The 68,818-nt window shown below is 53.7% G+C and overlaps 2 protein-coding genes across 3 annotated transcripts; both read left to right on the forward strand.

The window, feature by feature from the left end:
- Positions 1-3,646: 3,646 nt before the first annotated feature.
- Positions 3,647-43,453, forward strand: SYT17 (synaptotagmin 17). Of its 2 annotated transcripts, none has more exons than XM_064520327.1 (8): positions 3,647-3,732; positions 6,228-6,245; positions 7,256-7,404; positions 12,365-12,513; positions 12,843-13,462; positions 24,269-24,389; positions 25,034-25,189; positions 42,475-43,453. In XM_064520327.1, exons 1-8 carry the CDS (start codon positions 3,718-3,720, stop codon positions 42,669-42,671), a joined length of 1,425 nt encoding a protein of 474 aa, XP_064376397.1. In that variant the 5' UTR covers positions 3,647-3,717; the 3' UTR covers positions 42,672-43,453. The 2 variants fall into 2 exon arrangements, with proteins under 2 accessions (XP_064376397.1, XP_064376398.1); XM_064520328.1 differs by lacking the exon at positions 42,475-43,453 and adding an exon at positions 25,988-27,293.
- Positions 43,454-47,562: 4,109 nt separating this feature from the next.
- On the forward strand, positions 47,563-53,777 carry CLEC19A (C-type lectin domain containing 19A). Its single transcript, XM_026096410.2, has 5 exons — positions 47,563-47,725; positions 50,956-51,121; positions 51,203-51,296; positions 52,244-52,376; positions 53,269-53,777. The coding sequence occupies exons 1-5, from the start codon at positions 47,635-47,637 to the stop codon at positions 53,346-53,348; spliced, it is 564 nt and encodes a 187-aa protein (XP_025952195.2). The 5' UTR covers positions 47,563-47,634; the 3' UTR covers positions 53,349-53,777.
- The last annotated feature ends 15,041 nt before the right edge of the window (positions 53,778-68,818 follow it).

Here is a 68,818-nt window from a genome sequence, read left to right on the forward strand (position 1 = left end):
CGCCGGTCCGGTGCGAGGGGCAGAGCGCGGGGTGCTTGGCCGGGCGGCCGTCTCGCTCCTGTCCGTGTCCGGGAAGGAGGTGCTGCCTCGGAGGGAAATCCCGGTTCAGCGCGGACTGGGCTCCATCTCCTGGACCTGCAGCCGCCTCCTCCGCTGAGACGGCGTCCTGGGGAAAACTAGGTCCTGCGGGGAAAACCCCCGGGAACGGGGAGTAAGGAGAGAAGAATTTCAGCGGTGGGATCGGGCAGAGGGGACTGAGGTCCCCAGGAACTGGAAACATCCAGTAACTCCCTGTATTTTGTATGTACAGCGCCGCAGTGCTTTAGCATACAAATTACCCCTTTAACCCCCCCAAGCTCAGGTCTGCCATGCGATGCAGTACTTTGCGCATCTGCTTAATGAGATGGGAAAACCAGATGTAGCAGTGTCTGCTGATGTGAGACGATGATAGCAAAAGGAGTCTTCTATATTAAAAACAGTCCTGCCCTTTTGAACCTGCTGAATGCTGAAGGAGGCCTGAGCATCGGTTTTGCAGATGATGGTTTGGTGTCTGCAGCTGAATGATCCTAAACTCCTCTCTGCAGCGGCTCCTCCGCAGCTCAGAGGCTGCTTTTGTTGCTGTTGATCTTGCTTCTTCCAAAGGCTTTAAGCAGTAATTTTTTTTTTTTTCCATTTACTTAACAACCTGAAAGCTTTTCCCTTAACGGTCATATTTAAGTGCTTGTGGATAACCTTTGCTACATTTTACAGCTGCAGGGTCCTGGAGCTCAGCTGAAAAGCCAGGCTGGTTTAGTTGAAGGAAGTGTGTTTAACCACATCTGGGTCTGTGTTAACTAATGTCCTGTTGGAAAGGACAAAACTGCAGATGCCGATTCCTCCCCCACCTTTTTATTTTTTGAATGTTCATATGAATAGAAAAGGAATATTTAAAATTGTGACCTCTTAAATTATCATGAATTAAACAGTAAATGCCTTCGCACACCGTTATTTTAACAACTTACGGGGGATGAGACTGTGCTTCTAAAATAAGCCATGAGAGTTTGCAATGTAACCAAGTCTCTCAACATTTATTTTATGGTTTTATCTGCGAGGGCTCGAAGACACGATGTTAGGGAGCGTGCGGCCGCCCCGCTCTGCGAAACGAGCTACCCCGCGGACGGTGCAGCGGCGCTGGGGATGCGCCCCGGGTGCTGCCCCTCGCCCGCTCGGCTGCCCTGCCGCCCCGGCCGGCTGCGAGGTGGGTGCTCCCTCGGCTTCAGCGGCCGCGGCTGCTAGTTTCCCTGTCCTCGGATTAAAAAAATACTGTGCAAGGAGAAAGTGTCTATAAAAATAGCTTGCTTCCTCCGGAGTTTGCTTCAGTGGGGACCGCCAGTGCCAGCGGGCTGCGGCAGCTGGGGCCGAAGGGGGATTTTGCGGGCAGATGGCACCAAACCGAAGAGAAGCAAGAGCTTAGGAAAATTGGGGGGAAGGAGGAGGAGCAGGGGAAGAAACGGGGAGCCCAGTCGGCTGCGGGAAGTGCCGCAGCCTGGGAAACGGTCTCTGCAGACTGTGGATGCTCAGGGACCTGAAGGGGCTGGAGGAGGGACCCGGAGGCTGTTGAGAGCGAAGCCTGGGTGACCATGGAGAGGGGTCGCACCACCGCGCCCTCGGCCTTGCCACGTGCCCACGGGCACCGTCCTGCCCGCCACCCCCAGCGTCCGACTGCAGCCACGGGCTTCCTGGGCCAGGACCACCACCAAGGCACAGGGAGGCCCGAAACGCCCCGGGGGACAGCGTGTTATTTTTAGGCCGCGTGGTGGCCGGCCATGCCACAGCATGAACAGCAGAGCGAGACATCTCATCCCATCTCGCCCAGCCACGTCGCTCCTCACCTTCCCCCCAGCAGCAAAAGCACTGCTGACTGCTTGGGAGGGATTCGAACGAAACCCTTCGAAGTCACCATCCGATTTCTTCCCTTCCCTGATCACCTGCAGAGCTGCTGGACCGCCCGGTGCCACTGCGGGTCACCCGTGCTGCCGGCGGCACCGGCGCCTGTGCCCCCACCCCACGGGGCTGGTGGGACTCCCGGCGGGCGTCAACGTAAGCGGGAGGAGAAACCTACCCCGAGAAGGGCGTCCCACCAACGCCATGCCACCGCCAGTGTTTCCTGTGCTGCCTGGTCTCCTGGGCCAGCCCAGCCGCCCGCAGCGCAGCGTGTGCACCCGGGGGACAGCCAGAGGCCACGCCGTCCTCGCGTCCTCGCCGCGGCAGGAGCCGGCTCCGCCGCCGCGCTGGCCCTATGCAGCCTGCAAATTAGATTTTCCTGTAGCCACCTGCCTGCTGCGCAGCATCCATCACATTCGCGGTGCGGGAGCTGCGTTTGCCTGCCCCATGTATTGGCTGGGAGAATTTAATCTAAAAGCCTTCGGCAATAGCGTAAGAGGCTCCCAAATACGTGTTTATGCCTGAGCGTGCAATGGAAACACATCAGTCCCACCACGGCTTTGCGCTGCCGTCTGCCGCCACAGCGTAGGAATGCAAAAAATCAATAAAATCGTAAAATCAGATAAAATCCTAAAAATCAATAGCAGCACTGAGCCTCCCCCCTAGAAACTTGATTCTTTTGCTCTTCTTTTTGGCCTCCTGCCGCTTGCCCGCGCGGTGTGAAGGGCTGTCCATCCAGCTGCTGCTCTCCGCCCTATGCGTTTTAAGGAGTAGGTCCAAACGCAGATGTGTCCTCACCACACGCCGCGGTTATGCGGAAAGCAGCTCACTGTGGAATTAAAAATAAAAGGAAGACCGAAAAATTGATCAACAACTCGCACCACAGCATAATCATGTGCTCCAAATGGCCTGAAACTACTAAGTCCTACTTTTTGCTTTCTTGCTTATCTCCACTGCGGTAGTCATTTTTCTAAAGCGGCAGCTGTCCTCCCTGGGGAAAAAGGGAATGCGTTTCTAAGCTAAAATAAACCCCTTCCCACGGAAGTCAGTGGGAACTCAGATGGGTCACCAAATGAGCTCAGCAGCGGAAGAGCTCTCCAGAACCGGCCCGTGCCGGGGCCTCGCTCGCTGCCGCACGGGGCGGCAGGGACCCGCGTCCCCAGGTTGGCCAACACCCGAAACGGCGAACAACCTGCCGCCAGAGCGGCGACAAGCTGCAGCGCGCCGGGGTTGCTGCGCGCCGGGGAGGCGCCTCGCAGCCCGCGGAGCAGCAAACGAAGGGCAGGAATGGAAATGCTTCGGCTGGGCCGAACGCGAAACCGCCGCTTGCGACGGCGCCTCGGCGCCGGGCCCCGGGCGGGGGGAGATGCCCCGTGGGGCGGGGCCGGGGCTCGCAGGGCTCCGCAAGCCGCACGTCGGCGTTTCCGTGCCCACCCCCCCCCCCCCCGGGCCGGGCAGCAGGGCGCTGCCGCCCGCCCGGGCCGCTCGCCTCCCCCCGGGAGCAGCCCGGCTCCAGCGCGGCGGGCGGCGCGGCCCCCGCGAGCCGTCGGGGCGCCGCCCCCGGCCGCAGCCGCGGCCCCGGCGCCGCCCGCCCGCCCTGAAGTTCGGGCCGGGCCCTCTGGAGGTCACTGTTGGCCGCGCGGCGCCGCCTGTTGCGCCCGCCGCCGCGGAGGCCCCCGCGCCGGGCGGCGGCAGCCGCTGCCCCGCCCGCGGCCGCACCGCGCAGGCCCCGCGGCCGCGCTGCGCGCTGCGGCGGCCCCGCGGGTTGGCGGCGCGGCGCGGCGGCCGCCGAAGATGGCGTACCTGCAGGTGGGTGCGGAGCGGCGCGGGCGGCCTCGCGGGCGCGCAACTTCGCGGCAACTTCGGGGAAGGGGCTGGCGCGGGGGCGCGGGGCTGCAGCCCCATTTTAGGCGCTGCCGGTGCCGCCGGAGCCCCGCAGCCGGCGCCTCCCCCGCGCCGCCGGGCCCCCCCTCCGGTGCCCCCCCCCCCCGGCGGCGGAGCCCCGCGGCCCCGGCTAGCGGCAACGGCCCGGGGCAGAGCCCCCCGCTCCCGCCCCGTCGGGGCCGCCCCGCCGCTCTGTGGGGGGGGGGGGGGGGGGGCAGGTCCGTGCTCGCCCCCCCGCTGCCGGGCTGTGCGCGGGGCAGCCGCGGGGGGCGGGGGGCGCTGCCCCGACGGGGCGGGCGGGGCGGCGGGAGCCGCCATGCGCAGCCGGTACCGGTACCCGCCCCGGCCGCGGCGGGAGCCCCGGCGGGGATGGCGTACGTCCAGGTAGGCGCCGGGCGCGGGGCCGCCGGTAGCGCTGCCGTCGGGGGGCGGCGGGGCCCTGCCCGGGGTGCGGGGGGTCTCCGCGGGGGGGGCGACGGGGACACGACGGTGCCACGCTGGGGGGGGACACCCGTGGTGCCCACCGCCCGCCTGGATGTGGCCCTGCTGACGCTGAGCGTTAACGAGCTGAGCCAGCCCAGCGGCTGCCACGACCCCTCGGCTGGGGCACGTCGTGGCACTTGGGGTGAAGGCTTGCGTGCGGCCCCGAGGCCCCCGGCCGGGTGACGCGTGACCCTGTGGCCCGGCGCTTCTCCGCGGTGCACCCCCGCCCGGCGCGCCTGGGGCTTCAGAGCATCCCCGTAACCAGGCTCCTGCGGGCTGTCACATCCCTGCATCCCTCCGCCGTCTGCCCGGCCGCCCCTCTGCCCGCACGGCACGTGTGTTCGCATGGCCGTCCTTCGCGGGTCGATGCGTCGTAGGGCGCCGCGTGCTCATTCGCCTCCTCCACGCTGTCGCGCTCGGGTTGCATCGTTTCGGCACCCACCAGTGCTGGCTGAGGCACCCGGCGGTGCCACCCGCGCTCCCGGGCCGTGGGCCGTCCGTCCGAGCGGCCCCGCGTCGCCCGCTCACGGCCTGGCCGGTTGCCAGCAGCCTGCCGGAGTCCCTGCGGGCCCCGCGGGAGCGCCGCCCTCCTCCCCTCTCCCGGCACGTGCCGGGGCGGCTGGCCGTGGCGCGGGTCCAGCGGCTTCATTGTGCAGCAGCTCAGATATTCTGGTTGCAGCTTTGCTAAACCGCCGCCGCTTTGGCTGCGGCTTTGCATTAATAAGGCGCGATGAAGCCCTGTGAAGCCGTTCGGGAGTTCCTCGAACAGCCGGTGCGCGGGTTCGTCGTCGCTGCCGTGTCACATTGCACTGCAGCATTTTCCGTCTCCTCGTCCTGGCTTCAGACGCGCGACGGCCCCTTCGCCAGGCCCCGGCTTCTCCGAGGTCAAAGAGGCAGGGCTGGGGCTGAAATCCCGGCCGGGGGAATATTCCCAGAAACGAATTCTGCGTCCTGGCTGCTCTGTAACAGGTCACCGTTGTCCGTATTACAAGCATGAAGTTAGGTGCTCTGGTTTTTACATGTGGAGGGTTGGGAGGGTTTTTTTAGGTTTCCCCTTTACGGAAGGGCAGCTAGGACAGTGAGCTCGTTCTCCTGCTACTGCCCGGGAGTTTTCTAGGAAAGACGTTTCAGCAGGCATCCAGAAAGCTGCTGGATCTTCAGCTAGGCAAGAAGTAGTGCGAGTTTAATATTCCAGGATGGCTTTGTGATTAAAACGCTCTCTTATGATAATTTCTTCTTTTGCTACTGATTTTCTCTGTGGCTTTGGGGGAGGGGCTGCAGTGCAAATTTAGAGCACCTGACTCAAGTTTTGAGTCCATAACTTCTGAGCGTGGGTTTTATCTTCTTTAATCCATCCAAGTCTGTGGACGAGGCCGAAGATGCCCAGCTACCTCAGGTGATGTGTACGAAGCGGAGACTGCTCGAAACTTGTGCCTCTTCCTGCAAATGTTGCTTTTAATAATTTGGTGTTGAAACGATGTTTTTAAGGGCTGAATCCGGCTGGAAGCTGTCTCCGCTGTGAAGTGTAGCTGGGATGGACGTGGCTCGCTGGCAGCAGCAAACAGCCCCGGCAGTCGGGGACGGGTTATTTAAGAAGCAGCGAAGTGGTCACCCCTGCTACGGGGCTTAGCAAGGGGCCACGAGCAGGAGGGTCTGTGCCAGGGATGCTCGCACCTGAGGATGGGTTTGGGAACTTCATTTCCCCCCGGGAAGGAGGAGCAGAAGCAGCTTGGTGGGAAAGGGCTGGAGAAAGGAGCAGCTGGCGTCCGTTTCGGAGAGCTCCGCTTCACAAGGCGCTGTCTTGCTAGGAGTTAAAGCTCGTCCCAGGCTGGGGCATGCCGTGGCAGAAAATTTAAAGTTATTTGAGCCCTGCTAACCTGTTTTTGCCTTTTTCATTTTGTTCCCTTTTGCTTCGTCTTGGATGTCTAAAAGGACAGTTGGAGCCAATAAATGAGGTGAGTTAATCTGATGATTCACTCTCCGCTCGGTCTCGCGCTCCCCCCGAGGGGATCGTCGCTGGTTTTCTGACTCGTTGCTCAGGTCCTAGGTACGAGCAGTGCACCACGCTTGGGGGCTGGTGGTGATTTTGTTCATGGAAAGACTGTGTTTCATTGGAGTAAAAAAATGTTTCCAGCCAGTCTAAGCCTCAGAGCAAGTGGCAGCAGAGAAAGATGTGACCCCTGCCTGCAGAGGAGGGCTTTTCCCATGGGATATTATGGAAACGATGCAGCGACGGGTTGTCCCGTGGGCTGGATGGGGACTGCGTGGGTGTAAGAGCAGAGGAGCTCTGCTGCAGGTACCAGGAGTAGTGCCACCATGGAAACCTAAGAAATACTTTTCTGGCTCAAGTAACTTCTTTAAAAAATCATTTAAGGTTCTTCATTTAATTAATCATCACAGCAGAGGGGAGGCGTGTGGATATTATGCCTTTGCTCATCCATTTTAGTGACAAATTTATAGGGCTGCAGTGCTGTACGTGTGTGGATCACACAAACGTTACGTGCTGTTGTACCTACAGGGGTGAAACGTGTCCATGTTGCTGTGCTGAGGTTTTGTCAAATTAAATAGGACCTCGTAGAATTAAATTTGAGCTTGCACCTACCTTCTGTTTCTAATTCCTTCTGCCCTACATCTGCCGATCTGTTGGTTTGCTGATGTGAGTGGAGGAATGAGCACGTTTCCACTCCAGCACCGCGTTACACCACAGCGTTTTGTAAATCGCCCTCTTGCCAACATGCATGATAACACTTGCTCCTAGCAGGAAGACACCTGCGGTGAGTGCTCGTGTTACGGCAGCGGTGGAGCTGGGCTAGCGACCGCGGAGCGCTTGTCCGTTGGTAGAGATGGAATAAATACGGGTCTTAATGGCCTGTCGCGGCAAAACACACACAAATGCAGCTGAATGTTACTCCTCGCCAGCTACCGACGGGTTGTAATCTTGTGCTTTGGTTTCCAATGGCTTCAGGGGCTGCTCGCTAGGATCTCGGATCTCTTGCTGTGCCGATGGACTTGTAGGAATTGCTGTCAGAAGTGTTTCGACTGTAGCTGTTGTCAAACAAGTGAAGATGAAGTTGAAATCCTGGGACCTTTTCCTGCGCAGACTCCCGCCTGGCTGTAAGTTTAGCTGCACGTTTTATAGCTGTAAGGGAAGCGTGCGGCTGCTCGGCTGTGGTGGGAGCGTTGGTAGGAAGCGGTGGGAGGACGCTCCGAAGCGAGGGGAGGCCGTGCACGGAGGAGGCCCCTCCTGCCGCGGGGGAGCAGGCTGCTCGGTGGCGGGGTGCGTAAACACCAGCCCCGTAACTCGGAGGGCAGTGGGGACCCGCGTAAAGCACCGTCCTGGCGGGCGATGCAGGAGCCGCCTCGTCCGCGAGCGTGGTGAGCTGATGGTGGTTTAGGAGTGCTACACCCTGCGCCGAAGACGGTGCTTCTCATGTTAAGCCCCATTTCTTCTTCAAATGGACCGTCCTTTCGGAGTCCTTTCACTTAGCTGCAAGGCTGACAAGGATGTTCTAGAAACTTTTAAGAGTGGAAAAACTTGTCCTGGCATTCAGATGATTATAATTCAGCAAGGTGAAGGGCTTGTGTGTACTGAAGGAGAAAATTCATCAAAAGTTTCATTTAGCAAGACCTGATCTCCTGAATCATCTTCGTTTTTTCTAAGGTTTCCTCTTGAATCGTTAAACAGCAGCAGCAACACACAGGTTTTATCTGGGGCTTTGATTAGTGGTGTTTTTGCAAACATGTTACAAAGAAAGTCAGTGGTATCTTCCCCATTTTACTGCCCCCCATTTGGGAAACCGAAGCACAGGGGCGGCCCGGTGGAGGCATTAGTGAAGGCAGGAAGAGAGCAGAGGTCTCCTGTCCTTCGGGGCTGGTCGGTCGGTCTGGCTGTGCTGTCCGCTCTGAGAGCAGACCGCGTGGTGGAGATGCCTAAACTCCCGGTGTGCTCAGAAACCGTGGCGTGGGAGATGCTCCCTCAGTGCATCACGGGATGCTGAGACCGTGGTACCCAGCCAGTAAAGGCACTCGGTTAATTTTATCTCCTCCTGTGAGCACTTACTCTGTTCTGTGTCAGGTCCGGAAGGTCCATGTATTGGTGCTACATGAAATAAATTGCCTCATGTTTAACTCACGGTCTTGTCCATGTACTCTTTTGTATCATTATAGAATAGTGTGGTAATTAATACCGAAGCAATAAAGAATAGAGATATTGGAGATCTGTTAGAGTGGTTTTTAAATGTGGAGCAGCGTTTTTAAGAGTCTGATCTATGCCCAGAGATGGATTCACCTGCAATTAATGGGAATTGGAAACAAAATCAATGCTAACGAGGAAAGCATTGCGCACAGGAGAGGACAGTGATGAGGTAGCAGTATTGGACATGGAAGGATTGCTGCAGGAACGGTTGCGTACTTGGGAGCAAGCAGCTAGGCCTGTTGTGAAAGGACACCTTAGCGTTTCCCCTGCGAGGGCAGGAGCAGAGGGGACGTTACCCACATTTGGGTACGTGAGGTGACAGGGCCTTTTTTGCATAGCCTTTGACTGCTTGATCCTTTTGTGTGGCTTACAGGGTGTTGTAAGCATTGAAGCGCTCTCGCTCTTCCCCTTGGGGCCTTAAAGCTTAGCCAGGCGGTGGCTTTGCAGATGAGCTGGACTTTGCCACAGGCAGGGACTATGGAGACCCTTGGACTCTCCAGCCTATGCTGTTTTCCCGCAGTCCTGCTCCATCCGAAAGCCTCCTCAGTTAACTTCTGGGAACGACCCTAGGCAGAAAACACTGCGCTCTGAGAAGAGCCCGGTTCTTCAAGCACGTCCCGTTCCTCGCTGCCCTTCGCTCGTGCCTGGGCAGGGCCCCTCGTGGCCCCAGCTGGCTCCTGGGGCAGAGCTGTGCCCCGGCCACCTGCCCATCTTCCCGCCCAGCGTCGGGGGACCTGGCGCAGGTGGGGCCTCGGTGCCCTGTGGTGCGCTGGTGCCTGGAGGCGATGCCCGAGGCAGGAACCAAGGAGACACCGGGGACACGCAGCTGCGCTTGGAGCGGCGGCGTGGATGTCGCCGTCTCCTCTGGCTCCGGTGTAAATCCGTGATCTCGGGGCCCGTCTGCTAACCCGTTTGGTTGTGGGAGCGGAGCTGGCTCGCTCAGAAGGACTGCTGCCTCCGCTGTCGCCAGCGGGGCTCGACCCGGGGCAGCGGCAGGGAAGGCGGCAGCGTTGTGAGTCCCCAGGGTGACTTTGCTGGAAACGTGGTGAGACACGAGTGGAATGAGGAGGGCAAGGAGAGCGGAGGAGGTAGGAAGAGGGAAGGCACTGGGGGGATGTGACTGAGGAGGAAAAGAGAAACAAAGCTGTAGAAGAACAAGAACCTGGAAGATGAGGAGGAAAAAGGCAGGGGACAGAAATGGAGCCTTTTGCTTGCTGGTCCGAGGAGGACCGGGCTGCCTGGGCACATTTAAGGTGGAAATGGTTGCAGGCAGCCTCTGTCGATGCCGAGTGCAGAAGGTGAAGAAGATTACTATTTTGATTATGTTAATCTTACACTTTTAAATTCACTTCAGAGCTTTTGGAGGTAGGAAGCAGAACATTTGGAGCTAGATGCATGAGCAGAGCAGAGCTGGGAACTGGTCTCAAAATAAGTTATTTAGTGGGTATGTTTTTAAAGTGCTCACAGGTCTGTTTATGCTAATTGATTTTTTTTTCTTTTTCCTTTTTTTTTTTTTTTCCTGGCAACAAAGGCTTTTAGATACAGTGGAAATCCCTAAAACAGAAGTTGGATTTGACAAAACGATGTCCCGCATTTAGATACATGCAGTGAATTTGGGAACAAATCAATTTATTGTATTCCCTGCTCACAGCCTGAAAGTGTTTTAAAAATAGATCTAGCTTTTCAACTAAGGTCTTTCAATCTTGCCGTTTCTTCGTGCACCCGGGATACTGACTGATATAATTTGGAGGGCAGTTCTCTCTTTCCTTACTTCTCCACCCTCTCTCCAGTGAAAAACTGATGTTATGGTCTTCATTTGCCTACTAGTGAACAGCTGAATGCCTGTGTTTAATAATCTGTTCTTTATTTTTTGCATGTAAGTTCTGCCTTTGGCAACTGTGAGGCACCCGATGTCCTGGAAATTCAGGAGGGGGCTTTAAGGCTGCAAGTTTAAGCCCTTCCTCTTGGGAGACTAAATTTTTCTCACTCTGAATTTTTTACAGTAGCCTCCAGTGGCAACTTAGAAAAAGATTTCCTTGCTAAAGTGAATCTAATCGTGTTGGCCTGAATGCATGGCAGCTTCTTGCTGTGATTTCGTGGGTCCTGCTTGTGTCCTAGTCTTTGCAGAAATCGGCTGGGAACTAGGATGTGTGTTGGCCCTGCATATTATGAAATATTCTACATTAAAAAAGTCAAAGATAAATGGTGCACATTCTGTGAGATTAAATTGAAATCTGAACTCAACTTCTCTTCCCAAAGGTTTTGATTAAACAGAAACAGAGCTACTTTAAACAGAGCCAAAGTTTATTTGAGGAAAAATTATTGTGGCTCAGTAGCAATTTCCTTACTGAAGGTCAGCTGTATGTTATTAACTCACTATTACGTTTGCCATTGTAGAACATCCTTAATGCCTTTCTTCCTGACTTGCTCTTCCAGACTTACTCTTCACCCCGCCTTCTCCTTGGTTTGTGCATTTGCTTCTCAAACACAAGTACATCCAAATGCTACCTATGATTGCGTAGACCCACATTTAGGCATGAAAAAGATATGTGTTCCCAGGACTGATTTTATGTCAAACTGCCTGATTTGAACTACCTTTAATGGGCTGCAAAGTTACTCAAATACCATATGACCTTTTTTAACATCTGTTTATAACCAAGACAAAAACATATTTTTGTTTTTAATCCGAAAGCGTTGTGTGACTCGAGGTTGATGAGATGTGCATGCACTCTGGATCCTGATGTGAACCGTGGTGATAGCAGGGTAGATTTGGATAAGAAATTAAAGTTTAAGTCCACTTTATAGTCAGGGGCCTCTTCTGTTAGTTTGCTGCTTTTTGCGGAATATTTTTATTGCTCTAGTTCAGTTTTTAATTACTAAAGCAAATGATTCAACATATTTCGCTTATATCCAGCCTACCCATGAGCACAGAAAGAGTGAATCAGGAGCAAAACTCAAACAATGTTCCTGTTTGCTTGCTCATTTTGTGCCGAGGCTTTCCTTGTGATCTGCTGCTATTTTTCTGGCCGGTCTGGCTCATGGTTTAACTAAAAGGCTTATTTTAACTTGATGCAGTAGGTGTCACGTAATACCGTTTGATTTCATTTCCACTAGCAGATTTCTATCTGCCGCTCGCTGTGGACTTTTTTGTGATCACAGTCGTCTGTTCTTTGGTGGATCGTGAGTCTTCTCAGAGATGCTGCAGCTCTCACTCAAACCTGCTCTGTTACTTGGATCCTCCCAAGTTCCCTCCTGCCCTGGCCCCCTCCCCAGCAAAGAGCCCTGGGCAGGAGAATTGCTATCGCTCGAGAGTCTCTTCTGGTTTATAAAAGTGCATAAAAAGCAGCCTGGAGTTCTTTGAAAAGGCATGTCAATGAAGAGCTGTTAATAAATCATATTTGTAGGATCAAGCTTGGAAACCTTAGTGGTACATTTGCAAAGCAGTGTTTTACGGTGTGAGACGGGCCCGGTAGCGTGCGACGGCTGAGCGCAGTGGTTTTCCATGCCGGTTCATTCGTAATGAAGGACGTGCTTCCAGGTGTAGCCATGAATTTAGAGCAGAAAGCTAATTCTGTTTGCTTAAAGATGAATATAATACGTCTGATCGAGATTTGAGTCACGCATGCCTCCGCGGGCCATGTCACGCTCTGATAGTAATACGCCTCTTTTTGAGAGACAGGCAGACGGGTAGAGCATCTCGTTTTTGCAGAGGTCTGAAGTCGGTTGCTCATTCTGCTCCCTGCCCAGCAGATCTGAAGCAGATACCCTGCAGCTCCACGACCTGCACCCAGATTAGACCCAGAATATCAGAATGCATTTTTATTCTGTATGGAGTCTTTTTACTGGATAGAATCACCCACAGGTCTCTCATCGTAACAGGATAAGCAGCCAGAATGAGGATAAGGAGGGAGACTCTGATAACACGATCAGCGAGTTGCCTCCCGCTCTCCAGGCTGCTTCCCCTGACAGACGGCGGTCGTCCTCGGATGCATCACGGTCCACTTACAGCCTCACGAGGCGCATTTCAAGTAAGGCCGCCCTTCCAACATTAATGTAATTCTGGTGGAAAAAATCACTGTATTGCCTGATCTTTCATCCTTTAGATAGGGAGTCAAGTGAAGCTGGAGGCATGCCGGTTAAAACCCGATCCTGTTGTGTAGGAACGCTGGGAAAGGGGCAGCCCTGCTTTTCGTGCTGAAGCGTACGCGTGGTGATTGCACGTGGAAGTGGCCACGGGGGCAAAAGTGTAGCCGAGTTTGCCCTTTGGCATAACTAAGGATGCTATTAGTTCTTGTTTGCAGTGTCATGACTTCAGCCGAGTATCTAACAGTTCTGTTTGTACCTTTCTCTCATCTAGGTTTAGAGTCGAGGAGGCCAAGCTCTCCGCTGATTGACATTAAACCTATTGAGTTTGGAATTATAGGAGCTAAAAAAGAAATAGTGCAGCCAACTATCCTGCGAAAAACCTATACCCCAGATGACTATTTTAGAAAATTTGAACCAAGACTGTACTCTCTTGACTCGAACAGCGATGATATGGACTCCTTGACGGATGAGGAAATCTTATCGAAGTATCAGCTGGGCATGCTGCATTTTAGCACTCAGTACGATCTGTTGCATAATTACCTAATAGTACGAGTCATCGAGGCTAAAGATCTGCCTCCTCCCATCTCTTACGATGGTTCAAGGCAAGACATGGCTCATTCCAACCCCTACGTGAAGATCTGCCTCCTTCCGGATCAGAAAAACTCCAAGCAGACGGGAGTGAAACGCAAAACCCAGAACCCAGTGTTTGAAGAGAGGTACACATTTGAAATCCCGTTTTTAGAAGCCCAAAGAAGAACTCTGCTTTTAACCGTAGTGGATTTTGACAAATTCTCGCGCCATTGTGTTATTGGCAAAGTGTCGATGCCCTTGAGCGATGTAGACCTTGTGAAAGGTGGACACTGGTGGAAAGCCCTTGTTCCTAGTTCTCAGGTAATGGGATTTATCAGATTTTTTGCTACAATTTTGCTTGCTGTGTGTTGTGTGGTTCCTTTGCTCGTTGGCAATTAATACAATGTCTAATTAGTCATTATCATGTAGTTAATACAGCATCTGCTGGGTTGAAATAACATTGAGCCTATAACTGGTCTTATAACTGTATTAGTGTGGGGAGGTGGAGTAGCTGTGTCCTTTCATATCCAAAGGAGGTGGAATGACAAAAGATCCTATGTCGGCTCTGATGAGAACAAAGCAAAACTGCTTTGGAGATCTGCAGCTTTTGGGAGATCCTTCTTGTGAAGTGACCTGTATTCGTGCCCAGGCACTGTGGTGACACTGCCCTGTCCGATCACTCCTGTGGTTATTAAAGTAACTGTGCTCTGGGGCCTTGAGGAGAACCGCTGGCGTCCGTTCAGGAACGGCTTGCTACAGGAAAGTACCCAGGACACCAATGCCCTCTGAGAAGTATTGGATGCTCTGGGTATTTTGTATCTGTGTAGACTTTTGGCATAATCCGTGAGCAAAAACTGGCAAGGTCGTGGTAGATGTTTTTTCATCATGTCCCTGAAGATAATTAAACTTTCCTTATGTATTATATCTGACCTAAATGGCATGTCACATGAATGTGAGTTTGAGCCTGTGTTTTGGACTGGATTCAAGTGTGGCCTGGGATGGGGAGGAGAGGGGCTGGGTGCTTCTGGGTCCACTCTCGGGAACAGGCCCCGGTCCATGCCACCACCTCTCCAGCAAGGACGGAGCTGTTAGGTGGGAAGGTCTGAGCTCTGCAACCAGGACCAGAGCCACAGGACCCAATTAAAAGACAAGCCAAGAGCTTGGCACATGTAGGCTCATCTTAAACGTCCCTGCTAAGGACAGGAGGGCTGCGCAAGGTTGGCACAACACAGCTGCCTCTCCCCGGCTCTCACCAACTGTGGGATTGCAGTTTCCAAGCTTTAGAGCCTTATCTGAATCAAAAGTGTGCCTGAACTGACAGTTCACAGTTGACTTTTAGGCATTCTTGGCAAAAAGGCGGTATAACCAGAAGTATTAGACAAGATAAACAGTAGATCGTTGGCATCACCTCTAACTTGCAGTGTAGGTCCAAGGGCAGAATGTGATTTGGAGTTGAAACGTGATCAGAAACCTGTGGAAGTTAAAATCCAGTGTTTACATACAAAGTTAGTTGGGTGTCTTGTTCTTCGTCGCCTCCTGCTCCGTGTGCAGTGGCTGGAGAGGGCTTTGGGCCCTCTGTGGTGTGCGAGGGAGAAGAGGATCAAGAGCCCTGATGACGGCAAGAGAGCTGATGGGAGTCACTGCACGAGCAGTAGTGGCAGTGTGGGGTGAGCCCGAGCCTTGTTCAGGCAAAACGGAAAGCGTTAGAAGTTGTGCACGAGCCCCGGGCTCCGCAGGCGTCTTCGTGTGAGACCTGCTTGGCTGCTTAAAGTGATCCTGGGAGCTGTGGAAGTGAAGGGGCAACTGCATTACAAAAAGTTTGATAAAAATGAGGTAGAAAAAGGTATTTTGGTGCTCCCCTGACAGCCTTTGCCTCTTTTTCCCCCAAAGGGGTGTTTACAAATGCTTGCAACAAATTTTTTCCTTTTGGTTTTAATGGTTCGTCATGGGCTCTGCATCAGTGTACCTGAGGCTGGAGGAGATGCTCGTCCTCCCAGCATCTGTACCCACGCAGCCTTGTGGTGCTTGTTCTCTGCTGCTGCATGATAAATACTTCTCTGGATTATGTATCTCTATATATTAGTAACATGGATCTATTCCACAACTAATACAGGACTTGCTTAGTCAAAATCATCTCTTGTTTCAAACCAAGAGCCATCCCTCTCTCCCTCCCTGTCTTTCCAGCGTTTCATGGAAAGCTGCTGTGGTTTGTAGCAGTGCTGTCTGCTTCACCAGGATTCAAGACAAATTATTTATGCAGATATTGGCATTTCTTGTATTTCTAAAATGAAGGAGAAAGAGAAAACTCCCTTCCTTTGAACTGGCAGACCTAACATTACAAGCCTTTTCCCATATGACAGCAAGAAGAAAAAGGCAGTATTCAATTCAATTGAATCAAGGCGTGAAGGACTTTTTGGCTGAAGTGCCTCATTTTTGTCTTTTCTTACTTCCTTGTTCTTTCTTGCTAGGCCACAACTACCTGGCAGACTGGGACTGCAAAGGGAATAACCATGCTGGTACTAGAATATCCAGAGGGATGTTTTATATGATATCCCCATGTTTTCTCAGTGATAATATTTTAAAGCTGATTGAATAAGGTTTTTTTTTTCTCTTAGTGGTGATTATAGTTAAATGCATTGATCAAAGGGTTAAAATAAATCCTAGAAGAAGTAAAGCAATAGAGCTTATTACTTTGAAATACTGCATTTTACTGTCTTTCAATAATGGCATTACATGTGTTAGAAATTTGTATGTTTTTTTTTAATAACTAATTGAAATCTTCTGCCTTTGGAATGATAGATTTGACATGAAAAATAAGTTTTTCTTATACCCCTCTCTTGATTAGTTCAGGGACAGCCGTTATTAGTTTCTTGTTAGAGTGAAGCTGAATCTGCTCTAAGTGTATCTTGTGGTGTGAGATCATGATAGACTGGGAGGAAAAAAAAAGTACATGCAATAGGAATTTATTTTGCATGAGGTATCCTCGGGCTCTCGAGAGCCATGCGAGCCCGTGGCAGTGCATTTCTGATCGTTAGCCAGTGCAGGTTTTCAGGGCCGTGTTGGCTTCCCGGGGCTCTGACAATTTGCGGCAGCCAACAGCACCTGCTGCCCCTGGGGACAGATCAGGCTGAGGAAAAGGCTGAAACAGGTACTCGTAAAAGCAGTAATAGGCGAGAGAGAAAAATCGAGGCATGGATGAGATATGTATAGGCAAAAGGCACAAAATGTGTGTTTTTTGCTGGCACTTATAGACAGAAGTGTGTCGAGCTGGAGGGATATGGGAGGATGAACGCAGACGGCAGGAGCTGCAAGGAGGGACGGCTTCTCTCCGCGCCGGTGAGAGAGGGAAGGGGCAAGGCTTGTGCCAGAGCAGCGAAAGCCGTGTTAATGCTGCTGGCTAAGGTGAACATCTGTTCTGCACTTACTGGGTCTGCCTGGAAACCACCATGCGTGAAGGCGGTTGATGAAGGCAGTGGCAGACAGTTGTTGAGTCCTCGTCCCACCCTGGCACTGAGCAGAGGGGCCTGAGCCGCCTCCAGCCCAGGGCTGGTGCGCTGCCTCGTGACGAGGCTGGACCGGCACTGATGAGCCCCGCTGCGAGATGGGGCACGCCGGCAGGCTTTGGTGTGTGGTGGTTGGCAGGGATGGATGGGTTTCTTCCAGACCAAGGGCATGGTCCAGCTCCTGCAGTAGATGACTCCACCGCTGCTCACGGGTATCAGCACACCACGATCATCAGCAGAACATCTGTTGTCACCTGATGGGGTTGCTTGTACTAACAGCCCAAAAACTTGCTGGTTTGATGCATTGGGCTGTGCAGCGTTGCAGTGCCCGTTGTGCCAGGCATCGTGCTGGGGCCTCCCAGTATGAGCAAGCAGTGTACCATCTCCTCAGCCTTGAGGAGTCAGTTCAATCAAAAACTTAATGCTTAGCTTCAGAGAAAAGACCATACCCGTATGTAAATGCTTTTTTGGTTTGGATTGTGCGTTCAGCGCTTAGATTGAGTCCAGAAAGGAGGCCCAGGTGAGCTGCCATACAGTGTCGAACCAGAGCCAGCAAATCAGCAGAAGGACTTATTTCCTTGCAGAAAATGTCAACGCAGGTATTGCCAAATTCTTTATTCCTGGTAGTTCTGGAAGGCTTTTTCCTTCAGGATAATTAACGCGTTTCTAAAGCGCAGTAGCTACTGTTGGAGTCGCTCATCAGTCCAGTCCCCATAGGAACATTCTGCACTCCTTAAATATCCCCTGAAACACGTGTGGCATTGCTTAATTACCATGAATGAAGTTGGCAGTCCTCGCTGTAGCTGTGCTCAGATTCGCACATTTCTCTGTAAAGACTAATTCTGAAACACATGTTCAGGACCCCAAGTTTTATTGACATATGATTCATTTCTTTTTTGGCAGATTTGAGTAGGCAGGAATAAATGTTTTAGACCAGCAGTAATGAGAGCTTGGAGATCATTCTGTAGAAGAAAAAAACTTGCCTGATTATAGTAGGAAAACAGCATAAGAATTCTTTCCTTCTCCCTTCAAATTAAGCCATTTTTATAAGAGAGGAGATAAGTATTGGATCTGCTTTTTTAACTTTGTGCTATGAGTGCAGGAGACTGATAGCCATTTTAGGAGTTGTCATCTTTATAGGTCCAGACTGATAAGTGCTTTGCAAATGGAGTAGCTTTCCTACAGCAGCTCGCTGCAATTCTTGTTCCCATCTTGGGGATAAGCCCGCAATAAGTGTCATTGCACTGTTCTTGTCACGTGTTGACTGGACAGGAAAAGCGATAAAGGAGTTTGCGGTTCAGATAATGACTAATTTCTGAGTGCTGCTTTGCCGTGGTACCTGGGATTCTGGGGTGGTTGTGGCACGCAGCTCTGCAGCGTGGAAGTGTCCAGCTGTGCAGGTACCACATTCATCCTTGGCAGCGTTATTCCTTGGCTTACGCAGAGCAGCCCCGAGAAGAAGCTCTCCTTAGGGAATGTATATTATGCCTAGCATTTGACAGTGCTGTGTATTGTTGAAAAAGTACCAGCAAATGCATCTTATACAGACATAAAGCTTTGGACTGATGAAAAAGTGGTCAGAGAGAAACTTTGCTGAGGGAGACCTGAGACAACGGTTGATCCAACGTTGTATGCGTCAGCGTGGAACAGGGTTTGTGTTCTTGCACAGTCGCAGGAAATTAAATATGGAAGTGACTCTGTCTGGGTTTTTCTGCCCCCCCCCCCTTGTTTTTTTCTTGTTTAACCTGTCCAAAACCTTCGCAGCCGCTCAGCTGGGGGAGTGCTGCGGTCGCTGGCGAGGGGCCTGGCGCAGTCGCTGGCCTTCTGCTCGCTCACTAACGGGACCTTGAACTCGGCGCTTAGACGTTTTTGCTCCTGGTCATTTTCTGATCTTTCTCCTCCTCTGTCTCTTCTGCTTCTAGCAGTCATCTCGGTCGCTGCCTCTGGTCCCTGCTATGTAGCTCAGCCCCGGCCCCCCCGGCTCTTCCCGCGGAGGAGCAGGCCGCGCTGGCGTTGGTGGTGCTGGGCAGGAGCGCGGCCCCCGCCCCCGCCGGAGGAGCGGTTAGCGGGGCTGCGGGCGAGCCCGCTCCATGGGAATCCCCTTCCCTCCCCTGCCGGGGGACCTCTGTGCCGGAGAGGCCAACCCGAGACGCCGCCTCTCCCGCGGGCCGCTGGTGAGAGCGGCGGCGTGCGGCAGACCCGAGCTCCTGCTTCTGTTCTGGCTTCGCGGGTGAATCCTCGCTTTGCAGGGAGTGGAAGGCCGGGGCGGTTTGACCTCTCTGCCCCAGGCTTTGGGGAAGGGGAGGAGGAGTCCCGCTTTGTGCAGGTGAGCTGGCTCTGGGCGGTGCTTCTGCCTGCCGCGCCACGTGCTGTGCAGGCGAGCTCTCTGGAAGGGCCTGCGGCTCCCCTGGAAAATCCTTACGGGCTCTCAGAGGGGAAAAGGCGGGATGCAGTTGCCCGCCGAGGCCGCTGCGTTCTGCGACTCCAGGCCGCAGGCTCCAGCGGGCTCTGGCTCGGAGATGCTGGCCTCGCGCTGCCGTTGCCCGTCCGTGATCCCACCCGTAGGGTCGGGGCAGACGTGGCTCGGCAGCTCCTTCTCGCTGCTGGTATCACTGCAGAGAAGAAGTGTCGGGTCGGGTAAAGAGGCAGTCGGGGAGCTGTTCTAACCGGAGCGTCGCTTCAGGCAGCACCGCGTGCAGACGCGTGCCAAGGACAGAGCGGCCAAGCAGGGGACCTTCCCCTCACCTGAGGCTGAAGCCAGCGTGTTTGCAGAAGCAAGACTTGTGCAGTTGCTAACATAACGCATGCTGTTCAAGCTTCTTCCATCCCGTTCCCAGAAAGCTTGAAAAATGTCGGAGACCTGAAGAGTGGCCATAGCCCTGGGAGCCGGGCAGCGTCCCTGGAGAAGGCAGGCAGGAATAGATGGTTTCCCCCGGCTGTGTAGATGGTCGCTGCCAAAGCTGATTAGACTCGAGGGGATTTTGTGACTCCTTTAACCATATATCCACTCGTTATCCATCATATAGCTAACGTTGCTCTTCGGGGTACGTGCTTTTCTCAGGTTCTGGTCCTTAATAGCTCGGCCTTGCAGAAATGGTGCGTGTTACAGGATATTGCGGAAAGCCTGTTAGAGCAAACTGTTCTCAACCATCGGTTTTCTAATGTGCCTGGAGGTACCATCACAGATAACCTTGAGGAAGAAAATCAATCTGAAACTTCATTAGAAGCGTTGCATAGATGTCTGTGCTGATGTAATGTGCTCTGGTTCCCGTCTGGGTCCAGGGAGGTTTTCAGCTGCAGGATTTTGCTTGTGTTGTAGCGATACAAAATAAACAGTCTGGGGGGCCTGCGAATAAAGAATTGCCCTGGTCTAAACAAGATGTGCAAATGGCATTAATTAAAAACTTCTCTTCCCTGAGATGGCCCTGGTGCGTTTCAGAGAGGAAGAAAGGAGAGCGCTTCCTTTCTGGGCTCCGTTCAACCCGAATGGTCCTTACAGCAGGTTCTGGATCAAGGACGAGCCCAAGGTTGCAAAGCCACATGACGGAGTGGGTAGTACAGCTGCGGAGGGGAGCAGCAAGGAGGGAAATGTTAATCAGCGCTCCGGGAGAGTCTCAGACGTCCTCGGAGCCGGGTGTCACCGAGGCACCTAATCAAACAGGAAATTGCTTTTCCAGGGTCACCTGGGATCTGGGCACATCATCAGCATAATAATGGTGGCTGAAATGATGGCTTTGAACCGTGGTGCCTGAGGGCTCCCAGCAAGCTAGTCAGGGCAAAGCCACCAGCCTCCTAGTCCCTTGATGAAAGGACCTGGGAAAAGCAAGGTTCAGACACCTCCTTTCCCTGCTGCGAACAACACGCCGCCGACGCCTCTCGCGCACCAGCGTGCGTCCCTCTTCTCTCTGCTCAGCTCCTGAACCACTCTGAGGCTTGGGGAGGCTTCGGTGCGTAACAAAACCCCACGCGTGGAGCCCCCGCGGAAAACACGGCTTTTCCTTTCCTGCTTGAGAGAGGCGCCTGTAAGCGAATGGCTGGTGCGGCAGTCGTCGGCAGCACGGTGTGTTTCTGCACGCAGGCAGAAGGCGCAGGGCCGCGCAGTGGAGGCGTCCCGGCAGCCCCGCTCGTTCCCCGTCGGCCGCGCGACTCCGGTTTGGCCCCAGCTCGCGCTCTGAGCAAGGCCGTCGCAGCAGCAGCGATCATCTCTGCCCTCTCCTGCCTGGCAGCCGGGACCCAGGGAAGCCCCAGGCATCAGCCTTCCCGCTCCGAGGAACGTCGTCTGCCCAGGGAGCCCTCAGCTTCTCCAGGTCTTGGCTGGACTCAGCAGGTTCCACCAGCTGGCTGGATCCCCAGGTGATTGCCCCAAATCCCGATGCAGATTTTCGTCACTCCTCCGTCTGAGGTGGCTTGAAGCATGTTGCATTCCTGTTGAGCGTTGGTCTACCTCCTGTCTGTACCAGCGGTTTGGTATTTACAGCACAAATTGTTTGATTGCATCCTCCCAGCTGGTAATAACATTAGTAGTTTCCTCATTTGTGCTACCTGAGTTTCTGAGAATTAAAGCCTGCGTGGAAGCCAACACCGCAGCGGATGCAGGCGAAAAATAACGGTGGTACGTTAAGAGCGTTGCTGGTGTGGAATAGAAATGAGCTGTGGGGGAAGGATTTGTCAGCCAGACTGTTTTGTGTATCCCACCGTGAGGTGGGCAATACTTCGTTACCGTGCTGGTAACAGAGATATTTTGCAACCCATATGGGAATTCAGAGTTCAGCCCCTGGGCTTTGGAGTTGGCCGTATCTGGAGGGAAGGAAGAGGGGGCATGAGCGCCCTGGCACAGCCAGCCGTGCATTCCTCCGGAGCTGTGCGTTTCATGCCATAAAACACCACTGATTTCAAATTGCATCTCTGTGCCAGGTGGTGAGCAGCTGTGGCAGCCCTTGACCCACCGCTGTGGGGCTGGTAACCCCATTACCGGCCACGGCTAAATCCCTCGGGGGTTGTGAAACAGTGCTGTGAATCCAATGCAGCGTCAGTGCGCGGAGGTGAAGCCAGGGTGGCACTGAACCGCTCCGCGTGGGCAGCCGTGGGAAACCAGGCACCAGCTCGCCCCAGGGTGAGGAATGATGGACATCAGACCTTGCGCCTCGCTCTTTCGCCCCGTGTTAGAATAGGGCTGGGCAAAGCTCGCAGGGCATTGCCCTGCTGGAAGAGGCAATGGCTGTGCTCAGCAATACGTATACCTTCTGGCCTTTGCCAGCCCTGCTCTACCTGGACCGGAGAGGAGCGGTTTTGGAGAAAATCAAATCAAAGACAATAAAATTGATCATTTTAATCACCTCGGGTGTAATATTCTCTTAGGTCCCTGCTTTGTGCAGAAATTGCGCATGGCAGTTGGCGTGACCTTACAGGAGGCTTGAGTGTTGTGTGTATGTTGGGTCAGGTCTGCGCTGGAGATGGAAAGGATTTAAAATACAGTATATGGAGTAGAGCCCTGATAGGGGGATTCATGCAGGTGGAGAGATGAGGGATGCTTTCAAGGTAAAACAAGAATATATTATCAACAGAAGAAGACATACGTGCTGTGTGAACCCATGCACCACGTAACGTGACCCAAGAGATGCTGCGAAGGTAGAGGCAGGTCCTTCTTACTGTGCGCCCAGGGGGCTGTTGGAAAGGTGCCGCCAGGCAGTGAGCCTCGCCAGCTTGGATCTGATGGTGCTGATAGGACGTTGCGGCTGCTGGAGTGGGCTCCTGAGGCTGGCTGTGATCTGCGGTACAGGCTTAGGCTTGCTGGCCAGGGGCTGAGACCAAGCATGGCTCTACTGGCAGCCTTTGCCCCGGCTCGTCACGAGGTGACCCCTCTTCCTTTGCCCGCATACACGGAGGGGACAGTGCAGCATAAAATGCAGAGACCTTTGATCTGGAATCAGGCAGCTTATGGGCATATTTTCCATAGAAAGCAAAAAAAAAAAAAAAAAAAGTGTTCAATTAAATTGAGCAGTGTTGTACTGCGTGCGAGGGGCCGAGCCTGCCTGGGTCTGCCAGCTGCGCCCATGCGCAGCCCAGCCTGTGCCACCCGTAGTCACCGGGAACGGGAGAGGAGAAGAGATGCCTCGGGGAGAGCTCGTAATGTAATCTAATCACCTGACGTCAGTGGTAGCACTCGGCTGGCTCGGCTCGTTAGGCAAGGAGTCCAGCTCTGGCCTGCGGTCAGAGGAGAGGTGTTTGGATGCCTTTCTGCCAGGCGGTGGAGGAGGCCAGTGGCCTCGCGGTCGTTCCCCGTGCAGGCAAGAGGTGCCAGTGCTGAGTTTGAACCTGGAAGGTCTGGAGAGCATTTGCTTGTGTGCACAGCTGCTTCCAGACCTCTGTGTCTTCAGGTCACGTGAGCTCATGCCTCAGTGGAAAGCATCCTGTTTGTGCAGTTAGTAGTCACAAACTGGTTTGGTTCCATGGGAACCCCAGTTTTCCCAGAGCCGTTCCCAGCTTTGCCTGGGACAGAGAGTTCATGTGCTGTCCCCTTTGCTGATGGTTTGGTTCTTTAAGCCAACTTGGGTCGTGACTGTTTCTCATAGCTTTTGTCTTTGTTGTCTACCCAGTCATTTACTCTCCACTTTCTGTCACCTAATATTTTGGGCATTTAAGCCTTCTGTTATGATTGCAATGCCATGGCAGCTCCTTTTTCTTCTGAGAACAGGCTGTGAAGGTCAGACCTAGGCTTGGTTTTGAGCTCTCCTGCTGGTGGGGTGAAGAGGCAGGCTTGGACTCTTCCGCAGGCTGGGGCCGGGAAGGCAGAGCGATGCGTGGCACTGCCGGGCTGGGGCGTTTGCATCTGCAGAGACATGTGCCGTGCACGCGTTGCATCTCTGGATAATCGCATCGCATCGCGGAGCTGGGTCATGCTAAGGCGGAGAGATTATTCTGAGCTGTCATATCTGCAGAGCAGTTAGTGATGCCAGTTCTCCAGCCATTTTTTTTTTAATTACTGGTTTTAAGCATCATTAGGTAAATGGAGAGGAAGTGCCGGCTGAGCAGCTATATTTATGTGAAGCTATGGCCATGATACGGCCCGCTGAAGAGCATGGGCGCAGATGAGCCTGGCCTGCAGCAGCGTGACGTGCTGCAGCCTCTGGGAGAGCGTCCCCTGAACCCCCTCGTGTCACCTGGGGCACCTTAAGTGCATCAGGCCTGACTTCCCCGGTGGCCAGGGACTGTTCGTGGTGCAGGGAAGGGAAGAGGATGCCTCCTCAGATAGGAGCCGTGTTTTGTACCCTCATAGGGACGTGGAGTGGTTAAGATCGGAATCACGTGGAACCTTTCAAAATGAAGTAGGTAGAAACTACTCACCTTGTATTCAACATCTTCTTATAGGTCCCGTTTGCAACAGCTGTTTGAAAACTAGTGAACAGTCAGAGATTAAAGACCAGATCTTCATCTGAGGATACTTTTCTTTCTTGTGTCTCCTCAGTAGACGGTGCCACCAGATGGTTCTCGGTTGCAGCTTAGAGTGTGACCGAAAATTATTGTTCGGGCACTTAGACAAATGGGATTTATTTGATTTATCTTCCTGCTCTTCCCTTCCCCTCTGGGCTTTGTCCTGAGCTTCTGCCTTCCCTTTTCTCCATAGAATGAAGTTGAGCTGGGAGAGCTGCTGCTGTCGCTGAACTACCTACCCAGCGCGGGAAGACTGAACGTAGACATCATTAGAGCCAAGCAGCTGCTTCAAACAGACATGAGCCAAGGCTCAGGTAAAGGGCAGGTTATTCCCCTCTAAAACTGGGGGTGTAAATATCTGCTTTGTACTTTGAGTCAAAAACGCAGAACCAGAGTGAGACCAGGAGCTTCTGAATACTGCGTTTTGTGTAGCCAAGGCAGCCCGGCGGAGGGGTGCTGTGCTTTGGAGATGCCGAGTGCTGTGTGAGCATTTATATTGCAGCGGTTTCATTTACGATATTAGCAGCTCTGTGGATGGCGTGGCACTTTCGTGATGTCCGTGTGTTGCTCTGTGCTGCTTTGGAGTGTGCTAGCTGGTAATTACTCCATGCCAATGTCTCACGTATTTTTCCCCCACTCCCTGCCCAGCCGCTGCTGCTGCCAGCCGGTGGCATTTTTCAAAGCAAACAGTGTATTTGGCCTCTCTCAAGGCTGTCATTAATCGTGCTCTGTGTGGCTTCGGCAGGAAGCGTTTTTAATCCAGCTGCCTGACTTTGTCTCGCTCCACTGCAGCTCGCGGGGAGCTGCACCGTGGTAAAAGCCCCAGTCATTCCCAAATGCCATTTTCCAGCGTGATGCAGCCCCACTTCGGTGGTCCCAGCCGTGCCAAGCCTTTACGAAACCGGGGTCTCGGCTCATACGCTGCTAACGCCGAGCCTGTGTTTTGTGGTTTTGGCAGATCCCTTTGTGAAGATCCAGCTTGTTCACGGGCTGAAGCTAACAAAAACCAAGAAAACCTCCTGCATGAGGGGAACCATCGATCCCTTCTACAACGAGTCCTTCAGCTTCAAGGTGCCACAAGAAGAACTGGAAAATGCCAGCTTAGTATTTACAGGTAAATATGTCGTTACTCTCCACTCGGCGCTGCTGCGTTGGTCGTCTGAGGCGAACAGAAGGGCTGCTCTGGGCCTGCGGAGGGGCCCCGGTGGGACGGTGCCTGTCTCCCTAGCTGGCCCGGAAGGGGTGTCTGTTTCTGGACTCCTTAGGGAACCTTCCTTAGCTTTCCCTTCCTCCAGCTTCCTCTTTCCTCTGCGAAAGCTTTCCCCAGCGGTGCTGTCTGCAGGCGGGGGCTGGCTGGGATCACACCTTGGCAGCCTCTTCTTAGATGGTGCCACCAGGGACGCTTTCGGGCAGAGGAGAGGGGTGCATCGATTGGACTTCTCAGCAGCAGCAGCTGACTTAGGCCTGGAGTCCAAAATCAGAGGAAGGATAGATAAGTAATGAATGATCCCAAAAGCCAAACGCTGGGAAAGACAGCTTTTGATAACTGGCATCATTTGCCTTTGGGATGGTACAGATATAGGTGCTTGCTGCTGACATCCCCTGTGTCGTCAGCTGGTGTGTTCACATCTGTATTCGTGCAGGGATGGGGTCGGTGCTGAGCCGTGGGAAGCACTGCCGAGGTGTCCCGCTTAGTCTGTGTCCGGGGCTATGGCCAGATGGGATCCCCGGAGCTAAACTCGCGCAAGGACTTGGTCAGTGCTGGGGGTGTTTGGTTGCAGGTCTGAACTGTGCAGTGTTGAGAAAGGGGAAAAGCAGCCTGAAGAAAAGAGATTGTTGAATGGCCTGAATTGGCTTTGGGTAGGAATTATTATTTTTAACAATTTCTGAATCTGTTATTTTTGTTCTCTAGGTGTGAAAACATGCAGTAGGAATTGGCAGTTCAGGCAGCTGCTTAGAGCAGAGATAGCAGAGCGCGGCGATGGCGCGGCGGGCAGCACGGAGGGGCTGCGCTAGGTTAGCGAGTCCCGGCCCGCAGCACCCCTGAGGGAGCCCAGCCTGGGGCCTGCCCTCGACCCTTGTGCTTTGCCCCTCTGGGCTGATGTGCTGCACAAACTAAACTGTCCCCCTCTTCCCCCCTCAGTGTCCCACTCCTGATATTCACTGTCTTATGAAGAAGAGCAAGAATTTGCATCTGAAAGAAAATATTTTGAAGTAATTCTGTTTCTTGCATGGGAGAAACAGATGTTGCAGCCTATACAAGGAGCCTAATTCCAGCCCGTTAGTTTGTTTCCAAACATGTCACAACAAAAATGATGCTGATCAGCAATTCAAATCTTGCCCTTTGTGCTCAGAGATTTCCTTCGCAAAAAGTCTATAATTAATCAGGGCGTTGCATGCACGTCATCCTGAATATACCTACCTGTGATGAATTTGTTCTTGGCATCTTCTGTCAGGTGATCTTGTGACAGAAGTGAAATACTCATTCGTTTTCCCCTTTTTCCCATGGAAGAACAAAAGGCGAACACAAAATATCAGGTCTGGGGAATCAGGAAGGATGAGTGGAATGCACTGCTCCTCGCTGCAGCTGATGAAGTTGGCAATTAATATGTGGATGTCTGATATTTTTAGAGCAAATGGATTTTTTTTTTAAAAAGTCACTCAAAAATTAGCTGGTTCATAATAATTTGTGATGCAGTTGGATTTCAGTGACATGCCTTGAAGTGGTTGCTTCACTTCTAAGTAATGTGTTTTTTGCTGTGAAAGTCTCAGTAAATAATCCCAGGCCAAAACCATCGGCGGCAGCACCAGCGCGTGCTGGCGTGGACACGTTTGGAGGAGCGAGGGGTCAGGTTCTCACAGTCCTCCTCAGCCCGGCGGCCGAAATGCAGCTTGGGCACCGCACTGCTGTGGACGCTGCTGGGCGAGCTGCATTTGCCGTGGTCGGGTCTGGTGTCTGAGACAGGTGGTGAGCGATGTTTAGAGCCGTAGAGACAACCATCTCCCTGGATGAAGCTGACCAAGGAACCCTGCACGGACATCTACAGTGACGTGGGCATAAGGGGACTCAATGGTGATAAAGATTTTGAACCATGTTCTGTGCTAGGGTAAATGGTTAAAACTCTGCACATTGATGCAGTTGTATCCCCAGGATGAAGCGTAGCACCGGTTTTGTGTTCTGCGAATGCATGTGCTTTTAATAAACTAAATACAAGTCAGGCCTGCTCGCGGGTTGGCTGAAGCACTGGGACGAGGAGCGTCATACTCCCTGCCTGGCTTTCTCACGGCTCAGTGGGGTGTCCTGCAGCTTAAAAGCCCGTAAAATGCTTTGGGATCTTCCACTAACAGATGATAAAGTGCAAATGGTTGCCAGAGTGAAGGACATGTGCCTCACAATGTGAGGAGCAGAGCCCAGACCTTTTATTGCCTTCCATCTCTACAAAGCAGGAGAATAAGCCACATTGTTGAGTTTTCCTATAGGTTTTTTTGGCTGCAGTGGTGTTTCTTTGTTGTCTGTTTTGTGGGCTTTTTTTTCCTTAAATCCACAGGTCTAGTCCATTAGGTCAGCTAATTAAATTTGTGTTGAGTCGAAGTCCAATTGAAAAGGGAAGTAATCCTGCTCAAAGGATGGCTGGTGATGCTTTGAATGGACAGAGAGCTGCAAAAGCAGGCATGGGAGCCAGGAGCAAGCATACCTTCAGTAATTTAAAGCAGCCTTTTTAGTGGCTTCATATTTTGGACCCAGTTTGCAGTTGTCTTTACATTGGCTTGGCTTCAGCTGATGGCCGTGGAGCTGTGCCAGGCTCTGTCAGCTGAGGCTCCCAGCTCTCTCTGTGTAGCTGCTATCACATTGCAAAGTGAGGCACCAGCTAGACGAAGTAATTTTTTTTTTTTTAAGTTTTTTCTTGTGCATCTCAAATCAAACTGGTTTTCAGTGCACTGTGGTAAGAATCTCACGCAGTTTCCTCATGACTTTTAAGAAGACACTGTGTGCAGATTGTCAAATAGTGTGGACACCTTTTTTATATATCACCTTTCTTCCCTCTGTTTTCCTCCTGGTGCTCTGGAGAGCTGTGTGTTGGGTTGAATGCATGGTCTCAGTACGGCCAGTCTAAATAAAGGTTGTAAGTGTTTGCTTAGCATCTTTGCAAAGTAAGGTGCACAGAATGAACTCCGCATTAGTCAAGATTTGGGGGATTTGGGGCCAGTTCCTCCTCCTTGTGCACATTAGGATTCCACATTGTAAATTATTGGCATTTCAAACCAAAATGCTTCTCCTCCCACCTTGGTGCAGAACACCTTGTACAAGTTGTCTGTCTGCCGCCTTCTCTGCTCCCACCTCAGATGCTCGCAGTTGTTGTCCCCCTAGATATCCAGCTTGTGGCTGATGTTTGGAGGGCAGGGGAAAGCTGCTGGTGTGTCGAAGGCGGATGATGGGGGGTTTTGGGTGATAGGCACAGCTACACTTTCCTGCGGTGCCTAAATTAGGAGGTTAGTTGCTGTGAACCACCTGTGTGGTCACGGAAGGAGGGAAAGAGAGAGACACAAGCGTGCACGTGCACACACGCGTGCCTGCCTTCCGAGGGGGATCCAGCCAAGACCTGGGCCGCGCTGTGGAGATACCAGTCTGCCTGGGTTGGCTGTGTTGAAGGAGCTTAGGGCAGAGAGGCTCCGAACTCGGGTGTCCCAGTTCGGTGCCTCAGATGAGGTGGGCTGCACACGGGTGGAGGTGTCTACTCCAGGAGGAGACGTCCAGGGTCAGGACAGTTCTGAGAACACTTGCTCGAGACAGCTCCTGTTCAAAAGAGGCCACAAATGGGAAAGCTATTGATATTTGTAATGGAGTCTAATGTCCGGACAGAAAAAAGACGATTAGTGAGGCAGCAGTTAGTGGAGAAGATGTTTGATTTTTAATTTACACCGTCAAACATGGTGCCTAGGTAAGGAGCATCCGTATACAAAGTGTAAGAGCAATGCACGGTTTTGTGTGGTGGTTTTGGGATTTTTTTTGTTTGTTTTTGTTTTTACTTGCCATTTTTGTGAACTCGATGAACACCCCTGCCTTGCCGTCCTCCGGTTGAGCGCACCTAGGTCATAGCGTTGTCTCTCGCGGACAGTTGGGACGGGCTCTGAGGGACGGTGACTCCTGACCGCATCCGCCGCCGAACGGAGGTGTTGCCTGTTCGTGGGGCCGGGCAGGGCGGCCGGCGCTGGGCCTCGGCAGCAGGGCTGTCCGCTGTCCCTTTCGGGTGCCGCCCTGAGGCGGCGGGCCAGGCGGGCCTGTAAGCCCGACCTAGCCGTCAGGGCGACGCAGCTGCGCGGCGGGAAGGGGGATGACACCTGAGACCCAGCACTGTGGTGGTTTGTTAATGATTATAACGGTGCTGACAGTCGGCAGTGCTGTTTGTACGGCAGTAAAGCCCAGATGGCCCAATAAAACACATTAACCCTCCAAGGCAAACCGCATCTTGGTGACTCGTTAACGTCTTTTGATCACTTACCCTGTTGAAATACAGCCTTTAACGCCTACGGTTATGTAATGTATTTATCCCCGGGGTCCTGTGGTGACGGCGTGTGTCTTTCTCTACATGAGCTCTTCTGCGTGGTTAGATAACAAGGTCTTGGATGCTCGTGGAGCCAGCGAGGGGCCGTGCGGAGGGAGCGATGCCTTTGGTGCGGGGCGCTGCCCGAACACAGAGGGAAGGCACCCTGGCACCCGCCCCGAGCCGGCGCCGCGGTGGGCTGCTCCGGCCGCGCGGTCCTTGGGGAAGCACGGCGGCCGGCTCGGAGGGGACAGTCGGCGGAGGGGAGATGGCTGGACCCGCGCCGCGCTTCCCGTCGCTGCTCTGGGGACAGGGCTGGCGCTGGCCCTGGCTGTCGACGCGTGCGTGACGGCCCGCGAAATCTTTACAATAAATATCAACTGAGGCCCATGCGGCTCGCGGGCCTTCCCTCTTCCAAGTCGTCCGTAGGATGGGTTCTCACCACCCTGCAGTAGAGACAGGCCATGCCTCTGTTTTCTGTAATGGTTTAGGGCCAATTTTTTAAAGGCGTTGGGGTTCCTGAGGGAGCCCTGCTGAGCAATGAGGTTTTGAACACTTCACCGCCTTGGTTTCAGAGGCTGCCGGATACCACAGGGGTTTCAGCAATCCCATTAAGCATCTCGTGCACCTAAATGCTGTAAAGGTTCTTGTCTTCGGCCCCCTGCATCACTTTGATGCTTCATCCCAGGGCTCTAATTAACTTCTAGTTAATAGAGAGTACTTGATTAAAATAAATCGCTGTCAATAGCGATACACTTTTGTTTCTGTATTACCTCATTTCCCATTTCCCCTGGCCTTTGGGAAAATTTAAGGACCCTTTAATGAAGCTTGAATTTTCAGAGGAAAAAAATTTATTGTTGGTGTCTGTTGCCAGTGGTGCAGTTTGGGGTAGTTCAGTTTGCTTTGACAGCAATGGATACTGCCTGAATTTTTGAAAAAAATACTTCCTGTTGTTTAAGGACACTGATTTCGTTTGTGCCGTTAGAGCTGAGATGAGAAGAATTGGGTCTTCCTTGAAATCCTGACTGGCTGTCAGAAACTGATATTTGTTTCAAGCAAATCTGGACTTGGAATAAATGGTCACTAGTAACAGTAATAGACACTAGTGAGCACAACCCTGCCCCGCTGTAGCTCTTCACGGTTGTGGTTGTTAAAGATGGCCTAGTACAGACTGATTTCATATGTTCTCTTATGAGCATTTTTTGCATGTTTGCTAGAAAATGTTTTGGGGTGAAATTGATCCATATGACAAGTTTCTGGTGCTAAATCGTTGTTGGTGAAAGGAGAGGGGAGGAGAGCAGCCCTTGCTTAGCAGAAAAGATGGTAAAGAGGGACGGGCTGAAGCCGGGAGTGTTTGCTGGCACGGCACCTCGCACGTGAGCCCGAGCCGGGCAGAGACACAAACCGCCGTGTTGAAGCCTTCAAATCACAAACCCACGTTTACCCATCGTGGCTTGAAATAAAGCTAACTGTCGGTTTGCATCTCGCAGCTGGGCCTCCAGACACCTTAAGCCCTGGCCCTGGCTTTACCTCTGGCTCCTCAAACCTTAAAGCTGTTCTTTGTTTTTGTCTGTTGGCTCTAGGCTACCGGCATCTACTCCAGACTCGTGGAGTAGCTGTTGGAGACGGACTGATGCTCCTGGTGTTTGCCTGAGCTGCGCAAGACTTGGGTAAATCACACGGATGGGTTGCAGAGGTGTTGAGGCTTTTCCGAGCCTTTTCCAGTAATAACAAGCGACATCTTGCTATTAACAGGCCAATTTCCAAATGCTCCAGTTAGCTGAGCAGGTTGAAGGTTGATAATGGTTTTAGCCTCAGGCTTCTCCAGAAATACACCCGAGCTTCGGGTCGCCTGGCTGTGCGAAAGCAGGACCTTCAGATGACTGAGCACAGCAGCATCAGCAGCATCGTTAGGAGCTGCTTTGCAGGGGCAGCAAACACAACGCGTTTGGGGTCGTTACCCGCAGTTTGGCTTGCTGTTTCAGATGCTCATATCTCATTCCTCCTGTTGCTTTTTCCTTCCCTCAAAAAATACTCAGGCACTTAGTCTTTTGCTCACATACACAGGAAAAAAAACATAACTATCTTTTCTAACATATGAGGCAAATGAAACTATTTCTCTTCCATGCTGAAACACAGGAAAAAGAGGGTGTTTCTGTTTTGAAATGCTCTCATGTTGGGCACCATAGTGTCTCTTAGACGGATAAATAGTTAGGCAACTTACTGCTAGAAAACTGTGCCTTGATGTATGCAAGAGCCTTGCGTTTCTGAAGCACAGTGGTATTGATGTATCCCACATCTCTGGAGCCCAGAGGTGGAATCTCATCTGTGGTTAAGCCTGTGTAATCCTGTCTTAGTCAAAGAGGGGAAAAAAGCATTGATGTTAGCACAGAATTTTCTCAGGTTTATACCTGTTTAATTTAGATGAGTTTGGCCTTTGTGTCTGGCGTTATAAAATACTTCATGTGTTTATGCACTGGACACCATATGGTCCTTGCTGAGGTCTAGCGAGAAGACGGCCTGTTCTGGGCACCTCCCACGTTCCCAGCCGCTTGCTCTGCAGGCCCTGTGGCCACGCAACGTGACCCAGCAGGTCCTCTGAGGACAACGCCTGCTCTTGGGTGATGGGAGAAGGGGAGGGTGAAATATGCTGGCAGCGAAAGGTCTTCACCTCTAGCCCCAAGCCACGCAAAGAAAGAGAAGGTGCAGCTGTGAGCGAGCAGTGAGGAGCACCAGGCGGGAATGCCGAGCGAGCGCAGCACGGAGCGCCGCGTGGCGCAGCGTCATTGCTCTAACTGCACATCATGGGCTTTTCCAGTCCAGACCCATCAGGCTGTGGGAAAACCAGTGCAGAGGGAGGACTAAATCCCTCTGTGTCTGATGGGCAGAGGGAGGTGTGAATCCTACCTGCGTCGCCCAGCAGCTGTGGCTCGAGCAGGGCCAGAATTCAATACCGTGAACTTGGATATCCTGCAAGCCCTGATTTGCAGGCAATGCAGGCAACAGCAGTTCCCTATCGGAGAGGCTTTTGTCTTTGCTGTGCTGGATCGGGGTCGTCTGGCATTTCAGATGGTGGGAGCTGATGCCGGCCCCCCTTGCAGGCCCCCGTTACAGACCATACAGCAGTGCATGAGCACAATAGCAAGCAAATGTCCAAGCGCCCTTCTTCTTCCTAAGGGGGGTAGGGTTCCCTGGGCTGCAGGGAGCTGCTGAGCAGCACCCCCTTGGGTCTGCTTCCAGGCACAGAATTGGATTTAGAAGATGGAAAAAGCATTCAGAAATATAAGACCTGCTATAAAAATAATCAGATAGTGCCTCTCCTGCAAAAGCTCCTGCAGTACTGGCGGTATGAAGCACTTTCTGATTTTGGCATGAGACTTTTGAAAAATTGCTGCAGTGAAAAGATACTGTTCTCCTTTGCTCCCCCTTCTACTTAGGTGTGAAGTCCCCGTCAGGAACCTGCTTAATGCGGTTAAGGACAGGAAGGTTTAATGAGTCTTGGTGACTTACAGAGTTTACCAGCAGATAATGCTTCCATGGAAGCACTTGGTCAAAACTGGGAATGCTGCTAATGAAGCAGGATGGTAATGAACTCAGTATAGGGTTGTTTTTTTTTTTGGTTGGTTGGTAACACAATATTCCACCTTGGCTCTCTGGAAACCACAGTGAAAGTCTGAGTATAATGAATGCTGTTTGGGAAGCTGGAGCACTCAGCATTTGTGAGCCTTTAAAAATGTGACCCTGCCTTTCCTTAGGGCTGCAAATAACACTGGCCTCATTTCTAGGGTATATCAGTCTGTGAAGTACGTGCCGAACTCAAGTCCTTTGAGATTTCACCATCTCCCCCTGCTGACCAAGGCCTGGTGTGGCCACGCTTGCCCACAGGGCCAGTGCTGTGCTGGCCAGCATGCAGCCTCTCTGCTGCTCTGAATTAATTGTTTTCCTCCCAAAATGTTGGGAGCGTTTCAGACTTTGTTGTGAACAGTGTCAAGCTGATCTCTATGGCAGGCAGAGCCTCCCTGCAATGAATATGTTGTGCAGGTTTTCATACTGTTGCGAGAGGGAGAAGGTTTCTTTTGCTGCCCGTCTTCCAGATCCCCATTCATGGCTTTTCCATCTTCACGTTAAACAGAAGTACTGCCATTTTTCAAAATGGAGCAGGTAACAGCAGGGCCATCAGCAAGGTTTGGTGTGTGGTTCGGTCAGAGAAGCTGAGTGAGATCCTGCAGCCAGGACCTTCACCCCTGGTGTGATGCCACTTGGGGAAGATGCTCCGGGGGTGGGGTTGGCTTTTCACAGCAGGGTGACTGCTTTAATGAGGAGGAGTGAAACAGTATTTATACTGATGAAAGCAACAAGATGTTTATGCTTCCCGAGCCAATCTGTTGCTTACTTAGAAGGCAAAATTAGACTCTTCAATTTGACTAAATTTGTTAATAAGAGGTCTGCAGCATCAGAGTCTGTACATCATTGCAGGCATAATAGAAACTGGTTTTCCTGTAGGTCTCTGGAATTTTTCTGGAGTCTTTTTCTCCTAAAGAAATGAGCAAAACCTTATTTCTCCAGGCAGATCACCAGTGCTTGCTGATTTTGCCAAGGGCATTGCTTTCAACAGTGTTGTGCCCTCAACCCATGTTTTATCTTCCTTTCTTCATGCCACGGTGAAAGAAATTGTTGAAATTACTAGGCCATAATTTTTCTGTCTATCAAATGAGGAAAAATCCCTGTGCCAGTAGCCACGCCAGGTGGCAAAGCGATCTCTCAAGATGAAGTGCTTGTCCGTGCTCCCAAATCTGCCGGAGGGTGTACGTGAGTGTGACGGCAGAGCCTGCCTCCCCCACACAGCCGTGGCTGACTTCCTTTTTAGATGCTGGGGTAGGCACTGGTGTTTCCGTATTGGAGGGTCTCCGCATTGTCCAGTTTGCCTCCAAAGCTATGGAAAACCAGATGGCTCTGAAGGCCCTTCACGTATAACTACGGCTTTTATATTTCCTCATCCTGCCGGCTTCTTTTCTCCCTTTTATTTGTTTCCAGTGCTCCGAATACAGCCTTCTGACACAAAACTGATGCCGTAATTCCCTTGCCTGCGGTGGCTTAGGTATTTCCCTTCTGAACGTTCAGTGCGAAATGCTCCTCCTGGACGTCGGTTTAAATGTCACGGCTGACGTGGCCCGCTGGAGGGGATAATGCTGCCGGCTGGCCGGTGCGCCCGGCTGGTCCCACGCGTGCCACCAGGCCACCGCCGCCACCGGGAGCTTTGCCGTGCATGTCGCATGGAGCCCTGCGTTTCTCTGGTCGTTGCTTTAATTTCTGTGTGCATCTTGACTTCTCCGGGTGATGGTTCCAGTTTGATTAGATCCGTTTAATTAGAAAACAAACGCTTGGGCACAGCGAAAAAAATTGCCTTCCTGTAATTGATTTGCTGTTGTGAACACTATGGAGTGCCGCTCACCGGGAGAATGTCAGGCAGCAGTTTATACGTTGTTTTTCCCCATTCTCGTTTGTTTTTGATATGCACAGAGGAGCAACGGCACGTGAAGCCGCTTCCACTGTGCACGTTGTCCTTTCCGTGTGACGAACGTTGGTGTCACGCGGCATTTCTGTTATTTCGACCTCTCTGGGCCGGGGGACGGCTCTGGTCTCACCTTTGCACGTGGCTCCCAGCCAGGGTGTACGACCCAAATAACGCTGCGGCTGCTGGGAGCGGAGGCCGGCGACGTGCCTGGTCTGCACGCAGGCATGGCTTGGCAGCGAGGGAGGACTTTCTGGAGTGGGGTTTTAGCTTGCCCTCTTAGGAGGGAAGTTGGCAAGGGGTGGGATGGAGCTGGGAGGAGGGGATGGCTGTCTGGTGCGGTCCTGTCGCGGGAATGCATTTGTTCCTGTGAATGGCTTCAGCTGCATGGGAAGTCCCAGTGACGTGTATAAAATATGCATGAAGTCATTCATGTGCTTTCCTGGACCTGGGCTCGTAGTGCAGAGAGTTGAAGTATAATTAAAAAATAATACCTGAAGGCGAACAACCTACCTGCACCTTCTCCTTTTCAGTATCCTCCTGGCTGTTGCAATAGCACTGCTGATGCATCCAATCCCTTATTCCAGTTTGTGCTGATGAGCTAACTTCATGTCATCCCCATGTGTCCTTGAGACCTTGACGAGAGGAACTTCTTCATTTGCATTTCCCCTGCTCCCTGGGCCCCTGCTCTCTCCCGCAGGACTTTCTGCTCTTCTTTCCACCCGAGGCCAGACCCGAAAGGCGGATTGCTGAAGCACCACCATTGGCCGGGGCAGCAGTGGCTGCTCCCTTAGGCGATACAAGCAAAAGCACCGGGCTGCCCTTGGGGGAGGGCAAGGGGGGAGAAATGGTTTTCCGAAGAGAGTTTCCTTGACTTGGTGGTGTTTCCCCACGTGAAGCAGCAGCTGGGTGGTGGAGGCGCGGGCGCTCCCGGCCCAGCGTGTGAGCGCGGACTCGGTCACTGGCTGCAGTGATTAAACCTCCATCTGCAGCTTGGCGCTTGCAGGTGTTGCGGGGAACAGTTTAATGAAGGAAATTTCTGAGAAGCAAATTTTACGTGCAAATCAGAGCCTGATGGAGACTAGATTGATAAATGTGAAAGCTCTGCATTTTCTCCCTCACTTTTCTGTCTTCTTTACCAAATATTATGGGCCTCACTGACAGAGCAAAGGGCAGAGTTTAGTCTGTAGCGGTGGCTTTCATAGCACATATCATTAGCCCTTCGGTCGGCTGTTCCTAATGGTGTGCTCTTTGTGCTAAATAGCTTTTTAGTATTGATGTCAAGCAGTTCAGGAGTAGTCTTCAGACCCGTTTAACCTGCCAGGCCCACTGCTGATGGGCACAGCTCACCGGCCAGCTCAGCAAAGGCTGGACCCTGTGTCCTGCCGGCGAAGGATTGGAGACGCAGTGTCACTTGCGTGCTCTGCTGAGGGGCTGTGCGAGAAGAGCGTGTGAAATAGGGCATCCTTTCAGTCCCTCTCCAGCCCCGAGACTGGAGTGGAGAAGACCAGCGAGCGTTCATGGGTCGGTGCTAACAGGATTGCAGCTCCCTTCAGGGAGATCCAGTGCTCTCATGAGACCTGTGTTCTCAGGGAGACTGCTACTTGATTACCCTTGTCTTAGGCAAGTCTTTGCTTATTTTTTCCCCTTCCTATGGCCTGGCTGTACTCCAAGGGTAGTTCTGGGTACAGCTTGCAACAGGACCGCAGGAGGTTTCTGGCTGCTGAAGGTTTCTGGGGGCTTTGCAATCATAGCACAGCATCGACTAGCAGAAAACGTACCTGCATGAGGTGGCAGCACGTCTCTGGATTGCAAGGTGAGATGTGCCTTCTGTTGGAAAGGTTTTGGGGTAAGGCCATTTACTGTGTAGGTACTTACCCAGGATCTAATCTGGCGGGTCAAGAATATCGGGTGAAACATTTACAGACTGTGGCAACAGAAATGGTAGAAATAAAATAATGGATAAAGGTTTTTTGTTGGTTTGTTTTTTAAACCATTTCCAAGGTTTGACACAAGCAGCCAGTATTCTCATCTAGATCAGCTATGAAAATTAAGCTGGAGTTTTGCTATTTAGAATTGAGGCTGAACGGGGCCAGGCTGTCTAACTGTCTCACTGGCTTTCTTCTCTGATGGGGTTTGTTCCTATGGCGGTGTTCAGGTTTGCCAGGAGATATCCGTGGGCTGACTGGGCAATCACACTGGTTAGTTCGTTGTGGTGCAATATCATGTGTGAGCTGGATGCATGCGATCTGCACGGAGTGGTGTTCAATTATTCAAGGCCTTTTAAAATATGCAATAGGCAAGAAGATTGCATTAAACAAAACTTTTGGGGAAATCTGTTAAGACAACGGATGGCATATACTGTAAATAAGCTAACCGGCGTAAACTGGGTGAAGACGTTCTGCTTGATGTCTAGCCTCAGTGAGAGCACAGACAAAAAATGGAGTCAGATTCCTGCTTGTGATTTCTCTTTTCTCTTGGAGTGAAATGGTAGAAATCATATTGTAGTTGACTGGGAAAGTTAAATTATTTGTGCCGGAGCTCCCAGTCGGTGCTGGAAGCGGAGGTGTCCGTGCCCACCCCGGTCTCAGGGCCCTGACGCGCGAGGGGGCTGCGGGGAGCGCTGCGTCCCGCGGGGACGGGGCCGAGTGCCGGCAGGCGGCAGCAGAGCTCCCGGGTGGCTGCGCCCGGCAGCGCACAGGTCTGACGCGGGGCTTCGGGGACACCGGTGCTCTGTGGCCCCAGCTGAACCAGGGCTTCTGCATGGGCTTGTCCTGCCCCATCGGTGGTGCTACTCAGAGCCGTGCAGTTAGCTGAAGGAAGTGCTGTGAATCAGTGCTTCTTCCTGGTTGTTTCAGGGCTGCTAATGTGTTTTCGTTTGGAGGATGAATTAAATACCAGCTTAATCTGTACTATTGCACTTAAGTCATAAATCAGGAACACTTTGCAGTCGTGCCTTTTAGCAGTGCTCAATTTGGATGTCTCGGTGCAGAAGCAAAGTGGAGGGTGGAGGGAGCCTGGGTTGGGTCAGGTGCCCGGACCGATACGGTTTGGCAGAAGACTCTTGGGTCGGAAGCGAGCACCAGATTACATAGTGACCGGCAAAACTGTTGACCTGGTTACAAGCAATCACGTGTGACCAAGGTTGGTGGGAGACAAGGGAAAGCTCATGCTGGAGCTACACCCAGAGCTGGGTGTTGGATCGGAGTGGTACGTCCCGTGGTGTCTCACGTGCCAGGTCTGCAGAAGAGCTTGGTGGACCCGGCCTTACCACATCCTCGGAGAACCTGTTTGTTTTGCTGGCTGTCCGGACCCTCGAGCCTGGAGCCGTGACGGCTCTGAGGACACCCACGTGCAGAGGGACAGCTACCTTCGAGGTCGTGATCCCTGCGGGAGCACAGAGAGCGAGGGGTTCAGCGCGCCCGAGGGGTGGCGCATTTAGGAAGAAGGCATCAATAAATATATAACATACAAATATTTCATTTACATCGCATGGCTTGTCCTCAAGAATTCAACCCTTTTAATGGCATAAGTGAACCAAATTTTGATTTATGTTTCAGCATTTCCATTATAAAGAGATTTTTTTTTTTAAAGAAGCCTTTCTGTTTCTGAAAGCGACACTTGGTAAAGAGCAGCTGCAGAAGGAATTGGTTTGACCTCTGCATCCTTAATTGCTTTTTGCTCTCTGTTGGCCTGGAAATGGATGTTGTTATTGTGTGAATTACTGTGATGGTGGAAAAAGAGCTTGTGAGGTCAGGTGTGCAGTTTCTGTCAGGAGAATAGATTTCTTAAATGGAAAGCAGTGCCTACCTGTCTGCAACCGGAGTCTGGGCCAGCCTGAGCAACCCAAATGGTAATTACCTCATTTTGTGCTTCTGAAGGGTTTCGCAGTTACTGGTTTTTGAGGCCAAGAGCACGTTTAATCTGCAACCTAGTCTGAACGCCTGTCAGGCGCGGGAAGGGGATGCTCAGCCATCGGGTAATATTGCTGGGTCTGTTTGTCGTGTAACCTGGCTGGGGAGCGTGGAGCAGCGCCCGGCTGCTCACCCGCCGGCCCCGGGACCGAGGTGGTGGGCCAGCGCGGTCACGGGGCCACGTTGCCGAGGTGGGATGCGGTGCTCGTACCTCCTGGCCCTGTCTAGACTTTGTATTGGGAGGTCTTCACCGTGCAGCAAAAATGCCTGCTGTGGTCCCCTGCCTTCTGCCGAGCCAGTGCTGGTGGTAGCACCCAGTCACCGGCAGACGGGAGGCCAACCTGGGCCCGTGGGTGTCTTCTCGACGGGCACGGACCTCGACGGTGAGTAATGGCCTACTTCTACCTTTTGTAGGAGTCAAAAAAGAAAGAGCTGGAGCTCTTTTCCTCCCAAGGCTGAAGGCATGGGCATGCGTGGAGCTGGCTTCACACAGACTGCATGCGTGCCGCTGAATGGGGTGTAAATAGGGTGGTAAAAAAGGAGGTCCATACAGTCGCTCCGTACTCCTGAACCATCAACAAATTTGCTCAGCAAATGCTGACTATTTTAAGAGTAGAAAAAAGCAGTTAGCCTCCGGGAAAGGTATGTCCTGGAATTGTGGAGGTTTGTGAGTTGTTAAGTGAATCTGGGTTTTTGACGCACAAAGACATCTTATCCTGTGAGGGAGCTGCTGCGGTGGAGAAGCAAGTTTGTAGCACAGGGTGGAATATAGCACCATCTCCTACAGTCTGCAAACGGGTCGTGATTGAGCATTTGGCCTTCAAGCTCCTGTCAGAAAATCTCTTCCCTGTTCTTCAGCAATAAGTCTACCTCTGTGCTATCTAAACTAGTTAATGATGGAAGCACCAATGCTTGTGTAATTAGCCCATTAATACCCTGAAGGAATCAACATGGTAATTACCTGACGCGATGAGATTAGCATTCACGTTCTTCCGCAGGGATGAGGAGATGAGTCCTATGGATTCCAGCAGTTCCATTAGAATGAAAAAAAAGGCTATAATATTTAAAAGGTAGGATTTCGAGCAAGACACTTTTAAGTCATAGGAATTCAAAATAATTGGATCAACAGTATAATAACTGGTGCCCGCATTTAACGTGTCTACTCATTTTACAATCCTGACATGAATTATTTTTGAAGAATTTGTATGCCTGGGATACTTTGCTGCTGCTAATTTGAACTGTGATTAATTGATGGCCTTTAGGACTTTATGGCTTGAATTACTTGGTATTGTCTCCCAGGATTAGGCTTCATCCTCTTGCCTCGTTGAAACAAAGAAGGAAAAAAAAAGAAAGAAGATAAGGCTATATAAAAACCTAAGGAGACATTTGGTTAGGGGTACTTCTGTGTGTTTTTTATCAGAATATTTGTTTTCTTTAGGATAATAAATCGTAGCAGGGCATTTAGCATAGTCATGCCAGCTACGCTGGTGATCCATTGCCTTGCAGGAGAGCTCGTTAATAACTTTGGAGAGCTCGTTAATAACTTTGACAGGCTGAGTGCTGGCTGGAGATGGATGGCTTAAAATTCCTCACTGCACACCCGAAAGATGGCCATCCCAGATGAAACAAACCTGTCCTCTTTGTGCTCGCACTTCCTCGGAGGTACGTCTGCGAGAGCTGATGGCATCGCCCCTAGAGAGATGATGGTGGCAGTCGGGACAGACTCAGGCTTCCTAACATGAGGATGTGCCTCAGCTTCGTTTCAGACTGCTTTAAAGATAGACTTGAAATGCTCCAAGTTTTGATGTCTTATTTTTTTAGTGTGTTTATTTGGAGGAATGATTGGGAAGGGTTTGGGATCGGGAATGGTGGGGAACCTTTGCCAGGTGTGCCTGCATGGCCGAGAGCACCGCGGGGTTGGAGCCGGCTGAGCCGCTTGGTGAGGAGCCGCGGCTGGGGATGGCAGGTATACCTAAGTCGCACATTACAATAGTACCAATCCATCACAGGATGTGTTGTTATGATGGCAGTCACAATTTTGGGAAAGACCCCAGGCTGAAAGAGGGGTCGAGTGCCTGGTGGCGGCTACGGTCTGCGTCGGGCTGCGCTGCCGTGCGGGGTCCCGCGTTCGCCTGCGCCGGCGGCAGGGACCTGCTGCTGCATCGGCGGTGCCATCCAGCTGTGTGCAGGCTGCCTGCCCTCCGAACCCGCTCTCGCTCCGCAGCCTGCGTCCGGGTCGCTCAGCGGATTTGGAGCCCTGCAGACATTTGTTCTTAAAAGTCCTTTCCTTTTATGAGAAGGTTTTTTAATCCTTCGTACTCAAGCCGGTGCCTGTGGATATCCTGGCTTCAGCTCGCACAGCCTGTTTGCTCAACTTCCTAATGAGCCGAGGCAGGGCTTCGTTTTGAAAAACGCAAAGTGCTTTTGCTCCTGCCCAACGGGAGTGCTCAGCATTTTGCAGGATCGGGCCCATAATTATAGCTCGTTGCTGTCTGCAATCGTTTGTTCCACGAGACAAGGCCATTAGAAAGGCCAGGGCGTTCAGTTTATGTTTTGGTTCCTCTCCTGGGCTTTTAACAAGTAGCTGTAGTGACCATTATGGAAAATTGCTTCTTTACAAACGCCCTGCTGACAGCGTGGTCCATGTGTGATTCTTGTCTACGAGTTGGGAGCGATACGGGTTAGCATTAGAACAGTTCATTAACGTTTGCATTTAGAGGAAAACGGTGTGCAGTATTCCTTGTTCATTTACCCAAATCTGTGCAGGTTTGCTTGCTTGGTCATATCGCTGTGCCTAGACAAGTATTCCGGCCTTGCTTTGCACAGTGCAAGTCTGCTCCACCTGTTCTTGCTGAGCATCGTGGTAGCGAGTTGTGCCTCTGAGGGTCCTGTTTATCTAAATTGCATTTTAATGTGCAGTGCAGCTTATCTTATTCTTTCCAAACTGCTGATTAGGTCTCGCTAACATTTCTGAGGTACTGAGTTATGCACCAGCAATTCTGGCATCTTGGCGATGGTTTCTGCAAAATCTGTTCTAGAAATACTTTCCAAATGTCACCAGCCTGGCTGCCGTGTCTGGTGCCTGAGCGCGCGTCACCACACCAAACGCGTGTGCTGCACGAAGGCGCTTTCCTGCCAAAAGTTGGGCTTGTCCTGGGAGAGGGTCGAAGCTCCCACACGATGCCGGGCAGCCGAGGTGGGGAGGGATGGGGCGAGCGCGGTGCCCACGCCGGGGGGGACGGCCCGGCTCGGCTTTGCAGCTCTTGGCTCCAACTTTCCATGCCCTGGAGGCCACGAGCACCTTCCCGTGCTAGTCTGCTCGAGGATTTAAGCAGTTCTTGGGCAGCGGAGATGGGCGCCAGCTTCCCGCAGGGTTGGCTCTGGGGGCGGCGCGCATGCCTTGACCCGTTTCCCTCTCTTCTCTCCCCAGTGTACGGCCACAACGTGAAGAGCAGCAACGACTTCATCGGCCGGATCGTCATCGGGCAGTACGCCACGGGCGCCCCCGAGTCCAGCCACTGGCGCCGCATGCTGGGCTCCCACCGCACGGCCGTGGAGCAGTGGCACAGCCTGCGCTCCCGGCAGGAGTGCGACCGCGTCTCCCCCGCCTCCCTCGAGGCCACATGAGGGGGCGCCGGCGGCCGCCGAGCCCGGCGGGCGGAGGAGGAGAAGCCACCCGAGAAGAGCAAAACCCCACCCCGCGCCCCCGCCGCCGCGGCCGCCGGCCCCGCGGCCACCCGACCGGGAGCCGCGCGGCGACCGCCCACGGGCCGGGCCGGCGGCAGGGCTCGGAGCCGCCCCGGCGGTCCCCGTCCGCCGTCGTTTTCTCGGAGATATCAGTTCCTTGTGCTCTCGTTGGTGAACGTGGTGATTAGGCTAGGATGTTTTTTTACGCGGTAGGCCGTGGTGAAGTGGATCCCCACGCTGGTTTTGTCCTCGTGCTAGTGGCAGAGCTAACCCCTGCGAGCGCGTCCGCGTGCACCGGGGCAGCCGCACTGTGCCGTGCCGTGCCGTGCTGTGCCGGTCCCACCGCTCCGCGTCGCAGCCCCTGTGTGTCGAGTAGGTGCCGTCACCGTGTAGCAAACGTCGCCGATAGCATTTGCGTGGGGAAAGCTGGCTCTTGTCTCCAAAAGCCCTTCCCGCGGCGTGCAGGGGAGCGCCGCTGCGGGGACCTCTGCAGCGAGGAACGCCCCAAATCTGCGATTTTAACTCTCCGACGGACCGCGGCAGCTCTTTCCGTGTCCCATGTGTTAACCGAGGTAGTTTCCCGAGTCACCAAGTGAACGTAGCTACGGTCGAGCTGTCTGTTCTGTTGGCTGCTTCTGTACATCTTTTTCATAGCGTGTTGTCTGATATGATGCAGGTGGTATATTTATTGAAAATAAAAGTCTATTTAATTGTGCCATGTACACTGAGGTGATGCTTGGTAGCACAACTCGTCTGTGTGCGAGCTCGGTGGGTTAGCTTTACAGCACAAGGAGAGAGGCAGGTCGGAGGTTCCCCCCTTGCTCCCTGCGGAGGAGCTGCTGGGAAGCTGGGCTGGTGCAGCTTTGTCCCCGAAGAGGTGCAGATGCGTTGTTCTTCCCGTGGGTAGCTCCCATGCAAAACACACCCAAAGTTTTGGGAATCTGATGTGTAAAAGGCTTTGTACTGGGCTGTGGGTCTCCGTTCTTTGCAAGATTGGACCCAAATTAATCCCTTTTCATTGCTCGGTTTATCAATGCTGCTGTGATGGTGTGATAGTTTGTATCTTGCTCACAGCTCATTCAAAAAACAAATTAAAAGGACATCAGCCTGAAGGGAGCTGGGCCTGACCCATGAATTTATTGTCTTTCTGTATCTTCATTTTGGAGAAAGAAGCATCTGTCCTGTCTCCAGCAGCGTTTGTCCAGGTTGTGGTGGAAAGCCTCAGGCCCTGTGTTGCCTCCGCTGCTGTGTCGGGGCTTTGGCGGTCAAACCCAAGAGGTGGGAGGGAGGCCCCGGGGCTCTGGCCCTGTCCTGCTCCCCGAGTTGCCTGTGTAATTGCTTTATAACCACCCGTGGGCTTTTGCAGCCGCTGCGCATGGCCGTCGTCCTGCAGCGTGAGCAGAGGCGGGCACCCCTGCCCGCCCGGGGTGTTTCGGTGGAGCCCCGTCCCCGCGCTGCGCCCCGCCGGGCCGTGCGGCGTCCCAGAGCAGAGCAGACCCCGGTGCAGAGCAGACCCCCTTCTCGGCTGCGTGGGCACACGAGTCTGGAGCGCGCCGGCGCGGCGTTCGGTGCCAGCGTGTGGCACGGCCCTGGGGGGAGGCTTTCCCTCTGCCGCGCGGCCCCTCGACGCTGGGCGCTGCAGACCGGAGCAGTGCCGGGCGGAGCAGCTGCTGGCTGCGGCAGCCATCCCCGCTATTTAACCAAACGTGGCCCAGAACGAGCTCCAGCTGCCTCCCGTGTTTTTAATATTTTGATTTATAAGAAGAAAACAGCACATGCTGACGCATGTTGCATCTCCATTCAGTGTTTGGCTGCTACGGTTAGGGACCAGCGAGTCGTTTAGAAGAACAAGTAGAATTCCAGGTCCTTGTCTCGGCAGACATGACTGTGTCAGGCAGCAGGACTTGCTGGGGTCCAGGTGTCTGTGCCACAGCGTGCGGTTTGTTTGCTTGCTCTGCAGCCAGGGACCCCGCAGGACACCTGCACACTGCAGCCTGCTCCGGTCTAGGTTGGGTTGTGGGTGTTTCATCCCCCTCTGTGCTCGGACACAGACCTCTGCAGAACACATGCGACAGCTGAATTTGGTACAGCGACCCCGCCATCCTGGAGGAGGAGATCACAGCAAACACGAGGTAAGAAGTGTAGGAGCAAAGTTCTCAAAGCCAACCCAAAACATCAAAAATCTCCAACCAGAGAATAGGGGGGGCCTTGCTGGAGCCGCTGGGCTCCAAGTGCAAGGACGTGCTGCTGCGCTGAGCTCTGAACGTGGGGCATAACATGATCGGGTGGGAGAGGGCAGCGGCAAAACCCCAGGGGAACCATGAGCCGTAGTGCCTGTTCTTCAGCCATCTGCTCTTCTCAGGCATTTCAGAGCACGCAGTCTTTGCACACGTGTTTAACAGAAAATCTTCAGCACTGGCCAACGATGGGGCTTTGGCCAAGGAACGGGTGATTCAAGTGTCCATGGTTTCCTACAAGAGATGTGCTCTCCTCTTTGCATCAAGAAGACAACTCACAGCAGGTGGGGGAGAGGGACAGCGCAGACACCCACTCCAAGGCAGAGCATGGCACATCCTCGGCTACCGGGTGGCAAATGGCCTTGGTGACCTCGTGGCTGGACCATCACCCAGTTGATGTGGCTGAGGGTAAACACAGGTAGGAGTTTGCCCTTGTTACTTTGGTCTCGTGCTGTCACCTGTTGATCGGCACCTCACCAGGTGAGCACCCGCACTTCTTGTGGCCAAACACAGCTGCTCGTGTCCACCTGGCTCTTAGCTGCTCTCCAGCACAGCTGGGGAAAGAGCGTGAAGCTTCAGGGATGGGGACAGAGGTTACTTCAGGGCTGTTCCAGCCTCCTCTGAGGTCCTTCTTTCCAAGTGCCTCCTCTGTGGACGATGGCTTTCAGTTCTCACCTGCTTTGCTGTGGGTTAAAGATAATACTGCAGGTAAAACGCCTCCTCCGTCCCACAGCGAAGTGGGTGGCAAATCTCTGTTCTTTGGCTTTCCTCCTGGTTTGTCTCATCAATAAATCACTGAGGAGAGGCAACCCCCGGGGGAGCCCTGGGCAAACGAGTGCGGTTGGAGGCCAGTCTGTTACTGTTACGTGGGAAGGCTCAGACGAGGTGGTGGTGGGGTTAGCAGTCACTAGTATTGCCATTAATACTCTTCCACGGGTGGTCTGTGGGCAGCTGCGTGAGCTCTGTGCACCCGCTGAAGCTAACATGAGACCTGTGATGTGCTTTGCTTAAGCACGGGGGAAGAAAACCTACAAAATAGACTCTTGCCCCCAGGGCTGTCCTTGGAGCCACAAGGTCTCCGTGGTCTGCCTTGCTTCGCAGGGAGAGGGGGTGGTCACACACGTACACGGCCAAAAATCAACGCAGTCTGAACAAGAGGAGCACGAGGCAATGTCAGTGAAAGCAGCACTGTAGCACGTCGAAGAGGAGCGCTCCTGCGTGCACGACGCGCATGGCACGCGTGTCCTCGGTGCCGTCCCGGAGCTGCACCAAAGCTGGTGGCCAGCTGCTCCATGGCGCGGTCCCGGGCCATGCCGGTGGCACACGCAGCCTTTGCGCCGGCTGTGTCGAGGGGACGAGACGCTGTGAAGGCTGCGCCCATCAGAAACGGGCTGGGATTAGTTATTCGGGATCTCTGCTCTCGGTAAGCATCAACTTTTGTGCTTTGGGGGTTTGCTGAAGGTTGCCTATGACACGAGCTTTGTCGAGGAACTGCACACAGCTGAGGAGGGAGTAGGCATGCGGTTGTCCTTTAATAGCCTGAAGTCCTTTATTTTTAGTGGTCTGATACATGACTAGACTCTCCCTCGGGCTGTCTAGTTTCACACTGATGTGTGGGACTCCTAAGGAAAGGGGGAGCGCTCTTGGAAGGTTTTATGAACTGCAGAGAAAATTAAATACACCAGAGTTGATTGAATGGGCTTCTGTCTCTGGAATAAATCTGGGCATTTTGCTGTACTGAACACTTTGTGTTACCCCAAATTATTATCTCCTGAATCTTGCCTGTGAAAACAGGGGTCATCCAAACTGTAGTCCCAGAAAATACTGAAAATGTAACTCTGTAGCTAAGACTAACAAGTGAACAGCACATTGACATTGTTTCCAGGCAGTTCATTCAGTGCTGGCTGAAGGCATCAGCTGGAAATGGAGCAGGGCTGTAAAATTTCACAGCTCTCATACCTCTTCTGCTTCCCTTCCCCGTATGCTCTTACCAGTGGAAAGAGCTAAAAAAAGGGACTTTATACAATATCTTAAAAAATCTTAGTTAATTTCCAGTTACAAGTTTGACCACAGAAAGGGGACGTGCTGGAGCCTCCATAGCGTTGACTGCCGCTTGATGCCGAGGGCTTTGGGTGCTACAGGGCGGCGTGACAGCAGCGTGGACCTGGCAGCTGGGCGAGCTGCTGGAACGAGCGTGGTCCTTGCAGCGTAGCTGGTGCTTTCCTCCTCCAGGTTGTCCGACTGTGTCAAAACTCTGCCTTTCCCCTGTTTTTCAACAGGGCGGCACAAAGTGGGGAAGTAATGGATTAAAAGACGCAAGTAAAGGCAGCAAAGGCGCGTTTTTCGGGCACCGAGAGGAAAGGCTCTGCCCGTGCGCTCCCTCCCCAAGCCCTGCCGTGCCCCGGTTCCCAGGAGGCGGTCGGGGGAGGGAAGCGCCTTGCTGGAGGCCCCCCCGGCACCGCGCTCCCCAGGCTGGCAGCAGCGAGGCGCTGCCGGCGCGGGGGGCTGTGATGAGCGCCGCGGCTCAGCGCTCGGCCGGCCTCCCGGCGGGGCGCGGGCAGGGAGGGAGGGAGGGAGGGGGCAGCGCGCCGGCCGCCCCTCCACATCCACCGCGGACGGAGCAGCGGCTGCCTGCGGAGCCGGAGGCGAGAGCGCGCCCGCCGGCCATGGGGGTTCGGGGGGACCTGTGCGCCGTCCTCTCCGCGGCGTTGCTCGCCGCCCAGGCTTTCCCCCAGACCAACATAAAAATCAGCCACGGTGAGTGCGCGGCGCGGCGGCGGGAGCCCGCGGGCTGCGGGCGCCTCGGCAGCAGCTTGGAGAGTCGGCGCCTCTCGCCGGGCGAGCAGCAGCCTCCCCCGGCTCCCCGGGGAGCCCGGGCACCAGCCCGCTCCGCTGCCCCGCGCCCCCGCTTCCCTCCGCTGCTCCCTTCTCCGTGCGCGGGACGGGCTGGGATTTCGCCTGGTAGCAGGCGCCGGCGGCGGACGCGGGAGCGGGGCAGAGAGCGGCTCGCTCGGTGAGTCGGGGAGGAAAGTCGTCGGTACGAGCTTGGGTTTCCTGCCAGGCGACTAATCCACGGGAGCTTCGCCAGAGCTAATTAGGGAGGAAAAAATGTAAGAGTGCTGCTCGCTGTTCGCGCTGGCGACAAGGTGTTGCTGGGCTGTGGGAGGGCTGCTGCGAGCGGCTGCCGTGTCTTCGCGTCTGGGAAGGCACATGGCAGAGCTCGTTCTGTAAGAGCAGCTTGGCTCCGCTGCAGGACCTTAAAAAGCAGAGCCCTCCGCACGGGGAAGGGTGGCACTTTTCCTGCACACCTCAGATGTTGTTCAGGATTGTGCGTGGCAGCTCGCGACGTGCACTTTGCAAACGCTTGTAAAACGTTTCCCGTTTATTAAACGAGCTGCAGGCGGGTCACTGGCCATCGTATCTCGAACCTGCTGCCCGCGGGGGGACGCAGCCCGGCGGTGAGTGGGGGGAGCCCCCGCGGCCCCCGTGGCTGAGCTCCGCAGAGTCGCGCTGTCAGCGCTCTGTTCAGTAGTGTCCTGGCATAGTAAAGCCTGGGAACTGGCTGGGATTTTCTCAATTAATTATTTCTGGTTGGAAAGTGGCCACTTGGGGAAGTGAGACTTTTTGTTGGGAACGTGCCAGCTTCTGCTAAATTTTGACAAGTGATTTTGCTGGTTAGAGGGATCCTGGGGCTTCTGCAGTAGGTCTCAGCACATCAGTAAGTAAAAAGGCTCTGGTTTTGTTGGCACCAAAACAGACCCCGAGAGCTCAAAACTCTTTTTGTGACCCCAAATTCTTGTTTTCCAGCTTTCCTGAGTTGGTGTCACCTCGTATGTTCAGCCAGGTTTGGGCATTGGTTTGGCTGGTGCTGGGTTAGAAGCCAGCCCTGACCACGATCTTGCTCAGTGTAGGCAGGCGGCAGAAGGAGGGCCCTCGCCCTCGTTTCCCCCGGGGTTTGGGAAGTGGCTTGGGCCGTTCCCGCGACCAGGGGCTCATAGCGGTGGGAAGCGCCGATGCTCCCGCTCTGCCGGGTGAGCTGATGCTGCTGGTGCCTTTAAAGGTGGCAATCTGACACAAATAGCCCCAAAACGTTTCCCCCGTTTCTTTTGAGATCAAAGTACCATCCTCAGCTGCTGGCCGAGGCGACGAAGTGTCCCCGCAGGGCAGTGAGTGTGCTCGTACGCTCACAACCACCCATACGGCTTCCTATGACCTTGCTGCTAAAAATAGCCCCCGAAGTTCCCAGATAAAAGCAGTACCGCGGTCCTCCTCGCCTGTAAATTTAAGAGTAATACTTCGCTTCCAAAGAGAATATGAACGCCTCCAGCGCTGCCCTAATGAAAAGATGCTAATTAAACACTGACCTCCCTTTTTTTTCCTTTTCGGTATATTTAACCTCAAATTCCTTCAGGCACCTATGGTTCGCTGAAGCTCATCACATTAATGATACCTAATGGGAGAGCAGTGTAGAATATCAAAGAGGGACCGGCCCCATCTACGACCTTTCTCGGCTGCTCAGAACAAAAGGAGGTGACTTTTGCCGGACGGGGAGGTCAGCCACCGGGCCCACGGTGGCCATTTGGGACCAGGACCCCAGAGCCCCCCGGTGCAATTAGCACTCCAAAGCAGAGAGCCCCGTTTGCTGCTGGTTTAAGCCCTGCTAATTTTGCCATCGTGCTGCTAAAGGTGAAGAGTTCGGCGAGGTTTTTAGCAGCCTCTCTAAAAATACCAGTTCCCAGAGGGCTTGTGGAGCTCGTGGTGTCCGTCAGGGCACTGTCCCCATGGCCCCAGCCGCTGCCCCGCACACGCGGGCGTAGGGCGCAGTCCTGCCGGGGAGGCTTTGCTGTGAAATCCTGGGCACGCAGAGCATCGGCACGTCGCGGCGAGCACAGGAGCACCGCTCTGCCTCCTGCTTCCAACCGGGGGTTTCTTATCTTCCTTTCTTCCCTAGCCTGCAAAGCCATCAGAGATAGGGCTGTGCAAGCAAGCCAGGCGTCTCAGCAGGGTTCCTCGGCCCGGAGACGGAGGCCGGCTGCGCGGGGACCAGCAGGCACCGTGCTCTGCGGGGGGGGAGGCCCCGTTCTAGCATCTGCTCAGTGCCCTTTTCAGGAAAAAAAAGGTCTTTGCATTTTTGGTTTCTGTCATCTGCAAATCGTGTGTAGTGCCTGCTTCAGGAGGGATTTGTGGGATTAATTGTCTGATGTTTGTAAAATGCTCAGAGATCCCCACGCGGAAAGAACTGATGAAATACAAAATTATCTCCGAAGGAGTTGCCAGTGCCAGTGCTGGGACTAGGAGGAAATTATTCGGCTCAGCTAATGCTCCTGTGGCCACTTAAAATTCATCTCATTTCTCCTTTCTCCATGTAGCAATGCTATGCTCAGCGCTGTCGCTTCACGTGCTGCCTTGGGCAGCGTTCGGCTCCGCGCACCGCTTACTCTCGCTGCAAGGCTGTTTCCCCCAGCGTCCTTTCACACCTGGGGCTTTTTAGCTCCCGTCCGACCTCTCCGGCTTGGAGCCTGTTACCCGCTTGGATGGTTTTGTGGCATCCGCCTCCCCCGAGCATTTCACCCGCGTTGGTCGGTCCCTCTGGTCTCAAAGACCGCAACCCCTTGTCCTACCCCGGCCGTGGGCAGAGGCTCCAGAAGTGTGTTGTGCACCTACGTGGCCTCTTCGGAGCGGCTTCCCTGTGCGCTGAGGCCACCCTGTACGCGGCGTTGGCCACGGCCAGCTGGGGCTGGACGGGAACGGGCTGGCGCGAGCTTTCCTGCGGTGGTGGGAGACCTGAAACCACGTTAATCAGCCTTGGAAGGGTCCTCCTGAAGTTTCTAGGTAGACATCAAAACCGGGAAACTCGTAGCTTTTGCAGATTTTATTTTTTTTCACCATCCTTTTTTCCTCTCTGTGCGTTTGCCGGGGCGCAGTGGGGGGCGGCCGCCCTGCGCGGCTTCACCGCCACCACCTCCACCCCCTCCGCTTCTCCCCAGCCCTGCCGGAGCCCGTGCAGCCCTACCCCTGCCCTCTCTTCTGGACCGAGTACGAGGGCCACTGCTACAGATACTTCCCCATCAACAAGACGTGGGCCGAGGCCGACCTCTACTGCGCCGAGTTCTCCATCGGCATCCGCTCGGCGAAGCTGGCCTCCATCCACAGGTAAGCGCGTCTTGGCGGGGTCGCGCCTGCCCGAGCGCGGGTGCCCTCCGCCCGGCTGACCCAGCCTCCCCGCGGCTGCAGCTGGCAGGAGAACGTCTTCGTGTACGACCTGGTGAACAGCCGCGTGCCGGGGATCCCCACCGACGTCTGGACGGGCCTCAACGACCTCCGGCAGGTGAGGGGCAATTTCTGTTAATTAATAGACAAAGTACTGTACTCCCGGTCCAGATACCCTGTCCATGCCTACGCCAGGCGCGTCCACGCTCCTCGCGATGTTTTAACCTAATCGAGTAACATTAGCGCATCGGTCGCTCCCCCGGCCGCCGAGGCTTTGCAGCAGGAACGGGAGGAAACAAGGCACCAAAGGAAAGCTCTTGCCTCGTTTGAAATGTGGAAGTTATTTCCGTTTTGCAAAGTCTGAACAGGGCAGCTATTCAAGTTTTAAAACTTTTTTTGTGGCATCTTTTATATATTTTTTCTTTGCCCTCTTTTTTCTCCTTTTCCTGTATGGTAGAACTCTTGCTGCACAGGCATTTTGGCTCTTTCTTTCTATAATTCTGAAAAGTTTGAAAACTATCTTAGGAAGTTACAGCATAACACAGTCCAGTGCTGTCCCTTTGTAGGCTGAAAATGTCTCCAACTTCAAAAAGCACTGTCTGCATCACCAGGTTTCCTTGTCGTGATACTCTGCAACCTTTCAAAAGCTGAAATTTAGGAAATATATAATGAGAAGATAAAACCTGAGCAAGTCAGGAGAATAGTCACAGGGGAACAGTTCTGTTGTGGATATTGGGAAAAGAAGGAAAATGGGAGAAGGATGAGAAACACAGAAATTTTGCACTCTCAAGTTATAAGGAAGGTTTCAGGAGAATGGGGACATATTCAGGAACCTCAGTTAGGAGGAAAAAGGCCATCTGAAATGGAGGCATTCAGTCCCGTTTCCGAGCAGCTTTGGGTTGCCGCGTGGCAAGCGGAGACCGGCGCTGGGGCGGTCGCTGCTGCGGCTGGTGCTGCGCGTGGCCGGCTGCCTGCCCTCGCTGGCCTGTTGCAGAGGCGTCCCCGTCCCCGTCCCCGTCCCCGTCGGGGTGCCCCGGCGCGGGAGCTGACCCGCTGCCTTTCTAGGAGGGTCACTTCGAGTGGACGGACGGCTCCTCGTACGACTACAGCTACTGGGACGGGAACCAGCCGGACGACGGGATCCACGCCATGCCGGCGGTGGAGGACTGCGTGCAGATCTGGTACAGGCACAGCAGCGGTGAGTGCCCGCGGCTCGAGGGCGCGTCCAGTCTTACATGCATGTGAATAAATTCAGTCCATTGCAGCTCGGCCTCTCCCGAAGAGGATGCTGGCAGGCTGACAATTTGCATTTTCAATTTGTATTATTATTTTCTCGGTGTTTTTAGGCAGGGAGGTGACGTGTTTCCTGTTATTGTGGCCCTGTTGCAGGGGTACGTCCCCCCCGTATGCACATACGCACCCGCTTTCCCTCTTTAAACCCCTCTCTCTCCCAGTCCGACGCGTTCCCTCTGCGATTGCAGCCGTTCCTGATGAGCCTGAGGCAGGAGGGGAGCATCGCTCACTTCAGAGAATTGCTGCATTTAGTCAAAGGTCAAATTTTCCAATTTCCCCCTCCTGCACACAGCTTGTGCAAAGATCTGTCACTCTGCCAGCTTTTCCCTCCCTCGGTCAGGCCGCAGGGATCTCGCTGAAGCAGGGCAAGATCCTGCTCGTGCAAAAATTAACACTTCACGCTCTCCGTTGTTATTGCTTAGCGTCACTGCAGAGTGCTACACGCTCGGGGTGCAGGAGCACGAAATTGTTTTTTCCTAGAAAATAACGGCAAATAGGTAAATGTGAGCTGCAGAGACCGTGGGGCACAAATCAGAGCTCCTCGCTCGCTGGCTGCTCCCCGTGAGACCCTCGCTGCTGCGCCCGGCCCTGGGGCACGAGCAGGAGTCGCATCCGCCGTGCGACTGTGCTTCCCACCTGCCCGGAGCAGCGGGCAGTGCCCTCGCGCGGGGCGGTACCGCCGCCGCCTCGCAGCCGCAGCCCCCCCGGGCCGGGCCGGGCCGGGCCGAGCGGAGCAGCGTTGCTCCTGCCCTTCACCGCGCGAACGGCAGCTCAGGCCGTGTTTTCTCTCCCGGCAGCGCTGCGCTCCTGGAACGACAACAGCTGCGGCCGGGAGTTCCCCTTCGTCTGCAAGATCCCCGCGCTGGCGGCCGACTAGCGGCACGCGCCCGCCCGGCACCGCCGTGGCACCGCCGTGGGCACTGCCAGCAGCTCCCGCAGAGAGCCGGGCGCCCGCACTGCCCGGGCCGTGCCGTCGGCTCATCGCGGGCCAGGGGCGTCCGACGGAGCATCCGCAGCCGGACCTGCCGTGCGGAGATGTGCGTCGCGGCTGAGCGCGGCGGGGCGGGAGCGAAGGAAGCGGCAGCCCCGCGGCAGGAGCCGGGCTCGGGGTGTAGCGTTGCATCGTATTAGAGGACACTCGTTATCTTACCACTACACCAAACAGTTATCCCCCCCCCCAACAGCTGTGTGTAGGAAGCGGTGTTGCCTGTGCGGAGGAAGAGCGGTGTTCTCGGTTAAGTTATGCGCAGCGCCCTCGCGTTGCTGGAGTTACTCGCTCTCCGCTGAAATAAAGGGCAAACAGCAAGAGGGGTTTCCTCCGTCTTTCCGATGCCACCGAGGGAAGCGGGGCGAGCTGCTGCGGCCTGGCGGGGCGGCGATGACGAGAGAGGGGCCAGTGGCAGCCGCGGCGGGCTGCCTTTGCGGGGCAGCGACGGCCCTGTTCCCGCTGGGACGGGGGCCGCTTCGATGGGGCAGGTAAGTCACTGCTTCGTGCAGCCCCGGCCGTCGGGCCGCGCTGCTCTTAAAGCGTGAATGCGATATCAGTTCCTCCTGATTGCTTCCTCTGAGCTTGTCACGGGTATTTAAAGCACCCTTATCATCACAAGCCCTTCGGATGGCTTAGCTGTGGGGTTTTATTTTCTATATAGTAATAAAATAATAACTCTAACATAAAAATAATAGAGTAATTTGCATTGTCCTTGAAAAGTCAGCTCTAACATGGGTTGACTTCTGTGAGGAGGTGCAGGCAGCTCTTCGTGGGGTCGTCGCTCCGCTCTGCCTGGCCGGGGAGCAGGGACCATCCCGTGCTTGACGCAGCGGCGAGGCTGTTCCCTTGTGCAGATGAGGGAAGTCTAGGTCCATATCCTTATAAACTTGTTTGGTCTCCTTTGCTATTACCATCTAAGAAACGTAAAATTTCCAAACTAATACTTTCCGGAGTGATGACATTAAATGCAGTGAGGTCAGGGCCGCTGGGAGCTTATAATAGCTTACCCTGGTGTCACTGTCGCTTTTTGGCTAAAATGTGTTTCCGTCCCGTGGAGAGCTTGGAGCGAAACTGCAGAACTGGTGGGGGAAGTCGCTGCTGTAGGTGGCAACGCTTGTGCTGGAGCAGGTTCCTCAGACGAGGGAAGACTGCAGTCCCCGGGACGTATACATATGTGTGTATAATACAGGGGGAGCGGGGAGCAGGCTGCATGATTTTTGGTCCTGGGCAGGAGAAGCACGAGATGTGCCTTAAAATGGGTGGCGTGACCTGAGTGACCCTGCAGCGGGCTGGAGCCCCGCGGGGCGCTGGGCGACCGGGTGCTCCCCCGGAGCGGAGGAGCGTGCGCCGCGCGTTGGACGCGCTCCCTACCGAATCGCCGCCGCTTTCTGCTCCAGAGGACCTGGAGTCGGTGGAGCGAGAAGCGGCAGCGATGGAAAGGAGGCTGGACGCGAAGGTGCAGAAGTAGCTGCCAGGCCACGTAGCGGCGCTGGCTCTGCCACTTTTGAAGCCTGCACTGGAAAATTGGTGGCCTGCAGCAGAGCTGAGGGCGCGCGGCCGTTGCAGACGGCGTCCAGCGGCGCGGAGCGCACGCCGCGGTGCAGCTGGCAGCTCGCTCTTTGGCAGGAGACGGGGCTGGCGGGCGTGAGCAGCCACGGGATTTGGCTGTTCGTCCCCGTTTCTTGCCTGCGTGCGTGTGCTTTGAACAACACAAAGGCTGTTTCGTTTGATCGACCCTTAGCAGCGAGGTGGTCGCTTCCCTGCTGGGTTTTTCTTCAGATTTGTAGGTTAATGCTGAGTTTACTGGCTATCTCGGGGTTGGCTCTGATCCTGGTTCCTCCCGCGACTGCGAGCAGGGCCGCGGGTGCCGTAAATGGCCTTTGCTCCAGCGAGGCCGGGGGTCCCCAGGTTGAGCTTCCCCGTCGCCGTGCTTGCGTATTCGGCGGCAGAACCACGGTCAGGTATAGATGCGTGCCGGTCAGGCCCGCCTTGCTCCCCAGGGGCTGGCGGCTTCCTTGTTTACATTTTTTGGTGATACTGCAATGAATTAATCTAAACCAAAGTCAAAACATGTTGATGCCTTGATGGCCAGAAGCCATCTCATGCTGTGAAAGCAATCAGGATGCTTCCAAGGGGGCTGGTGTGGCTGATAGGTTGCAAGGTCTTGTCCACCTTGAGAGACTCGCAGGGAGAGCCGAGGGTTTCGAAGGAAGCCTGTTTTATCTGTAGGGATACAATTACTGGCCGTGGACTTAACCCCGCTCAATTTATATTCCTGATAGAAATGCATTAAAGCAATTAACACCCGTTCCTTGCTTCATGAGGTGGAGGATCTGCCCGTCCAGCAGGCTGACAAGCAGTGATGAGATGTTTGCACACCGGTTAGATCCGGGCCCGTACGTGACCAGGGCGGTGCACAGCTCGCCACGCTGCTCCCAGAGCCACGCGCCGGCTCCCACGAGTGATGCCAGTCGCAGTCCCTTGCTGCAGCCCCCATCGCGTGGGTGTCCGTGCTGAAAACGTGTGACCCAACAGGGAGAAATGAGGGGGTTTAAGATTGCCTCCTCCAGCATGTGGACCGTGGAGCTGACACTGCTCGCCAAGGCCAGATGCAGCTCGCCGCAGCCAACCTCTCCCTGGAACATCTCCAGACCTTCAGCTGTCTCTGGCCTCCTTCCCGCCGGTTTCTGCCAAGACGGCACGGGGGGCAGAGGCCGTCCGCCCCGTCCGCCCAGCCTGGACCAGCATGCTGGGGATGCGAGAGCCGGGGCGGGCCGTGGTGTGGTCCACGGCCCCTTCCTTGTGCCGGAGGAGGAGTCGTGCAGCTGGGCAAACCTCTCCGGGTTTCGGAGGCAGCATGTAGCCTGGCTCTGCTGTGAGCTCAAGCCATAGGTGCTTCCCACCGGGTGAGGTGAAAATCCTCCCCGGGAGCGAGGCGTGCTTTTTGTGGGGTGATTCAGGAGCAGTCAGGCTGAGGCTGTGCTGCCAAGCCCCAAGCACCCTGGGCCTGATCCTGCGTCTCCATGTGTCGGTCAGAGCTTGACACGGGCATCCCGGCTCCACCAGAGATCCCAACTGGGTGGCTCAGAGCAAGCCCAGAGCCCCCGGTCCCTCCACCCCTCTTGGCGGCATGTCCCACTGTTACGGGTGACGTGACGCGTGGTGGAGGTGATGTGACGTGATGGAGGCAACGTGACGTGTGATGGGGGCACGCTCTGTGTAGCTTTGGTCCCAGTCGCAGGAGTGATGGAGCCGTGAAGGTTGTATGGGCCTGGAGACACGTTAGGGCGCTAAAGCCGCGTGTTTGCTGCTGGTGTTACTGAGCCGCCCAGGAGCACCCCTGCAGGAAAGCCTCTCTGGAGAGACAGGGATTCTTATGCTCTTACATTCTTCTGTAGCCTTTCTCTAAAAAAACCCCCCAACTTTCAGCGCCAGGAAAAGGCCAGGCGCTTTTCTGTGTAATGCACCAAAAGAACAAATCTGTCTTCAGCGCGCGGTGTCTCCTGCCAGCTCCTGGGAAGCGCCGGCCTATTAGTGGTAGCGTCTCGGCGGCGCTGGGCTGCAGAAATACGTGACACCTCTGCCTTGCCAGAGCCTGCTCCTCCCGCTCTCCGTTTCCAAGGGCCAGGAGTTAACCAGCCCCTTCTAGCCTCTACACTGGCTTTCTCAGGAGCGAAGCAGCGACCCTGTAAGGACCAGGGGGTGGGTCATTGCTGGTTGGACCTGGTGGGGCCAACGCTGCTGTCTCTGCCGAGGCCAAGCCCGGGCAGCGATGGATTCGTGGTTGCAGTCCCCACCCGGTGCTTCCTCTCCAACACATCTTTTTGGAGTTATGATTGCGTGTGAAACTTTGCGCCCCTGGGAAAAGCTCTCAGTCAACATGCAAGGTACACACACCTGCACGGACAGACAGACGGACACATGCGCGCGCGGTCAATGTTTAGTCAGCTTGCAAAATTCCAGAAGGCAAAACCCATTTATTTCCTCCATGAGCAAGAAAACTCTTTTTTTTGCTATGGAAATAACAAAACTGATACAGTAGAGGGAAACTCACCATATTTCTCCATGAAAATGCCTATTTTTTGCAGCGAATAATGTGTTAGGCTTTCCCTGGACAATTTCTTGACTTGACACCGCCCCCTCCCAAATTGGTCATTTTGGAACAGCTGGTGATTTAGAAAGCTAAGCCTGGCCTGGCCGAGACAGGCAGAAGTCGCTGTGTTGAGGATGCAGTGTGAGGCGGAGGGCTGGGAATAGCAGTCCCTGATACAGAGGGAGAATCTGCTCGAAGCGAAGTGCTTATGATCTGATCAAATCAGGCCTGACACGGCAATAAGCTGGAGGCTGTGTCCGAGCCGGCGGGAGAGGCTGTAGAACCGGCGTCTCGGAGATGGAGCTCATTCAGGTTTGATTCATGCCAGTTGGGATTCTCCAATATTTCATACCTAAATGACTTAATGGAATTTTATTGCCACTTCTGGTCTGCCTAATGCTACCCTGGCCATCAGTCAACGGCTGCCTTTGCTCTCCTGCCCAAGGGCACTGCGGCAGAGCAAGGTCCTTCTCTGGGCCACCGCCGGCTTCACTGCCTGCTTAGTTTGGGTCCCGACAGAGCAGGGGTGTCCCACCCAGCTAGAGGGAGTCTCGCCAAGAGAGACTGTGCCCTCGCGTGTGCCCGCTAACACAAGGCACGTCGCAGGAGTGTCCCCGGCTCTCTGCCGTAGCTAGTGACAAGCGCAGTCCTGACCACACGGCAAATATCAGGTACCAAGGCCATTCCTATCAACATCGCGTTTGTCAGGCTACCTTAACCTGCCTGCTCTTCAGCCTTAATATTTGCAAGGAAAACATGCCAGATGGGTAAAAGGTGGCACAGGATGAATACCGTGATGAGTTTTCCTGCTCTGCTGCAAGGTACCCTGACATCGTATAATATTTACTGCGAATAGCCACGCTTTGGGCTCAGAGATGACGGCAGTGACGTCGGCCTGGGAAGCCCTGTGGGGCAATGATCCCGAATCCCCAAAGGACCGTTAACTGCTGACTCGCTGGGTTGCACGACCAGGCGCTCATGGAACCAGGGCCTCTCGGGGCGAGTCCGGACGGCCGCGGCTCTGTTGCCCAGCCGGCACCGGCAGTGCAGGTCAGAAGAGAGGAACTACCATGTTTTCCTGATAGTGCATATATGGTATCCTCGCTCCATTTTTTCCTCCTTTAAATTCCTTCTTTTACAAGTGAAAATAAGTTTCTTGGGACTGTGCTGCCATTGGCAGAACCGCTGTGGGGACGTGGAGGGAGGCGGCGGGGCTGGGAGCAGGGCTGGTTCGTGCCAGCCTGCCCAGGGGCTGGAAGCGCTGGCTCCGGGGTGCCAGTGGCTGGACTGGATTTCTCTCTAGAAAGAGAGTGGAATGCAAATGTGGGGCAGGAAGTAATGAATCTGGTTTCTCAAGGCCTTTACTTCATCTGTTATATGAAAACAATAAATTATATATAGATAATAACATTATATAAAGAAACCAGCTGTAAAAACAAAATGTTCTTGGATCCAACAAGTTAACAAAATGTCAGCATGTAGGATCTGATCTATGGCAGAAAAAGGGTTCGAGCAACTATCTTGATTGCTACTGTAGAGGTCATCCTTGGAACGGAGCCTGCGTCTGCCGCACATACAACCGTCTTGCAGAACTGCGCAGTTAAAGGGAGCTGTGCCTGCACGAGGACAGCTGGGTGGGGGCATCTGACTGGTATTGACCAGAGCTGCCAGCAGTGACAGATCCTGCACTTCAAGCTGGGTGCCACCATCATTGCATGCTCAGGCACTGAGTTATTGTGCAAAGTGACCTTTACGAAAAAGCACTGTACTTTGGTTAATGTCAGCGGGAACGTCCTTAACTATTGGCGTCCCAGTGCAAGCACTTCAACCATGACATCTGCACTTCCAGCCCATGCATCCCCCAAGCTAGACATGGTTTGTGAGGACAGCAGGAGGTCAAACGGTGGACTGGGCCATGGTAGCAGAGGTGGCTGGTGTGCTGGGCAGGAAGGCTGGGAGACAGCCAGCTGTGTTTCTGCTTCTTCCCTCTTTGATGGGAGGGATTTTTAGGGGGAGTGGTTTGTAATTACTCTAAAAATGTATTGTGAGCAAGAGCTAATGCTCAGAGAAAACCTCTGGAAGCTTCACAGGTGAAGTTGGGAGACCAGAAAGCAGCACCTTCCCCATGCAGCTCCTTTGGACAGGCTGGATCTCAAATTGTCTTCTACTGTCTTCAGTTTCCCTTTCCTTATTCCCTTACTCTCCTGTGGCATGTTGCCCGCATATGTGTAATCAAATCCTGGCTCCAGATGTTGCTGCTGTAAATGTGCCAGTGGCCCAGAGAGATGAGAGAGCTGTCTCATTGCTGTGATTGAAATCAGCTGCATGATGTAAAACCAGTCAGCAAAGTCCAGTAGAAGACAACTTTCGCTGCAGCTCCTCGGGGAAAGCTCAGCCTTACTCAGAGGGTGTCACCCCGGCCAGGAGGGCGCCCACGCGGAGGGAGTGCTCTGCCAGGGCTGTGCAACCCTGCCCAGAGCACTGCAGGAAGAAGCTGCCACGTTGGGACACGGGGACTGATCCTAATAACTGGCCAGCAAAGTTCAAAGCTCTGCTTCAGGCTCGTTGCTGCTTCGTGCTAGTTTGTTTTACCGAGCCAACCCAGACGCCAGGGCTCTCAGATCCTCGGGCGTCCCGGGTTCAGAAGAGCTTGGAATTCATAACTGCCAGTACTCGGTATATGACAAGTCAATAAACACTCTTTTTCCCTGTAAGTGGCACACGACATTTCAAAAGAAAGGTTAAAAACTTCCTTTGGGAAAGTGTTTGAAGTAACAGAAGAATTGGGCCCTGCTGCGGCTAAAAAATATTGTTAATGGGAAAACCTATGAAAACTGTCAGCTCCAATTAACATCTTCATTTTCAGGTAAAAAGAACTAAATATGCATGACTAGCAATCCTGAAAGTCAGGACCAAAGTTAATAGGGTTTTGTTTTGCAAACCTCCCTCGCTTTCTCCTTGCTCTCCAGAACCCTTACTTCAAAAGGAAAAAAATCCCTTCCCTTGCTGGTGCCTTCTGGTTTACGGTAATCGAGTAAAGCTCAGGAGATGAAGGGCTGCAACAAGCCCGTTTGCTCACAGGGATGCTGCTGGGATTTCGTGGCCGATAGTGCGAAGAGTGAGGTTTTGTTTCCTTGTCCAGAGTTAGCTGGTGGGAAGCGGCAGGTGATGGTCAACAGCTGGTTTGAGGCAGGCAACCCGAAGCAGACGCTTCGCTGAAGTCGCCTCACCTGCAGCTCTTAAACCTGCAGTGCTGGAAGAGCAATCTCCTTATAACAAGCTCTCCTGCTCCTTCAAGGTACCAAGAGCGGCGGGAAATTACCCGCACGGTTGTGAACTTCCACAGAAAACAAGCTGAAGTTAGGCCGGGGTGAGCTCTCCATCGCCAGGGGACGGCCGTTTCCTGCACCGTGAGCGCTCCCGCTCCGGTCCCTCCACAGCCCTATGCCGTGCCTGGGACCCGCGTGCCAGATGCCAAGGCGCCGGCTCGGTGCCCGGAGCCGGGTACGCTACACTTCCAGGTTTCCCTCCTCCTCGTCCTGCCGGCGTGGTGGCAGCGAGGGGACGGACACCGCCGGGGCTGTCCGCGTTTTAATCTTATTTTGTTTGTCCCGAACGGCGCTGCCGGGCGCGCAGGGAAAGGGGCCGCGGGGCCGAGGTGCTCCTTCGCTAGCAGCTTGCTGGGCGCTGCTGCTGGCGGCACAGCCCAGGCGCCCGCGAGCCGCAAACCACTTTCCCATCTGGTTTCTCACCGGGCCGGTGCAGCCTGCTGCTGGGCTGCGTTTTCCCCTCCTCTGCTAATGTGGAAGTGTTTTATTTCCCTGGGAATTGCTGGGAGGGGGAGGACCGAACAGCTGCTACGGCCCCGGAGTCGTGGGCTTTTTCTCGTTGTCTCCTTTTTCTCCCCGTTGGTTTCCCTTCGTTTTTTCATCGCTGGCGCTGCCGAGCGCTGGCGGCCAGCGCGGCCCCCGGGACGAGGGAGGCTGCGGAGGGGCTGCGTGCCGGCTGCTGCGCTGCTCCCTCCTCCCCGGCCCTCGCGGACGCCCCGCTTTGCTCAGCAAACCTGGAGTTTTGAGAGGGGCAAAAAACACTGAGGACTAAAAGAAAGGCTTCCTGCAGCCCAGTGAGCAAGTTACAGGTATTCACTGGCTGTGGCAGTGAGGTCCATCATCATCAAAAAAAAAAAGGTAAGGCGGGGCGGGCTGGAGAGCCGAGCGCGGGCGCCCGCCGGCTCTGCGTGGCGGCCGAGACGCTGAGCGCGAGTGAGAGATGCTTCCTGCCACTTGCTGCCTGCAGCTGGCAGAACTAATGGCCTCGTTTTACAGTACGATCAGACCCTTAATTGACTCGCCAACACGTGGCGAGGTTGATGGAGGGAGTCAGAGTTCACCTATCCATCAGCAGCAGAGCAACCCATCGGGTGGTGGTGGACGTGTCGTCAGGGTCCTTCCGCAGAGAAACTTGACAAAAGGCCACTGAAATCCGGGGCGGTCGCCAGCGTGTGTCTGTGAGGACATGGCTTTAGTGGTCACTAACCCAAGCCAAGCCCTGAATCCTTTCTGACCTCAAGGGGATGTTTTAGGAAAGAGTGTGACATACCACCACCATCAGCCTATTTGTTTGTCGTCTTCCCGGCTTCTCCGGAGGGGCCTCTCCCCCTCAGCGTGGGTGAAACTCATGCTGCGTAGTGGAGGGAGGGCTCAGTCTGCGAGGCATGGAAAGCCTTGCATGGGTTGGTCAAGAGGCTCCAAGGACAGCAAAAGTCTCTGTGTGCTCATGGACATGGGGTAAAGGTGAGTGAAGAAAGTCCGTCTCTAACCAGAGAAGGGATCTGACTGTATTGTGAAAGGCAATAGCAGTTTTGGCATTGACTTTAAGGACATGAAGACCAAGTCCTAGTCTGTAAATGAAATAATCTTTTATGTTGAACATTTCTTGCTAAAGAGTTCAGGACATAACACAAACCCCAGACAGAAAAGCCCAGTGTCACAAAAGTCTCTATTAGACAAGAAATACGAGGTGGTTATAGATATCACTGCTTGACACTGCCGGTGCATCATGTTCTGCAGGTCTTCAAAGCCCCAGGGCACTCAGAGATCAGGCGTATTTCTTCTGGTACTCTTAAAAAACCAATAGTGGTCTCTGGTTTCAAGCTTTTTCTATGCAGGGGATCACAAAGTGTTAACGTTCAAAATGCACATGGTGCATACAGACGAAGCCTTGGTAAGCAGGTGATGTAGGTCCTGCTCTGCAGCAATCTGCTGCAGGATTCTGGTGCTCGGTTCAGCTCGCCGGTCCCTTGTGTTTCCCGCTCTGCGGTCTGTGGACTTTAAGTGATGCTGCGGGAAGGCAGCAGAAACCAAAGAGCATGGACCGAATGCTCACAGAAAGTGGGTGACTGTGGCCGCGCTAGGGCTCAGTGTATTTTGCTTTGCACAGCTGCAATCAGTCAGCCGAACATGCTGCCAGTTCGATTAAACTTTGAATCACTTGGGAGCATACGTAAAATCTGTCCAGATTTTGACTTGTGTTTGCAGTGTAGATTTTGGTCCGTGGGTTGCATGAGTATTTAATACTTATGTGCCATGTTTAATAAATGAAATTCAGGATGAGAAAAGGGCAAACATATTTTTGAAAGTGCTTGAAGACCAATCCTGTCATGGTGCTTTGTTCAAGAAGGTTAGTGAAGTCTCAGGGCTTTTTCGTGAGCAAGACAAGTGGGATTTGGCTCCGTGTTAGGCTGTTCCCAGCTGATGTCCAACAGATGTTTGCTTAGCTGAGATTTTCCTTTTGTTCTGCTGGAGGGTTATCTTGCCCCACCTTAAAACAGCTGCTCCTTGCTGTTATCAGTGAATTAACTGGAAAGACTTGAAGTTAATAGGGAAAACCTGCTCAAAAATAAATCTCCTTCTGGGCATAGCTGAGCTTAGTGCGTGGGTCAGGCGGGCAGATATCTCAGCGCCGTTGGTTTTCTGTTCAGAAGCTCAGCTGAGACGATGGCCAAGAAAAGGGCCAGAGATCTGGCCAAAGGCCAGTTTATAAACTCTGTGAGCTGGCAATGTCCAGCTGTGCCTTTACTAATTTCCAGAGGCCAGTGGAGCCTTAAGGAGCCAATGAAGACCCAGCACAAACTGCTTATCTACCCACGAGCAGGTCCTTGTTCCCGGGGAGCAGCTGCCCTGTCAGCCCTTGGGGACCTTGCAAGGGCTTTGCTCGCGGCAGAGGCTGCCCGCTGGCACCTGTGGCTGATGCTGACGCCGGGGTCCCGATTGCTCCTCTGCCCCGGCAGTCCTGCCCGTCTCGTGGCCCGGGAGCTGGAGCGGAGGGTTTCTGGCTGCGACGCCCGGCCGGCCGTGTCCACAGCTGTTTCTGTTCAAAAGACGTCTGCTCCCCTCCCTGCCCGCTTCCCTCCTCCGAGGGATGAACTGGCCCAGGAAGCGCTGAGGTATGAGTTTAAATTTGGAAACGTCAGTGATCTGAGAACTGTGTTAAAGAAACAAGTGTCTGGCGAGCTCGATGTTGGTCTGAAAGCTTGTGTTTGCCAGGGAAAATTGCCATACTGGAGAGCTTCAGCCCAAGGGTTAGGGCCTTTCTCTCCTTTTAGTGCAGAGCTCTGCAGTGCAACCCTGTAAAAAGGGTGTTCGGCTTCTTTACTAAAAGCTTTTCCTTTCTACAAGCCCTATAACTTGGCCTTAAGCTTTCACTCCTGGTTGCAAATTGTAACAGACACCAGTGATTGGAATACAAGTCTAGGTCTAACAAGAAATTAATTCCCACTGTGGTTTTTGCTCATAAAACCAATCTTCCTTGAAGGCCACTGTGCCAAAATGTAGGTGAAATAGTAGAGAAATGAATATTAACTGGCACAATAAATACAAATCCGCGACAGTCATTGCAACGAGGGTGGTGTCCCAGCTAACGCGGTCTCTCTCCAGCTGCGACAGCCCAGTAACCCCCAGCTGCCCGCTGCTGCCTCGCCGCTGCCAGTGGTCACTTCTGCTCCAGCCCCACGACCGCGGGCAGCCGTCTGCGGGGGCCCGGTACGTCCACCCTGAGCCAGCTGCCATCCGGGAGGCATGAGCAAAGAGCTGCTCCCAAGACTAAAAAGTAAACGGGCTCTTTCAGTATCTGATGACAGAAAAAATTATAATGCCCCGACTAGTTCCTAGAACTGAGGGTCTGACCAGATTTCTTGGGATCGCTTTTTTGTCCAGACTTTCCGTGTTCATTTTTATTTTGCCATATTTTCTCCTTCATTAAAGCTGGGAAAATTATTGATGAGGAAATAGCGGAGAAGTATACTCTTATACTTTTTTGTTTGCAAAGAAGTGAACTCCCAAACTGATGAAGCTTTCGTTCTGTAGCTCTGCTGGATGGGTGCTGCCAGCAGAGCACGGTTTTGCTGGTGGCGTTGACGGTTGCAGTTACCGTGCAGGCCATGCTAGGAAGCCTCTTGCAAATCCAGACCTCCACGTACTTCTGCTGGACACCCAGCCCGTGGGGCGGCTGTACTCATTCGGGGAGCGCGAGAGGTGCACACTCAACCTTAGCACATTAAACATTTCTGGGATATTACCACCGTGGTGTTCATTTACTTAGGTGCAGTAGGAAGACTGCAGAAGGAGAAGATACTTCTCAGAAATTTTGAGATGGTGTCTTCTAATGAGGTCACAAATGCGATACTATTGCTACTTTTGCAAAATACAGGAATATTTTCTAATCTGTAAAAATATAGTCCCATTCTTCCAGTTACCATGCCAACTAGATATTTACTCAGTTGTATTCCTTGAAAATTATTCTTGGCTGTTGATTGCATCGTTTGTGCAGTTCTTTGTCAAGCTTTGTGCTTTGTCAGGACGCGGTACGCCTGACTCCGTTACTGTTACAAAGCAGATTTCTGAATGGAAACTGTGCTTGAGTATGATGTATGATATAATTACATCCCTGCTTCGAAAAGCAAGTGACGTAATGCCCCCACTTAGGTTGCATGCGTTTACTCTGGCTACTCCTTCGGACATCTGTTTGTTGTAATCTCACGGTTGCCTGGGATAATGCAAAATCTGAGTGTCTCGTTGTCGGAGAAAAGGGAAAAGCTTGCAGGATGAGCTTTTTTCTTGCATGTCTGTAGCGTGCAGGCAACTGTAATAAAATGTCCTCTTTTGGCTACACTTGGGAGTTTGAAGGTGCCACCAGGTAAAAAGGTGAGGAGGTTCAATCAGAAGGTGGTTTGAGAAACAACCATCTTCTGTAACCAAGAGAGTTAAGAGCAGCTTAGGTCAGCAGCTCTTGCAAGGTCAGATGAGGAAACTGTACGTCAGGAACATAAGGAAAAGGAGAGCTTTTCCTTCTGGCCTGGAGAATATTAGCTGACACTTTCCTCCTCGAAGTACATTTTTTAGGAATTACACAGAACATGGAGTTTAAAAACAGCTTCCAAATAAATTCATGAAAACTTAGCACTGATAATCACAATCCACTCGACGCTTGTTTTGATCATACCCCCTCGCTCTGCTTCTCGAGGGTGGTCTGCTGATCGGGGCGTGCGGGAGAGGGAGCCGTGGAGCGGCACGGGCAGACCGGTGCCCCATGCCATGCCTGCGGGCAGGGGCTGCCGTTCCCCGGCGCGTCCCCGGGCGGTGGGTCGGTCCCCGCCAGCGCTGCTCCCGCACCGGGGCACCCTCCGGCACTGCCGGCGGTGCTGAGCACGTCGCGAGGGTCGCGGGGTGAGAACAGCGGGAAGGAGGGTTAGAGCAGTTAAACATGGTATTTCGTCGGTGTGAAGGGCAAACGCTTCCAGGAAAGGGCCACGGCCTTCGTGCGTCTCTGCAGCGACAGGCAACGTTGTGGACCCAAATAGATGCTGAATGCTAATAATGAAGAAATTAATCTAATATGGAAAACTGCCAGGGGTTTAGCCGGGTTGTGAAAGCGATTACAACTTTGTCATAGCAGTAAGATTAACGGCTATAATAAAATCTGAAATGTCAACTTTGTAACCTGTCCTTTTTCTTTTTCTTTTTTTTTTGTATACATTAACTCACTGTGAGCCATCTGCTGCAATTAGCTAGCTGGGGGAATAGCGCATCACTGCACGTGACAGCTTTAAACGGACCCATCCGACTTGAGGCTGCGCGCGGCGCCCGTCGATGGCTTCGCCCGGCCGAGCGGCTTTGGGTGGAGCGAGGGTGAGGCACCGGGCAGTGACGCTCGCAGGCTCTTCCGCTCCCGATTTCAGCGTGCAACCATAAGGGCATAAACCGCCCGGGGGGTGCGGGGTGCTTAGCTTGAAAATGCCCGTGCAGACTCGCTGCTAATATTATCTGAGAGCTGCGGCCACCCCGTCCCCTCCTGCATCGCTTTCTTCATTTTCTGGTTTAAACGGAGCAACCCCCAAGCTGCTGTTTTGTTCAGGCTCCGTGCAGTGAATGACCCATTTTTCTTGTCGAGTGAGTCATGGATCCTCCTCTGAAAGATCTCATTATTAATATGCCATTTGGGGAATATGCCTGAGTTTTCCGCTAGTGGCGGCAGCCCTGTCTGCACGCAGTAGCAGAACCTGTGCAATTAATGGCGTATGCCAAACGGCTGCGCCCTGACGCACCGGCTTCACTATTTATATATGGTTTTTCAAGGCTAAATGGTGTTTTTCTTGTGGGTGCTTCTAGATACGACAAGCCTAACGCTTGTTCCTTACTAGTAAACTGTTGAAATCCTTCTGATAAGCAGGCTAGGTAGATCCCTCCCAAAACAGTGTGTCTTGCAAGAGAGAAGCAGAAGAGGACAAAGCGGGGATATTTGGGGCCTTAGGGAAGGTCACAGAGAGGATTTGCAGCTCGGGGGAGAAAGCTGCACTGTCTCTCCTGCATCTGGGCTGACGGACGAGGCCGAAAGTACCATGTCCTGGAGCGCTGCTCTTCGTGCTCCTGCGCAGCCCTCATTAAGCTAATGTCCTCGGAGAAAACAAACCTTTGTGACTGATGTTCGCTGCGAGGAGAAATGCAGAGTCAAAAGGGAGGAGAACCATGTCAAATTTATTTTTGGAAGAAGCAAATTGCACAGAGGGGTTGTCTGAACTCCGTCTCAGATGTGTGCAATTTGCACGTCTTTTTAAAAACTTCATCTTACTTGCAAGTCGAAGTGTGTCCCCCCTAACATAGGTGGAGCTCCTTCCTCCGACCCCTGGGCTGAAGTGTGGCTTCAAACAGCCCCTTTCTAGTCTAGCAGGTACTATGTTGATCTTGCAGCTCCAGGATAATGAGTTCAGGTTTGAGGAGCATCACGTTCCTCAGGTTTGCCGTTCGTTGGCTACCCAACGAAGGCCGTCGCAGCCCAGGGTGCCCAAGGCTTTGGCTTCAGAGCAGGCAGGTCCGCGGGGGCACGTGGCCGCTCCTCTGCCTTGCAGAGCAGGAGTCGAAGCCGGGCTGCTTGGTGCCAGGTTTGGTCGTTTGCCCCTTTCCTGCTTCCCTGTGTTTATCCTCTCCGTGGGATGCTGGCCGAGCCCTTCAGCCACCTCTCAGCATCAGCGGCATGCAGGCGGAAAGCGCGGGCTGCTCCCTTGCAAGGCGGGAGCGCTGGGTGGACCTGCAAGGTCGTGTGCAGATCATCTTCTCTTAATTAGCATTTGCCATCTCCAAAGGGAAGGGCAAAGTGTCCTGAGGAAGGAGGGATAATTAATCCAATTAGCCTTCAGAGGGAAGTTTCCCTGCGCGCTGGGGCTTGCTGAGTGAGCGCCTACCCTTCTGCAGCCGTGGTGATCGCCACCGGCCTGAGGAACGGCAGGTGACACGAGGGCGTTTGGTGCCGCACGGACTGCCAGCGAGCCGGGCTGCGTTGGCCACGCGGGGCAGGGGCTCGCGGGTGCCGCCGGGCCAGCCGTGGCCTCGGCCGAGGCAGCGGAGGTGCCTCCCCGGGGCAGGGGAGGCTCCGTGGAGACGTGAGAGCGGGGGGAGGTTTCCCGTCCTCCTGCTTCCCCGCGGCTCCGGGCCGAGGGGGGACGCGGTGGAAGGAGGCGAGCAGCTGCCGTCACCGTCCCGCGCCGCGGAGGCCGTGCTCGGCTCCCGATGGCCCCCGTGTCCCCTGCTCCTCCAAAGGAGTCCGGTTACGCCGTTCTGAAGTTCCAAGTGACATGTTTTGTAAGGTTTACAGGAAAACTTCATTGCAGGCTGATTATATGCTGTAGGAGGTTGCTGTGTGCATCACCTCATTAGCTTGATCAGCCGGTTGAGCACGCAGGCTCCCTCGGCCCAGCCGTCGCTCCCCGCCTGCC

Source organism: Dromaius novaehollandiae, chromosome 14, assembly GCF_036370855.1.
Source record: "Dromaius novaehollandiae isolate bDroNov1 chromosome 14, bDroNov1.hap1, whole genome shotgun sequence".
NCBI classification, from domain to species: domain Eukaryota; kingdom Metazoa; phylum Chordata; class Aves; order Casuariiformes; family Dromaiidae; genus Dromaius; species Dromaius novaehollandiae.

Excerpts from the sequence above, each read along its gene's own strand:
- SYT17 (XM_064520327.1), top strand. Across the intron at positions 24,390-25,033 it reads AGACATGAGCCAAGGCTCAG|ATCCCTTTGTGAAGATCCAG; the intron begins GTAAAGGGCAGG and ends TGGTTTTGGCAG. Across the intron at positions 25,190-42,474 it reads TGCCAGCTTAGTATTTACAG|TGTACGGCCACAACGTGAAG; the intron begins GTAAATATGTCG and ends TTCTCTCCCCAG.
- CLEC19A (XM_026096410.2), top strand. The coding sequence starts at position 47,635 with ATGGGGGTTCGGGGGGACCTGTGCGCCGTCCTCTCCGCGGCGTTGCTC. Across the intron at positions 51,297-52,243 it reads GCCTCAACGACCTCCGGCAG|GAGGGTCACTTCGAGTGGAC; the intron begins GTGAGGGGCAAT and ends CTGCCTTTCTAG. Across the intron at positions 52,377-53,268 it reads CTGGTACAGGCACAGCAGCG|CGCTGCGCTCCTGGAACGAC; the intron begins GTGAGTGCCCGC and ends CTCTCCCGGCAG.